Source organism: Heterodontus francisci, chromosome 29 (assembly GCF_036365525.1).
Source record: "Heterodontus francisci isolate sHetFra1 chromosome 29, sHetFra1.hap1, whole genome shotgun sequence".
NCBI classification, from domain to species: domain Eukaryota; kingdom Metazoa; phylum Chordata; class Chondrichthyes; order Heterodontiformes; family Heterodontidae; genus Heterodontus; species Heterodontus francisci.
The window spans coordinates 3,243,712-3,315,800 of NC_090399.1; the positions used below are offsets into that span (position 1 = coordinate 3,243,712).

Here is a 72,089-nt window from a genome sequence, read left to right on the forward strand (position 1 = left end):
ATGAAATCATCCACTTTGGACCAAAAAAGAACAAAACAGGGAACTTTCTAAGTGGTGAAAGCCAACTATAATGGGGGTCCAAAGAGACTTGGTGGTGGGGGGGGGGGTGGTTCCGGGAACATAGATCATTAAAATCCAAAATCAGGTACAGAAAATAAACAAAAGGATTAATGGAATTCTGGCCTTTATATGTAGAGAATTACAGTACAAGGAGTTAGAAGTCATGCTTCAACTATACAAAGTCCTGTTTAAACCACACCTGGAGTTCTGTGAGCAGTTTGATCGGGGGGTGACCATACGAACATATGAATTAGGAGTGGAAGTAGGCCGTTCGGCTCCTCGAGCCTGCTCCACCATTCAATAAGATCATGAATGATCTGTTTGTGTTTCAAATTCCACACTCCCATCTACCCCCAATACCACTTGATTCCCTTTCCTAACAAGAATTGATCTACCTCCACGTTAAAAATATTCAATGTTCCTGCTCCCAACATCTTCTGAGGCAGAGAGATCCAAAGTTGCACAACCCTCAGAGAAAAGATTTCTCCTCCTCTCTGTCCTAAAATGGCGACCCCTAATTTTAAAACAGTGCCCCCTAGTTCTTCTGCAGATGTGTTTGACCTGGATCGCCTTGGAATCCAAAAGCTCCCACATAACACAGCTGCAACAGAACACGTGTCATGGTATTGTTATTTGTGCGATTGGTTAATTTACTTTAATTACTTTTTTAATTAACTTAGAATAAGTCCGACATATAGTAGAATTTACTCTGCTTATTAAATGCTGGTACCACCTTCAACCAAAGTTATATTTTTCTTGATTACACAGATATGTAGATCTTCCTACTGGTAATAGACCTTACCAATGATAATAAAGCTTTGCCAATACTAATAAAACCTTACTACTGTTCATAAACCTTACAAATATTGTTAATGCTAATAATAATAAAGCTTATGTATTAAGTTGTCCTAATTTGAACTAATACACTCTTTGCTGGTCAGTCTCTCTCTCATTCTAGTTTTTAGTTTATATGCTAATGAATCGATCAAGTCTTATTTTACACTTGATTGATTGAGATTGAATTAAATTACAAGTTTACCAGTATACTCACCCCGGCCGGCTTTCTGCTTCACTGCTCTCTCTGTTGATTGTGACGTCACTCTCACTGTCACTGGGTCAAAATCCTGGAACTCCCTTCCCAACAGCACTGTGAGTGGACCTACCCTTCATGGACTGCATCGGTTCAAGAAGGCAGCTCACCACCTCCTTCTCAAGGGCAATTACGGATGGGCAATAAATGCTGACCTAGTCAGTGACACCCACATCCCATGAATGAATGAAATAAAAAACTCCATGTGGCAGCGAGTTCCACATTCTCACCACTCCCTGTGTAAAGAAATTCCTCCTAATATTGGAGGAAAGATGACTCTCCAAGGCCTTCCAGCATCACTTGATGTTTTTGTTTTCAGGTCCAGCATCCCTGGGAAGGATCCATTGAGCACAGAGACCTGTGTTATGGATTGTCTGGGAGGACCCAACCTCGACAGAAAATCCACTGCATCATCTCTCCAGACTTCCTCTGTAAACAAACATTCCAGATACAGGTGATCAACCTCCTCTGCCCCAGTGTCAGGGATCAGCTGTGACTCAGTGGTAATGTTGTTCTCTCTAAGTCAGAAAATAGTGGGATTGAGTTCCACTCCGGGGATTTGTGAGTATAATCTAGACAGACACTCTCCTGCAGTACTGAGGGAGTGAGAGAATGTGAGAGGTGGTGTTTTCCCAATGAAACATTAAACTTTCTTCTTAGATGAATGATAATGATTGTTTGGCTCTATTCTAACATGGACAGGGGGATTCTCCCCTGTGTTCTTACTGATATTTATCCCTCAATAAACACTGACAAAACAGATGTTCTGGTCACTTGTTCCATTTCTGTGTTCAAGGTGACTGATGTATTTCCCCACATCACCACAGTGACTACACTTCAAAAGTACTTAGTGCTCTTTAAAGAACTTTGGGACGTCCTGGCATTGTGAATGGCGCTATATAAATGCAATTTTTTCTGTCTTGCAACGAATATCAAACCTCACAGTCTCAATTCCTCTAAAGATTGTTGAACCTTAACTGCCCTCTGAAATTGCCGAATAAGCCAATCAGTTGTAAAGGACAATTAGGAATGGACAACAAATGCTGGTCTTGCCAGTGACGCCCACATCCCAGGAAAGAATTAAAAACATCTTTCTCTGTACCTGTGCTGAAAATGTCTTCTTGACGTTTATGCCACTTTGTGTTTCCTGGTGAGCGGCTGCAATCATTAACACAATTCCGTTTATGGATGTGGATCTTACACCCTGTTTCACCAGAGAGTTTGTAATCGGCAGTGAGTTCAGTCTGGAGCAAAGTGCAATGCAATCTCCATCCCCACCCATCTCCGTCTCCTCCCACCCTCCACTGCCAACCCTCCATGGACCTTCACCCTCCCAGCCAGAGTTCAATTCCTCCTTCGCGTCCTGTTTGTCCTTCATGCAGCTCTAAGTTTTGTCTTGCTGTGTAAAAGTCGATGGGACATGGACTAGTATATAATAATAATTCCTTTTGTATTGGAGTGAACTTCATCGGGAAATCTCTGAACTGAATGTGTTCGGCAGAGCAGTCACATCCAAACTGAAACCGGTTTGAATCAGGAAGTGCTGAGTGTGAACATGGCTTCCAGACTGAAGACACAGAGTTTGACCGAGGATTTAAATTGTCCCATTTGTCTTGATTTCTTCACTGATCCGGTTACACTGGAGTGTGGACACAACTTCTGCCGCTCCTGTATCACCCAGTGTTGGGAAAAGAAGGAGATAAACTCCTGCCCGGAATGTCGAGAGGAATTTCAGGAAAGAAACCTCAGGGCAAATCGAGCCAAAGCGAGTCTGGCCGAGAAAGCTCGAAAATTAAAGCTGAATCCGGAAGAGAAGGAAAGTAAACTTCACTGTGAGGAACATCAGGAAGAACTGAAGCTGTTTTGTGAAACTGACAAGAAATTGATCTGTCTGATTTGTAGAGATTCGCGGGAACACAAATCTCACAACTTCATGCCCGTTAAAGAAGCTGTTGAAATCTACAAGGTGAAAAGGAAAAACATTTTACAAACTGATAACTTTATTACATTTTCATGGTCTAACATTTTGATTCTGTGATTTTCTCTCCCAATCCCAGGATCAGCTGAAATCTTCCTTAGATTCTCTCACAGGGAAGAAATCGGTGGGTCTCGAAACGGAACAGAAACAGAAACGGAAGATTTCTGAAGTTAGGGTAAGGTCTCCCTGTGCTGATTTTCTGGGATCTCGGTTAGTTTTGTTCCCTTTATTGCGGGACATTAATTCTGTTTCACATTTCATTCTGTAGGAACAGTCGAGCAGTCTGCAGACCCACATCACATCCGAGTTCACTAAAATGCACCAGATTCTCATGGAGAAAGAGCAGAGTTTACTCAGAGATCTCAGGGAAGAAGAGGCGAAGATTCTAGAAACAATGGAGAAAAATCTTCGAGATATTCAGGAGAATTTAAATTCTATTGAGGAGAAGCTTTCAAAGTTGCAGAAACAGATGGAGCAAAGAGACGAGCTGATATTTCTGAAGGTGAGGGAATATATTGTGGGTCAGTTCAGTGAAACTTCACACAGTCACAAATAACCGATGATAATTGTGAAATAAATGGAGCAGTTAATGAAAAAATTAGAAACAAAATTAAACTGAATTTTTTCTATTCGGGCGGTTCTGCTGTTGTCACCAAACTAACCAACTCCCACACTGTCTGCAGAATCCCGGGAATACCGGCAACCTCCCGGGAATGAGTTGTTGTGATCTTGATACTTGGTTTGTAATTATTTCCGTGTTGTACCAGTTTAATTTTCTGCTGGAACTCACATTGTAATCCAGTTACAGTTCCATGTTGTGAGTGTGTGGGTGTGTGTGGGACGGTGGGTGTGAGAGTCACTGTCTCTGTGAGAGGGACTGATGTTGAGTTCCAGTATCTGACACAAAGATCAGACTTTTCAAATTAATACTATCATGAATCCTACAGCACAGAGGGAGACAATTCGGCCCATCCTGCCTGTGCTGGCACATTGAAAGAGCTATCCAATTAATCCCAATCCTCCTGCTCTTTCCCCATAGCCCTGCAATAGTTCCCTTTACAAATATATATCCAAATCCCTCTGGAAATTACTATGGAATCTGCTTCCTCCACCATGTCAGTCAGTGCATTCCAGATCATCACAAGTTATTGTTAAAAGAAAAGTCTCCATCTTTTTTGTCAATGATCTTGAAGATTTGTGTATGTAATCCCCCATGTCTCTCTGTTCCTGCACCCCCTTTAAAATTGGACCATTTAGTTTATATTGCCTCTCCTCATTCTTCCTTCTAAAATGCACCATTTTCCAGTTCCATGTTAAATCTCACTGCCCTGTGTCTGCTCAGTTCACCAGCCTGTCTGTATCCTCCTGAAGTCTGTTACTATCATCCTCACTGTTTGTGATTTATTTATTTCAGGAGGAAGCTTGTCGCAAGAGAAGGTAGGACATGCTCTTTACTGAAACTCTGCACAGTTTGATCAAATAACTCAGGAAAGTGTTATTATGGATGGTAACGGATTTCTTTCCTAGTTTTGTCACAACATTAAAGGATTGTTAGTTGGGCAACAAAAACTCCGATTATGTCTCACACACCAGAGTTCTTTTAATAATAAGTTTTATTACAGTGATTAAACAGTATTAGATTTTATATAACTACTCTACAATATTGTATTCAATAACAAGATGCCATGAACATTAATCCAAGCTGCTTCCCAGGCCCGAGGTGATGACTTGCAGACTGTCGGCTGCCAGCGAGGCTGTGACCTTCTGACTGACCCTGAGAGAGCCACACGGCCCATGTTTCCAAGGAGTGGGTCATCCATGTGTCTGAATGGCTCCTGACCAACCCGAGAAAGCCAGACCTTAAAGGAAGAGCGAGTTCTATTATTATACTATTATACAACCTTACTCTGTGCCCAGAACAACCACAAGAGCAACAACTTGTATTTATATAGCGTCTTTAACATAATACAACAGGAGAATTATAAATCAAAATTAGACACTGAGCCACAGAAGGAGATATTAACACAGATGATGGAGGTAAGTTTTAGAAAGCATCTTAAAGGAGAAAAGAGAGGGAAAGAGGCGGAGATGTTTAGGGAGTAAATTCCAGAGCTTGGGGCCTTGGCAGTTGAAGGCCCAGACACCATTGGTGGAGAGACTAAAATCAGGGATGTTTAAGATGCCAGAAGTAGAGGAGAGCAGGTGTCCCGGAGGGTTGTGAGGCCCACGTATTACATAGCTGGACATTAAGCTGCTTCCCAATTTTAGATGTTTACACAGTTTCTAATAATTTCAGCCTTTGTCTTTGTTCTCCAAGCTTTGTTTCTAATAAAGCAAGTGCATTTTTTTTTTTATTCTTTCATGGGATGTGGGCATCGCAGGCCAGGCCAGCATTTATTACCCATCCCTCATTGCCCTTGAACTGAGTGGCTTGCTAGGGCATGTAAGAGTCAACCACATTGCTGTGGATCTGGAGTCACATGTAAGGACAGCAGATTTCCTTCCCTAAAGGACATTAGTGAACCAGATGGGTTTTTACAACAATCGACAATGGTTTCATGGCCATCATTAGACTAGCTTTAAATTCCAGATATATTAATTGAATTCAAATTCCACCTTCTGCTGTGGTGGGATTCAAACCCATGTCCCCAGAGAAATTCCCTGGGTTTCTGAGTTACTGGTCCAGTGATAATACCACTCGGCCACCACCTCCCGAGTAAAATAAATAAATAAGTAAATGTTTATCTTCTCCTGTGGTATGTGATATCTGGGTAACTAATCTGTTAGGCTGTTACCTTTTTGTTTGACATGGGTGTTTCCATTCTCTGCTCTTGCATTTACAAGCTATCTTTTGCTCAGTTATAAAAACAAGATTAACATTTCACTTTCTACCACATTTGCTCAAACATGAAAAATGCTGAAAGATCAGAATGTTGGGATAGCTTGAGCATTTAAATAATTTCTGAAATATTCTAACATAGACTAATTTATAACATCAGCTGTTTAATACTTACAGGATTAGTGAGGACGATCACACACTCTCAGTAGAAGATGGTGCCCTGTCAATCGGAAAGTTCAAAGGCCCTTTACAGTACACAGCGTGGAGAGAAATGATGGACGTCATTAATCCCGGTAAAACTCTGATATTTATTTTCCTGATTATAAATCCAGATGTGAAGGGACTAAAGGATCTCCAGATTAAATATTCACATTGACAGTTGTTAATCCCAGAGACCCTCTCCATTCTCATATTTTGCTTTCTGTGGATACCTCTGGGTAAGTGACTGAAGCCATCAGCACTGTGTGTTAAAGCAGTAAAGGGATCTGTATAACCAGAGGAATAGAGCACGAATCTCAGGATGTGAGACTGAATTTCTAGAGGAGACTGGTCTGTCCCTGTCTGGAGTTCTGGGTAACATTTTTATCAATGTATTGTCAGGAAGACAGGCAGGTATTGGAGAGCATGTGTTCAAAGGCAGCTAATCTGTCAGTTGGAATGAGACACCTTAGTCAAGAGGAGTGGCTGCAGGAACTGTGAGACTGCACTAGATAAGTTCTAGATAATCAGTTCAGCCATGAACTTATTGAATGGCGGAGCGGGCTCGAGGGGCCGAGTGGCCTATTCCTGCTCTTAATTCGTATGTAAGTACTTTTGAAGAATAGTCACTGTTGTAATGTAGGAAATGAGGAAACAAATTTATGAACAGCAAGGTCGCACAAACAACATTGTGATAATGACAAAGTCATCTGTTTTGGTGATGTTGGTTGTGGGATTAATATTGGGCAGGTCACCAAGAGAACTAATTCTGTGAATTATTTCCGATGGGGTTTCCAGTGGTCCCTTTATGACCAGCCATTCTGCAGACTGTTCCACCGGGTGGGGCTTGCACAGCTAGTGCACCATCCAAAGGAAGACGAAGATTGCATTGAGTCCCCATGTACATAAAAGGTCTCCAGTTTGCAGATACTAATGAGGCTTCTGCCATGTTTAGTGTGGGAACTCTGGATAACTATTTCACAGCTGTTAAATAATTGCCAGCGGGTATTAGTGGGAACCAGGTAGTAAGTACTGTGTGTGACTTTAGTCTCATAACTGCTCCATTTATGGTGTAAATCTGAGTGATAGTGAGATGTAAATTACTCCCAACTACTTTATGTGGAGGATATGGAAAGTAAAGGAGGTCTATTTGGCTGAGGTTGTCAGCAACTTCAAGAGAGAGTTTGATAAACAGCTGGCAAAAATTCTAAACCCAAATCTGATTGAGCTGCCTGGGCTTGGAGAGAGATATTGTGAGGGCTGAGGATGGAGTAGGACAAATTTGAAAAACCCTGCTCTACTGGGCATACTTTTTCCTTCATTCATGGATATGAGCGTCACTGGCAAGGCCAACATATATCACCCATCATTAATTGTCCTTGAGAAGCTGGTGGTGAACTGCATTCTTGACCAGCTCCAGTCCATATGTTATAGATACATCCAAAGTGCTGTTAAGGAGGCAATTCACTGCTTCATTAAACACCACAAACACAAAGAAAATGTCTTGTTTATTCTATGATCACCTTGCTCCAGCCTGGAACCTCCCTGGTCTGTGTATCTCAGTAAACACACCAAGCAGTGCTCAGCAATTCTGACACCACCTTCTGATTTAGACACAGACACTGCAGACAGATGAAGCAAATACTTTTATTTCTGTGTACAGGGTGTTCGGGTATCTGGGAGTCCTCCAGTATATTCACTATTAGTATAAGTGCTTCATTAGAAAATGTACCTGTTGAGAAACTGCCAGCAAAGATTATCTGTACATATGTTTTGACCAAATATCTCCATGTGTGTCTCAATATCATCTTTTTGTTTTCTGATGCTCCTGTGATAAGCAGCTTGTGACATTTTATTACATTAAAGGCACTATATAAATCTCAGTTGTTTTGTTTTACCTTTCTATTAATCTAAGTGACTATTATGCCTTGCAGGAGTGGATAACAGTAACAAAGTGGTGGTTGGAGGAGAAACAGGAAAATTAAAAAGGGGGTAATGGGGAATATGATCAAAAACAGGAGCCTTCTGTGCGTGCTATCCCTATAATTGGACAATAAAGTGATGGCTGTAAGTCAATGATTGGTCTTACTAAATGTCATTGTTTTGAATTATGGAAAGAGGTAAAATAAGACCAGGGCTCCTTTGTGTGGAAGTGTAGAAACTTCAACAGACACTCAGAGGACGAGCCAGGGGCTACAGGCTTCTGTTACTGCGACTTTCCCCCAAGACATAAACAGTGTAATATAATTCTCAATTGTAGAATGCATGGTTTTGTGAAGGGGAGGTCGTGTCTCACGATTAATGATGGGTGATCGAGTTTTTTGAGGAAGTGACAAAGATGATTGATGACGGAAGGGCAGTGGATGTTATCTATATGGACTTCAGTAAAGCCTTTGACAAGGTCCCTCATGGCAGACTGTACAAAAGGTGAAGTCACACGGGATCAGAGGTGAGCTGGCAAGATGGATACAGAACTAGCTCGGTCATAGAAGACAGAGGGTAGCAGTGGAAGGGTGCTTTTCTGAATGGAGGGCTGTGACTAGTGGTGTGCCGCAGGGATCAGTGCTGGGTCCTTTGCTGTTTGTACTATATATAAATGATTTGGAGGAAAATGTAGCTGGTCTGATTAGTAAGTTTGCGGACGACACAAAGGTTGGTGGAGTTGCGGATAGTGATGAGGATTGTCAGAGGATACAGCAGGATATAGATCGATTGGAGACTTGGGCGGAGAAATGGCAGATGGAGTTTAATCCGGACAAATGTGAGGTAATGCATTTTGGAAGGTCTAATACAGGTGTGAAGTATATAGTAAATGGCAGAACCCTTAGGAGTATTGACAGGCAGAGAGATCTGAGCGTACAGGTCCACAGGTCACTGAAAGTGGCAACGCAGGTGGATAAGGTCGTCAAGAAGGCATACGGCATGATTGCCTTCATCGGTCGGGACATAGCATATAAAAATTGGCAAGTCATGATGCAGCTGTAGAGAACCTTAGTTAGGCCAAACTTGGAATACTGCGTACAATTCTGGTTGCCACACTACCAGAAGGACGTGGAGGCTTTGGAGAGGGTACAGAAGATGTTTACCAGGATGTTGCCTGGTCTGGAGGGCATTAGCTATGAGGAGAGGTTGGATAAACTCGGATTGTTTTCACTGGAACGAGGTGGAGAGGCGACCTGATAGAGGTTTACAAAGTTATGAGCGGCATGGACAGAGTGGATAGTCAGAAGCTTTTTCCCAGTGTGGAAGAGTCAGTTACTCGGGGACAATGGTTCAAGGTGAGAGGGGCAAAGTTTAGAGGGGATGTGCGAGGCAAGTTCTTTACACAGAGGGTGGTGATAGCCTGGAACTTGCTGCCGGGGGAGGTGGTGGAAGCAGGTACGATAGCGACGATTAAGAGACATCTTGACAAATACATGAATCGGATGGGAAGAGAGGGATACGGACCCTGGAAGTGCAGAAGGTTTTAGTTTAGACAGGCATCAAGATTGGCGCAGGCTTGGAGGACCGAATGGCCTGTTCCTGTGCTGTACTGTTCTTTGTAAATTACTGCTCAGATACTGCAATACATCAAGTCTCATTTGTGCTGAATAAATTTTATCATTGCCAGCAATACAGATCAACTTCGAATCATAACTCTTATTAAAGAGAAAACCTAATAACCAAACAAGGAGACAACACCTCAAAATTTATCAAACTGTTTCAATATTTAGTTACAATGATGTACTTTGTTTCCTATTGAACTCCTCAGGATAGAACATTCAAAGATAAACACAATTACAATTTCAAAATGAAATTAATCTGAATATAAATGAATATGGAAAGAAAAAAAGAACTTGTGTTAATATCCAGCACCTTTCACAGCCTCCGGGCTTCCCAAAGCATTTTACAGCCAATGAAGTATTTTTGAAGTACCGTAACTGTTGAAATGTAGAAAATAGGACAACCGATTTCTTCATATTAAGATCCCACAAACAGTGTTGTGATAAAGACCAAATCTGTTTTAGTAATGCTGATTGAGGAATAAATATTGACCAGGACTCCAGGGATGTCTAAAAATGACAAGACCCAATTGGGTGCAGGATGTTGGTCCTCGTTGCACCAGTTTTATCCCATAAAGCAGGTAAAACGAGGTCCAATTTCTATCCCATTATCCACAAACACAGAATTAATATCCACATTAAGCATTCAAATCCCTCCACTGGCATCATCAACTCCAAAGCTATTACATACCTGAAGAATATTAACTCCTGGATCCATTAGGTGCTGTGGGCCATCAACAGCAGCAGAATCGTACTCAACCACAATCTGTAACCTCATGGCCCGGCATATCCCCCCACTCTACCATTACCTTCAAGCTGGGGATCAACCCTGGTTCAATGAAGAGTGCAGGAGGGCATGCCAGGAGCAGTACCAGACATACTGCAAAATGAGGTGTCAACCTGGTGAAGCTACAACACAGGACTGTTTGCATGCCAAACAGCAGAAGGAGCATGCGATAGACAGAGCTAAGAGATCCCACAACAAACAGATCAGATCTAAGCTCTGCAGTCCTGCCACATCCAGTCATGTATGGTGGTGGACAATTAAACAACTAAATGGAGGAGGTTGCTCCACAAATATCCCCATCCTCAATGGTGGGGGAGCCCAGCAAATCAGTGCAAAGGATAAGGCTGAAGTATTTGCAACAATATTCAGCCAGAAGTGCTGAGTGGATGATCCATCTCAGCCTCCTCCTGAATTCCCCAGCATCACAGATGCAGGTCTTCAGGCAATCCGATTCACTCCATGTGATATCAAGAAACGTCTGAAGGCATTGGATACTATAAAGGCGACTGGTCCTGACAACATTCCGACAATAGTACAGAAGACCTGTGCTCCAGAAATTGCCGCACCCCTAGCCAAGCTGTATCAGGACAGCTATAACACTGGCATCTACCCGGCAATGTGGAAAATTGCCCAGGTATGTCCAGTACACAAAAAGCAGGACAAGTCCAACCCGGCCAATTACCACCCCATCAGTCTACTCTCAATCATCAATAACGTGATGGAAGGGGTCGTCAACAGTGATATCAAGCGGCATTTACTTCGCAATAACCTGCTCAGTGACTCTCAGTTTGGTTTCCGTCAAGGCCACTCAGCTCCTGACCTCATTACATCCTGCCACACAACACTGGACCTGGAATTCTGTCCATTATCATATTACTGTCTGTGGGATCATGCTGTGCACAAATTAGCTACCTTACAACAATGACTACACTTCGAGAAAAGTTCTTCTTTGTCTCACAAGCACTTTGGGCGGTCTGAGGGTCTAAAAGACGCTGTTTGCAAATAGAAGGGAGGTGGGTTTCCAGGGTGTGGCTGCGTGCAAGCGGATTGGCTGGAGCACATGTCACTCAGAGTAAGGGAAGTGGAGGGTGAGGGGCGGTGGGTGAGGGGGGCAGTGGAGGCGGAGGGTGAGGGGCCGTTGGAGTGGGGCAGAGGGTGAGGGGGCGGTGGAGGCGGAGGTGCGGCGGAGGGTGAGTGTGTGGTGGACCGTGAGGGGACGGAGAGTGAGGGGACAGTGGAGGGGCAGCGGGGGACGGGAGGAGGAGGGGTGGTGAGGAGTGAGTGGGTGTGGTGAGACGGGGGAGTGGAGGATGAGGAGGCATGGAGGGTGAGGGCGGGGGACGGAGGGTGCGATGGAGGGTGAGGATGGGGATGGAGGGTGAGGAAGGGGAGTTGGGGATTGGGGAGGGTCCTGATGTGCACTTTGTGAGGTGCCAGTTGTGCTGTGTCTGAAATCTGTTTCATTGATTATTTGTATATCTTTGTGCATCGACTGTGTGTAATTTCTGTTACTGTCTGCTGAGCAGGAATCTGTGCAATGATGCCATTGTTTCCTTTGGCTCGTTGACCCTGTATATGATCTCAGTTAAGACAAGACGTCTCTGTAGGGAGAGTGTGTGGGTGCCAGTGTTTACAGGGGTTCCCTGGGTGTGTGTCACAGGGGATTCTCAGCATGGAATAGTTTGGAAGCATCTTCTGTCAAAGGGGTGAGATTGAGACTGTGTTGTGAAGTTCTCTTTGCTGCTGTTTAAAAAATTCACGTCATCCTGATTGTCGTAGCACAAGATGCTGAAGCAAATTGGGGTGTGATTTTTTTAAAAATAGAAGCAAGGCCTTTGGGTGTCCAGTTTCATATTTTACACATGTCCCCAAACCATTGAGAAACTGAACTGTGCAGTCCTGCAGCTGAAAGCTAACAACCCTCAGAATATGTAACTTTCAGATACCCTTCCACCTGGTGAGGTGACTGCTCACAGATTGAGTCTAACTGGGTGGGGTAAGGAGTTTGGTACGGTCTGGACGATACTTTGTCGTGGATTATTACACATCGGGGAATCTCATTTAAGTTTTGTTTGCAATCTCATGGTGTGCTGACCAGTGAGTGAGCTGTTGTCCTGGCTGGTGGGTCCAGGATGTACTGCAGATGGTACAGATCTATTGCGATGTCCTGGGCTTGCTGCAGTGTTCCAGTGAACATCAACGCAAGCTCGAGGAACAGCATCTCATTTACCGATTAGGCACACTACAGCCTTCTGGACTGAACACTGAGTTCAATAATTTCAGAGCATGACGGGGCCCCCATTTTAGTTTCATTTTTAGTTATTTTTTCTTTTTTACATTTTTTTTGTATGTTTATTTTATTTCATCTTCGTTTGTTCAGTTTGCTTATCCACTGTTTTTTTTTTCTCTGTTTGTACTTGCTGCTGTTCAATTTTCAGTCCGTTAACATGTTATCTGTACTAATTCTTTGTCTTTCAAAACACCATTAACATATTGTTTGCCTTTGCTTCATGACCTTCTGGTCAGCTATTCTGTGGCCTTGTCCAATCTACACCTTCTCCTTTGTTATCTCTTACCCCACCCCCGCTTTACTTGCTTATAATATTTGCCAGTTCCGAGGAAGGGTCACTGACCTGAAACCTTAACTCTGCTTCTCTCTCCACAGATGCTGCCAGATCTGCTGAGTATTTCCAGCATTTCTTGTTTTTATTTCAGATTTCCAGCATCCGCAGTATTTTGCTTTTATTTTAAAAAAGAGAAATCGTGCTTGACAAATCTGTTAGTTTTTTTGAGGTTGTAATTCGCGGAGGAGGTAAGGGTGAACCAGTGGTGTCGGGTATTTGGATTTTCAAAAAGCATTCAATAAGCTCTTACCTTCCGGGAGCGGACTGGAGAGGACCGGAGCGGACCTGTGGGGAAAACGCCGAGAGTGGAGCCTATAAATCGACCCCAAGGAATGAGGCCCAGTCTCTTACCTTCCGGGAGCGGAATGGAGAGGACCGGAGCGGACCAGTGGGGAGAACGCCGAGAGTGGAGCCGATAAATCGACCCCAAGGAATGAGGCCCAGTCTCTTATCTTCCGGGAGCGGAGCAGAAAGCAGTCGGAGCTCTTCCAGCGTGCCGGAGGTTTGGAAAAAAAAGCCAACAGTGACGTCAGAGAAGATCTGCAAGGTGATTGGTTGGTGAGTAGCAGCTGTCAGAATATTTTTTAAAAAAGGGGAAAGTTGTTTTTTTAGTTGGAAAAAAATCTCTGGTGATAAGGTGAATACTACTAAAGTGTTTTTTTTTAAAGAACTTTAGATCATAGTGGGTAGAACAAAGCCCCTAGTATAATGAGTATTTTTTAATTAAGGGAGTAACTAATTAACCTAAGGGTAAGTCATGGCAGGAGAGCTCAGCCCCGTGATATGCTCCTCCTGCACTATGTGGGAAATTAGGGATGCTTCCAGTGTCCCTGGTGACCATGTGTGCAGGAAGCGTATCCATCTGCAGCTACTGGCTACTCGCATTACAGAACTGGAGCTGGGCGTGGATTCACTGTGGAGCATCCACAATGCTGAGGACGTCGTGGATAGCACGTTTAGTGAAGTGGTCACACCACAGGTAATGGCTGCACAGGCAGAAAAGGGATGGGTGACCACCAGACGGAGTAGTAGGCGCAGACAGGTAGTGCAGGAGTCCCCTGTGGCCATCCCCCTCTCAAACAGATATACCGCTTTAGATACTGTTGGGGGGGAATGACATCCCAGGGGAAAGCAGCTACAGCCAAGTTCGTAGCACCATGGACGGCTCTGCTGTACAGCAAGGGAGGAAAAGGGTTGGAAGAGCTATAGTGATAGGGGATTCTATTGTAAGGGGTTCAGATAGGTGTTTCTGTGGCCACAAACGAGACTCCAGGATGGTATGTTGCCTCCCTGGTGCTAGGGTCAAGCATGTCTCGGAGTGGCTGCAGGACATTCTGAAAGGGGAGGGTGAGCAGCCAGAGGTCGTGGTCCATATTGGTACTAACGACATAGGCAGGAAGAGAGATGAGGTCCTGCAAAGTGAATATAGGGAGTTAGGCAGAATGTTAAAAAGCAGGACCTCTAGGGTTGTAATCTCAGGATTACTCCTTGTGCCACGTGCTAGTGAGGGTAGGAATAGGAGGATTAGGCAAATTAATGCGTGGCTGAAGAGCTGGTGTAGGCGGGAGGGCTTCAGCTACTTGGATCATTGAGATCTCTTCTGGTGCAGAAGTGACCTGTACAAGAAGGACGGGTTGCATCTAAACTGGAGGGAGACCAATATCTTCGCGGGGAGGTTTGCTAGTACTACTCGGGAGGGTTTAAACTAGTCTGGCAGCGGGGTGGGACCCAAAGTAGAAGTCTCTCAGATGAAATAACTGAGGCAAATGTAGAGGTTAAAGCAAGTAAGTCCAGTAGTCAGGCCGGGCAGGGGCAGGACAGGGAGCATGGAAGGTCTGGTCGGCTAAACTGCATTTACTTTAATGGAAGAAGCCTTATAGGTAAGGCAGATGAACTCAGAGCATGGATCGGTACATGGGATTGTGATATTATAGCTATTACGGAAATGTTGTTGAGGGATGGGCAGGACTGGCAGCTCAATGTTCCTGGTCCTTCCGGCGTGACAGAGGTGGAGGTAAGAGAGGAGGGGGAGTTTCACTATTGATTAGGGAGGACATCATGGCAGTACTTAGAGAGGATATCCCAGGGGGGGAAAGTCTAGCGAGGCCATATGGGTAGAACTTAGAAATAAGAAAGGGGTGATCACTTTGATGGGATTATACTATAGGCTCCCCAATAGTCAGAGGGAAGTGGAGGAGCATATATGTAGGGAAATCACAGATAGGTGTAGGAATTATAGGGTTGTAATAGTAGGTGATTTTAACTTCCCTAATATCCTTCGCCAGAGCTGGCGGGCAGCCATAAAGGCGGGGCTAAAGTGTGGTGAGTCAAAAAGACTTAGCAGTTGGCAGGAAAAAAGACAGAAGCGCAAGGGCAGAGCCAACTGTGTAACAGCCCCAACAAACAAATTTTTCTGCAGCAGTGCTGTATCTCTAAACTAAAACTAAACTAAACCTGTGGAAGAGACTGTCACTCTAGAATTGGCCTTTATAGCCACTCCAGGCGCTGCTCCACAAACCACTGACCACCTCCAGGTGCTTACCCATTGTCTCTCGAGATAAGAAGGCCAAAGAAGAATATTGACTGGGACTGCCTTAGTGCTAAGGGATCAGATGGGGAAGAATTTGTTAAGTGTGTCCAGGATAGTTTTCTGAAGTAGTATGTGGATGGCCCTACACTCGACCTCCTCTCAGGAAATGAGGATGGGCAGGTGGTTGATGTGTCAGTGGGGGAGCACTTTGGGACCAGTGACCATAATTATATTAGCTTCAGGATAGTTGTGGAAAAGGATAGGACTGGTCCTCATGTTGAAGTCCTAAATTGGGGGAAGGCATTTGATGGCATCACACAGGAACTCTCAAAAGTTGAATGGGAGAGGCTGTTTACAGGTAAAGGGACGTATGGCAAGTGGGAGGCTTTTAAAAGTGAGATAGGAAGAGTTCAGGGCCGGCATGTTCCTGTTAGATGGAAGGGCAAGGCTGGCAAGTTTAGGGAACCTTGGTTGACGAGGGATACTGAGGGTCTGGTCAGGACAAAGAAGGAGGCATAAGTCAGGTATAGTCAGCTGGGATCGAGCAAGTCCCTCGAGGATTATAGGGGATGTAGGACTACACTTAAGAAGGCAATTAGGAGGGCGAAAAGGGGCCATGAAATTTACCTGGCAGATAAGATAAAGGAGAATCCTAAAAGATTCTATAAGTATATTCAGAGCAAAAGGGTAGCTCGGGAGAGAGTAGGTCCCTTTAAGGATCAGTGTGGCAATCTATGGGAAATGGGCGAGGACTTAAATGAATATTTCTCGTCCGTATTTACCGTGGAGAAGGTCATGGAAGCTAGTGAGTTCAAGGGAGGGAACACCGATATCCTGGAGCATATCAACATTACAAAGGAGGAGGTGTTGGAGGTTTTGAAGGCCTTTGACAAGGTCCCGATTGGTAGGCTGGTCCAGAAGGTTTGAACACATGGGATCCAGGGTGAGCTAGCAAATTGGATACAAAATTGGCTCGGTGATAGGAGGCAGAGGGTGGTAGTGGAGGGTTGTTTTTCAGATTGGAGGCTGGTGACCAGTGGTGTGCCTCAGGGATTGGTGCTGGGCCCTCTGTTGTTTGTCATATATATTAATGACTTGGATGTAAATGTAGGGGGCATGATTAGTAAGTTTGCAGATTACACCAAAATTGATGGTACAGTGGACAGTAAAGAAGGTTGTCCAAGGTTACAACAAGATATAGATCAACTGGGAAAGTGGGCAAGGGAGTGGCAAATGGAATTTAATGCAGACAAGTGTGAAGTGATGCATTTTGGGAAGTTAAACTGGGGCAGGACATATACAGTGAATAACAGGGCCCTGGGGAGCGTTGTTGAGCAGAGAGACCTTGGGGTGCAGGTACATAGTTCCTTGAAAGCGGCAACACAGGTAGACAGGGTGGTGAAGAAGGCGTATGGCATGCTTGCCTTCATCGGCCGAGGCATTGAGTATAAGAGTAGGGACGTCATGTTACTGTAGTACATAACGTTGGTTTGGCCGCATTTGGAGTCCTGTGTGCAGTTCTGGTCGCCGCACTACAGGAAAGATGTGATTAAGCTCGAGCGGCTGCAGAAAAGATTCACAAGGATGTTGCCGGTTTTGGAGGGCTTAAGAGAGATTGGATAGGCTGGGTCTGTTTTACCTGGAGGGAAGGAGGCTGAGAGGGGACATGATAGAGGTATAAAAAATTATGAGAGGCATTGATAGGGTAGATAGCCAGAGTCTGTTTCCCATGGTAGGGGTGACTAAAACTAGAGGGCATAGATTTAAGGTGAGAGGGAGGAGGTTTAAAGGTGATCAAAGGGGTAAATTTTTCACACAAAGAGCTTCCTGAGGAGGTGGTGGAGGCAGGAACAGTAGCGACATTTAAGAGGCATCAGGACAGGTACTTGAATGAGTAAGGCATAGAGAGATATGGAATTAATGCAGGCAGGTGGGATTAGTGTAGATAGGCATTATGGTCGGCATGGACGCGGTGGGCCGAAGGGCCTGTTTCTACACTGTACGACTCTATGACTCTACTGTGAACCTACACAACATGTTGATGAAGTCAAACAACTGGAAGCTTTCGCCACTGTTAACATCATGTGTCCAAAGAAAGCCAGCAAACATACACTCAGGGTCAAAATTGACACTGGAGCTGGTGTAAATATCCCACCAGTCCGAATCCTGAAGAACATGTACCAGAGTCGTTGAAAATCAATGATATAACCGACAACTATAAAGTTAACTGCATACAACAGGTCACCCATTACTTGCAGTGGGACACCAGCAATGCAGTGCAAATATGGCAAGTCAGCATGGAAACCATAAATATTCTACCTGGTAGACACGAGCAGACCAGCAGGGGCAGGACTACCAATGTGCAAGGACCTCAACACTGTGACCATCCACGAGGTCACCAAGGTACCAATTACAGCAGAAGAGACCAAAGGTACCCGCATTGATTCACAGTACTTCCAGGATCTCAGTATTCTGGTTTGGAGAGTATCAGCCCCGTCTCAGAGATGTCACACCAAGAGAATGAAGATCCAAATTCAGATGGTGCAAGTTAGAGTCATAGAGTAATAGAGCACAGAAACAGGCCCTTCGGCCCAACGTGTCCGTGCCGGCCATGAAGCACCTATCTATTCTAATCCCATTATCCAGCACTTGGTCCGTAGCCTTGTATGCTATGTCGTTTCCAGTGCTCATCTAAGTACTTCTTAAATGTCGTGAGGGTTCCTGCCTCTACCACCTCTTCAGGAGGTGTGTTCCAGATTCCAATCACCCTCTGAGCGAAAAAATTTTCCCTCAAATTCCCTCTCAACCTCTTGTCTCTTACCTTAAATCTATGCCCCCTGGTTATTGCCCCCTCTGTTAAAGGAAAAAGTTTCTTACTTTCTCTCCTATTAATGCCCCTCATAATCTTGTATACCTCTATCAGGTCCCCCCTCAGCCTTCTCTGCTCTAACGAAAATAACCCTAGCCTATCCAGTCTCTCTTCACAGCTGAAATGCTCCAGCCCAGGCAACATCCAGGTGAATCTCTTCTGCACCCTCTCCAGTGCAATCACAACCTTCCTATAGTGTGGTGATCAGAACTGTACACAGTACTCCAGCTGTGGCCCAACTAATGTTTTACAGAGCTCCATCATCACCTCCTTGCTCTTATATTCTATACCTCGGCTAATAAAGGCTAGTATCCCATATGCCTTCCTAACCACCTTATCTACCTGTGCTGCTGCCTTCAGTGATCGATGAGCAATTACACCAAGGTCCCTCTGACCCTCTGTATTTTCTAGTGTCCTACCATCCATTGTATATTCCCTTGCCTTGTTAGTCCTCCCAAAATGCATCACCTGATACTTCTCAGGATAAAATTCCATTTGCCACTGCTCTGTCGTCTATCGTCCTGTAATCTAAGGCTTTCCTCCTCACTATTTACGACACCACCAATTTTCGTGTCATCAGCCAACTTACTGATCATACCTCCTATCTTTTGCTCTTTTGGGCCTCCTTATCTCGAGAGACAATGGATACGCGCCTGGAGGTGGTCAGTGGTTTGTGAAGCAGCGCCTGGAGTGGCTATAAAGGCCCATTCTAGAGTGACAGGCTCTTCCACAGGTGCTGCAGAGAAATTTGTTTGTCAGGGCTGTTGCACAGTTGGCTCTCCCCTTGCGCCTCTGTCTTTTTTCCTGCCAACTACTAAGTCTCTTCGACTCGCCACATTTTAGCCTCACCTTTATGGCTGCCCGCCAGCTCTGGCGAATGCTGGCAACTGACTCCCACGACTTGTGATCAATGTCACAGGATTTCATGTCGCATTTGCAGGCGTCTTCAAAGCGGAGACATGGACGGCCGGTGGGTCTGATACCAGTGGTGAGCTCGCTGTACAATGTGTCTTTCGGGATCCTGTCATCTTCCATGCGGCTCACATGGCCATGCCATCTCAAGCGCCGCTGACTCAGTAGTGTGTACAAGCTGGGGATGTTGGCCGCTTCGAGGACTTCTGTGTTGGAGATACGGTCCTGCCACCTGATGCCAAGTATTCTCCGGAGGCAGCGAAGATGGAATGAATTGAGACGTCGTTCTTGGCTGGCATACGTTATCCAGGCCTCGCTGCCAGAGAGCAAGGTACTGAGGACACAGGCCTGATACACTCGGACTTTTGTGTTCCGTGTCAGTGCGCCATTTTCCCACACTCTCTTGGCCAGTCTGGACATAGCAGTGGAAGCCTTTCCCATGCGCTTGTTGATTTCTGCATCTAGAGACAGGTTACTGGTGATAGTTGAGCCTAGGTAGGTGAACTCTTGAACCACTTCCAGAGCGTGGTCGCCAATATTGATGGATGGAGCATTTCTGACGTCCTGCCCCATGATGTTCGTTTTCTTGAGGCTGATGGTTAGGCCAAATTCATTGCAGGCAGCCGCAAACCTGTCGATGAGACTCTGCAGGCACTCTTCAGTGTGAGATGTTAAAGCAGCATCGTCAGCAAAGAGGAGTTCCCTGATGAGGACTTTCCGTACTTTGGACTTCGCTCTTCGACGGGCAAGGTTGAACAACCTGCCCCCTGATCTTGTGTGGAGGAAAATTCCTTCTTCAGAGGACTTGAATGCATGTGAAAGCAGCAGGGAGAAGAAAATCCCAAAAAGTGTGGGTGCGAAAACACAGCCCTGTTTCACACCACTCAGGATAGGAAAGGGCTCTGATGAGGAGCCACCATGTTGAATTGTGCCTTTTATATTGTCATGGAATGAGGTGATGATACTTAGTAGCTTTGGTGGGCATCCGATCTTTTCTAGTAGTCTGAAGAGACCACGTCTGCTGACGAGGTCAAAGGCTTTGGTGAGATCAATGAAAGCAATGTAGAGGGACATCTGTTGTTCACGGCATTTCTCCTGTATCTGACAAAGGGAGAACAGCATGTCAACGGTCGATCTCTCTGCACGAAAGCTAAACTGTGCCTCAGGGTAGACACGCTCGGCCAGCTTCTGGAGCCTGTTCAGAGCAACTCGAGCAAAGACTTTCCCCACGATGCTGAGCAGGGAGATTCCATGGTAGATGTTGCAGTCACCGCGGTCACCTTTGTTTTTATATAGAGGGTGATGATATTGGCATCATACCTCCTATATTCATGTCTAAATCATTAACGTACACTACAAACAGCAAGGGTCTCAGCAGTGATCCCCGCGGTACATCAGTGGTCATAGGCTTCCACTCGCAAAAGCAACCCTCGACCCTCACCCTCTGCCTCCTGCCACTAAGCCAATTTTGGATCCAATTTGCCAAATTGTCCTGGATCCCACGGGCTCTTACCTTCTTGGCCATTCTCCCATGCGGTACCTTATCAAAAGCAAAAGTTGTTTGTCAACAGGCAGTGGTTTCTCGCACTCCAACAACTCAGAAGAAGAGATTGACTTTGTCACCATGGAAATGCAAAACCTGGCGGTGGGGAGCATTGCCAAGGGGAAATCTCCAAAGACCGGAACCTGCTCGCAGACTCTGGCCAGCATCAAACGGTGCAGGCTGGAAACCCAGCAACAGCACAACTGTGCCGTGCCCTCACTTCCGCTATCCAGAGAACCGCCAGTACCACAACGAGCCAGTACGAACAGGTACCGCCATGAGGCCAAGTACTCCACCACCATGAACAAGGACACCCAGGTTCCTTTAGACATCAACACTTCCCAACCGCTCATCATTTAAGAAATACTCTGCCATTCTGTTTTTTCTACCAAAGTGGATCACTTCACACTTATTCACATTATATTCCACCTGCCATGTTCTTGCCTATTCACTTAGCCTGTCTAAGTCCCCTTGAAGCCTCCTTGCATCCTGCTCACAACTTACATTCCCTTCTGATGAAGGGTCATTGACCTGAAATGTTAACTCTGCTTCTCTCTCCACAGATGCTGCCAGACCTGCTGAGTATTTCCAACATTTCTTGTTTTTACATTCCCACCTAGTTTTGTTTCATCTGCAAATTTGGAAATATTACAATCGGTCCCCATATACAAGCCATTTATATAGATTGCAAATAGCTGTGGCCCAACTGATCCATGCGGTACCCCACTAGTAACAGTCTGCCATCCTGAGAATGACCCATTTATTCCTACTCTGCTTTCTGTCTGTTAATGAATTCTCAATCCACAGCAATATATTACCCCCAATCCCATGTGCTCTAATTTTGTTTACTAACCTCCTGTTTGGAACCTTATCAAAAGTCTTCTGCAAATCCAAGTGCAGCATATCCACCGGTTCTCCTTTATCTGTGCTACAAGTAACATCCTCAAAAGCTCCAACAGATTTGTCAAACATGATTTCCATTTCAAAAATCAATGTTGGCTCTGCCCAATCATATCATTATTTTCCAAGTGTCCAATTATCTTATCCTTTATTTATAGATTCTAACATTTTCCCCACTACTGACGTCAAACTACAGGTCTGTAGTTCTCCGTTTTCTTTTTCGCTCCCTTCTTCAATTGTGGGGTTACATTTGCTACTGTCCAGTCTGCAGGAACCCTTCCAGAATCTATAGAATTTTGAAAGATAACAACCAATGCATCTACTATCTCTGTAGCCACCTCCTTCAATACTCTGGGATGCAGCTCATCTAGACCAGGGATTTATCAATTTTCAATTAATATTTTGAGTATTACCTCTTTATTGATACTATTTCTTTTCAGTTTGTCATTATTACAAGTCCCTTAGTTCCCTTGTATTTCTGAGAGATTTTCTGTGTCTTCCTCCATGAAGACAGACACAAAGTAATTGTTTAGTCTTTCTGCCATTTCCTCATTTTTCACCACAAACTCTCCTGTCTCCACCTGCAATGGACCCACATTTGTCCTTGCTAATTGTTTCTTTTTCACATACCTAAAGAAGCTTTTATATTCCGCCTTTATGTTTCTAGCTAGCTTAGATTGATAATCTCTTTTCCTTTTCTTTATCAGTTTCTTGGTCCTCCTTTGCTGGACTCTAAATTGCTCCCAATCCTTGGGCTTACCACTTTTTCTGGCGACCTTATAAGCTACTTCCTTTGACCTAATGCAATCCTTAACTGCTTTTGTTAGCCACAGTTGATTCACCTTTCCTGTTTGGGATTTTGTGTCTTATTTGCTGTAAATCATGGAATACTTCTTTAAATATGAGCCATTGCCTGTCGACCATCAAATCTTTCCATGTATTTTCCCAATCCATCATAGCCAACTTGACCCTCATAGTTTCCTTTGTTCAGATTTAAGACCCTAGTTTCAGAATATACAATATTCCTTTCAAACTAAATGTAGAATTCTGTCATAATGTGGTTACTATTTCCCAATGGCTCCTTTACAGCGATGTTGTTAATTATCCCTTTCTCATTGCATAATACTAAATCTAAAATAGCTCGATTCCAAGTTTGGTTCTTCAATGTACTGTTCCAGAGACCCATCCCGTACACACTCCAGGAATTCATCCTCCATGGCATTAGTGCTAATTAGGTTTGCCCAATCTATATGTAAATTGAAGTCGCCCATTATTACTGTATTGCCCAGGCTACATGCAGCTCCAATTTCCTAATTTATACCGTGCCACTACAGTTTGGTGGCCTATAAGCAAATCCCACCAATGTTTGTTGTTCCTTAACTCCACCCAAACTGATTCTACATCTTGCTCCTTCGATCTAAGATCCTCTCTCACTAACGTACTGATCTCATCCCTTATTAACAGTGCTACTCTACCTTTCCCCCTCCGCCTATCCCACCTAAAGGACAAAAATCCCTGAATATTCAGTTCCCAGTCCTGGTCACCCTGTAACCACGTCTCCATATAATTTATAATGGCAATTAAATCAAACCGATTTACCTCTATTTGTGCCTTCAAAATCATCTACCTTGTTATGAATGCTGCATGCATTCAGATAGAGTGCCCTTAACTTTGTTTTAACATTATTCCTCATTCCGATCCTATTTGATGTTTGCCTCCACCTGTCTGCCTTCCAGTTTTGCTTACTACTTCTCTACTTCCTGTTACCAGTTTTGCTTCCCTCCAATCTGAGCTCCCTCTCAGGTTCCCAACCCCCTGACAATTTAGTTTAAACCCTCCCAACAGCACTAGCAAATCTCACTGCAATGATATTAACCCCGGTCCTGCTACGGTGCAACCCGTCCATCTTGCACAGATCCCATCTACCCAGTGCCTCAGAAAAGGGAAGGCAGTGGCGTCGTGGTAATATCACTGGACTAGTAGCACAGAGGCCCAGACTAGTGCTCTGGGGACATGAGTTTGAATCCTACCAAGGCAGATGATGAAATTTGAATTCAACTACTAAATCTGGAATTAAAAGCTAGTCTAATAGTGACCATGAACCCATTGGCGATTGTTGTAAAAACCCATCTGGTTCACGAATGTTCTTTAGGGAACATCTGCCATCCTCACCTGGTCTGGCCTACATGTGACTCCAGATCCACAGCAATGTGGTTGACTCTAAATGCCCTCTGAGATGGTGCAGCAAGCCACTCAGTTCAAGGGAAATTAGGGATGGGCAATAAGTGCTGGCCTTGCCAGCGATGCCCACATCACATGAACAAATAACAAAAAGATCTAATGCCCTCTCTCCTGCACCAATTCTCTAGCCATGTTTTAAATTGCTTAATCCTCCTATTTCAGTGCTCACTGGCATGTGGCACTGGAGTAATCCTGAGATTACTGCTTTTCAATTTCTTTCCTAACACCTCAAACTCCACTTTCAGGACCTCATCCCGGTTCTTACCTATGGTGTTAGTACCAATGTGGACCATAACCTCTGGCCCTCCCCCAGAAGAATGTTCTGCAGCCACTCTGACATCCTTGACCCTGGCACTGGGAAGGCAACTCACCATTCTGGCCTTTATATGTAGAGAATTACAGTACAAGGAGTTAGAAGTCATGCTTCAACTATACAAAGTCCTGTTTAAACCACACCTGGAGTTCTGTGAGCAGTTTGATCGGGGGGTGACTATACGAACATACGAATTAGGAGTGGAAGTAGGCCGTTCGGCTCCTCGAGCCTGCTCCACCATTCAATAAGATCATGGATGATCTGTTTGTGTTTCAAATTCCACACTCCCATCTACCCCCAATACCCCTTGATTCCCTTTCCTAACAAGAATTGATCTACCTCCACCTTAAAAATATTCAATGTTCCTGCTCCCACCACCTTCTGAGGCAGAGAGATCCAAAGTTGCACAACCCTCAGAGAAAAGATTTCTCCTCCTCTCTGTCCTAAAATGGCGACCCCTAATTTTAAAACAGTGCCCCCTAGTTCTTCTGCAGACGTGTTTCACCTGGATCGCCTTGGAATCCAAAAGCTCCCACATAACACAGCTGCAACAGAACACGTGTCATGGTATTGTTATTTGTGCGATTGGATAATTTACTTTGATCACTTTCTTAATTAACTTAGAATAAGTCCGACATATAGTAGAATTAACTCTGCTTATTAAATGCTGGTATCACCTTCAACCAAAGTTATATTTTTCTTGATTACACAGATATGTAGATCTTCCTACTGGTAATAGACCTTACCAATGATAATAAAGCTTTGCCAATACTAATAAAACCTTACTACTATTGATAAACCTTACAAATATTGTTAACGCGAATAATAATAAAGCTTATGTATTAAGTTGTCCTAATTTGAACTAATACACTCCCTGCTGGTCAGTCTCTCTCTCATTCTAGTTTTTAGTTTATATACTAATGAATCGATCAAGTCTTATTTTACACTTGATTGATTGAGATTGAATTAAATTACAAGTTTACCAGTATACTCACCCCGGCCGGCTTTCTGCTTCACTGCTCTCTCTGTTGATCGTGACGTCACTCTCACTGTCACTGGGTCAAAATCCTGGAACTCCCTTCCCAACAGCACTGTGAGTGGACCTACCCTCCATGGACTGCATCGGTTCAAGAAGGCAGCTCACCACCTCCTTCTCAAGGGCAATTACGGATGGGCAATAAATGCTGCCCTAGTCAGTGACACCCTCATCCCATGAATGAATGAAATAAAAAACTCCATGTGGCAGCGAGTTCCACATTCCCACCACTCCCTGTGTAAAGAAATTCCTCCTAATATTGGAGGAAAGATGACTCTCCAAGGCCTTCCAGCATCAGTTGATGTTTTTGTTTTCAGGTCCATCGTCCCTGGGAAGGATCCATTGAGCACAAAGACCTGTGTTATGGATTGTCTGGGAGGACCCAACCTCGACAGAAAATCCACTGCATCATCTCTCCAGACTTCCTCTGTAAACAAACATTCCAGATACAGGTGATCAACCTCCTCTGCCCCAGTGTCAGGGATCAGCTGCGACTCAATGGTAATGTTATTCCCTCTAAGTCAGAAAATAGTGGGATTGAGTTCCACTCCAGGGATTTGTGAGTATAATCTAGACAGACACTCTCCTGCAGTACTGAGGGAGTGAGAGAATGTGAGAGGTGGTGTTTTCCCAATGAAACATTAAACTTTCTTCTTAGATGAATGGATAATGATTGTTTGGCTCTATTCTAACATGGACAGGGGGATTCTCCCCTGTGTTCTTACTGATATTTATCCCTCAATAAACACCGACAAAACAGATGTTCTGGTCACTTGCTCCATTTCTGTGTTCAAGGTGACTGATGTATTTCCCCACATCACCACAGTGACTACACTTCAAAAGTACTTAGTGCTCTTTAAAGAACTTTGGGACGTCCTGGCATTGTGAATGGCGCTATATAAATGCAATTTTTTCTGTCTTGCAACGAATATCAAACCTCACAGTCTCAATTCCTCTAAAGATTGTTGACCCTTAACTGCCCTCTGAAATTGCCGAATAAGCCAATCAGTTGTAAAGGACAATTAGGAATGGGCAACAAATGTTGGTCTTGCCAGTGACGCCCACATCCCATGAAAGAATTTAAAAGATCTTTCTCTGTCCCTGTGCTGAAAATGTCTTCTTGACGTTTATGCCACTTTGTGTTTCCTGGTGAGCGGCTGCAATCATTAACACAATTCAGTTTATGGATCTGGATCTTACACCCTGTTTCACCAGAGAGTTTGTAATCGGCAGTGAGTTCAGTCTGGAGCAAAGTGCAATGCAATCTCCATCCCCACCCATCTCCGTCTCCTCCCACCCTCCACTGCCAACTCTCCATGGACCTACACCCTCCCAGCCAGGGTTCAATTCCTCCTTCCTGTCCTGTTTGTCCTTCATGCTGCTCTCAGTTTTGTCTTGCTGTGTAAAAGTCGATGGGACATGGACTAGTATATAATAATAATTCCCTTTGTATTGGAGTGAACTTCATCGGGAAATCTCTGAACTGAATGTGTTCGGCAGAGCAGTCACATCCAAAATGAAACCGGTTTGAATCAGGAAGTGCTGAGTGTGAACATGGCTTCCAGACTGAAGACTGAGAGTTTGGCCGAGGATTTAATTTGTCCCATTTGTCTTGATTTCTTCACTGATCCGGTTACACTGGAGTGTGGACACAACCTCTGCCGCTCCTGTATCACCCAGTGTTGGGAAAAGGAGATAAACTCCTGCCCGGAATGTCGAGAGGAATTTCAGGAAAGAAACTTCAGCGTAAATCGGACCTTAGCGAGTCTGGCCGAGAAAGCTCGAAAATTAAAGCTGAATCCGGAAGAGAAGGAAAGTAAACTTCACTGTGAGGAACATCAGGAAGAACTGAAGCTGTTTTGTGAAACTGACAAGAAATTGATCTGTCTGATTTGTAGAGATTCGCGGGAACACAAATCTCACAACTTCATGCCCGTTAAAGAAGCTGTTGAAATCTACAAGGTGAAAAGGAAAAACATTTTACAAACTGATAACTTTATTACATTTTCATGGTCTAACATTTTGATTCTGTGATTTTCTCTCCCAATCCCAGGATCAGCTGAAATCTTCCTTAGATTCTCTCACAGGGAAGAAGTCGGTGGTTCTCGAAACGGAACTGAAACAGAAACAGAAGATTTCTGAAGTTAGGGTAAGGTCTCCCTGTGCTGATTTTCTGGGATCTCGGTTAGTTTTGTTCCCTTTATTGCGGGACATTAATTCTGTTTCACATTTCATTCTGCAGGAACAGTCGAGCAGTCTGCAGACCCACATCACATCCGAGTTCACTAAAATGCACCAGATTCTCATGGAGAAAGAGCAGAGTTTACTCAGAGATCTCGGGGAAGAAGAGGAGAAGATTCTAGAAACAATGGAGAAAAATCTTCGAGATTTTCAGGAGAATTTAAATTCTATTGAGGAAAAGCTTTCAAAGTTGCAGAAACAGATGGAGCAAAGAGACGAGCTAATATTTCTGAAGGTGAAGGAATATATTGTGGGTCAGTTCAGTGAAACTTCACACAGTCACAAATAACCGATATTAATTGTGAAATAAATGGATCAGTTAATGAAAAAATTAGAAACAAAATTAAACTGAATTTTTTCTATTCGGGGCGTTTCTGCTGTTGTCACCAAACAAACCGGCTCCCACACTGTCTGCAGAATCCCGGGAATACCGGCAACCTCCCGGGAATGAGTTGTTGTGATCTTGATACTTGGTTTGTAATTATTTCCGTGTTGTACCAGTTTAATTTTCTGCTGGAACTCACATTGTAATCCAGTTACAGTTCCATGTTGTGAGTGTGTGGGTGTGTGTGGTACAGTGGGTGTGAGAGTCACTGTCACTGTGAGAGGGACTGATGTTAAGTTCCAGTATCTGACACAAAGATCAGACTTTTCAACATAATACTATCATGGATCCTACAGCATAGAAGGAGACAATTCGGCCCATCCTGCCTGTGCTGGCTCATTGAAAGAGCTATCCAATTAATCCCAATCCTCCTGCTCTTTCCCCATAGCCCTGCAATAGTTCCCTTTACAAATATATATCCAAATCCCTCTGGAAATTACTATGGAATCTGCTTCCTCCACCATGTCAGTCAGTGCATTCCAGATCATCAAAAGTTATTGTTAAAAGAAAAATCTCCATCTTTTTTGTCAATGATCTTGAAGATTTGTGTACGTAATCCCCCAGTCTCTCTGTTCCTGCACCCCCTTTAAAATTATACAATTTAGTTTATATTGCCTCTCCCCATTCTTCCTTCTAAAATGCACCATTTTACAGTTCCATGTTAAATCTCACTGCCCTGTGTCTGCTCAGTTCACCAGCCTGTCTGTATCCTCCTGAAGTCTGTTACTATCATCCTCACTGTTTGTGATTTATTTATTTCAGGAGGAAGCTTGTCGGAAGAGAAGGTAGGACATGCTCTTTACTGAAACTCTGCACAGTTTGATAAAATAACTCATGAAACTGTTATTATGGATGTTGACGGATTTCTTTCTTAGTTTTGTCACAACATTAAAGGATTGTTAGTTGGGCAACAATAACTCCGATTATGTCTCACACACTAGAGTTCTTTTAATAATAAGCTTTATTGCAGTGATTAAACAGTATTAGATTTTATATAACTACTCTACAATATTGTATTCAATAACAAGATGCCATAAACATTAATACAACCTGCTTCCCAGGCCCGAGGTGATGACTTGCAGGCTGTCGGCTGCCAGCGAGGCTGTGACCTTCTGACTGACCCTGAGAGAGCCACACGGCCCATGTTTCCAAGCAGTGGGTCATCCATGTGTCTGAATGGCTCCTGACCAACCCGAGAAAGCAAAACTTTAAAAGGAAGAGCGAGTTCTATTTTTATACTATAATACAACCTTACTCTGTGCCCATAACAACCACAAGAGCAACAACTTGTATTTATATAGCGCCTTTAACATAATACAACAGGAGAATTATAAATCAAAATTAGACACTGAGCCACAGAAGGAGATATTAACACAGATGATGGAGGTAAGTTTTAGAAAGCATCTTAAAGGAGAAAAGAGAGGGAAAGAGGCGGAGATGTTTAGGGAGTAAATTCCAGAGCTTGGGGCCTTGGCAGCTGAAGGCCCAGACACCAATGGTGGAGAGACTAAAGTCAGGGATGTTTAAGATGCCAGAAGTAGAGGAGAGCAGGTGTCTCGGAGGGTTGTGAGGCCCACGTATTACAGAGCTGGACATTAAGCTGCTTCCCAATTTTAGATGTTTACACAGTTTCTAATAATTTCAGCCTTTGTCTTTGTTCTCCAAGCTTTGTTTCTAATAAAGCAAGTGCATTATTTTTTTTTATTCTTTCATGGGATGTGGGTGTCGCAGGCCAGGCCAGCATTTATTACCCATCCCTCATTGCCCTTGAACTGAGTGGCTTGCTCGGGCATGTAAGAGTCAACCACATTGCTGTGGATCTGGAGTCACATGTAAGGACAGCAGATTTCCTTCCCTAAAGGACATTAGTGAACCAGATGGGGTTTTACAACAATCAACAAATGGTTTCATGGCCATCATCAGACTAGCTTTAAATTCCAGATTTATTAATTGAATTCAAATTCCACCTTCTGCTGTGGTGGGATTCAAACCCATGTCCCCAGAGAAATACCCTGGGTCTCTGGGTTACTGGTCCAGTGATAATACCACTCGGCCACCACCTCCCCAGTAAAATAAATAAATAAGTAAATGTTTATCTTCTCCTGTGGTATGTGATATCTGGGTAACTAATCTGTTAGGCTGTTACCTTTTTGTTTGACATGGGTGTTTCCATTCTCTGCTCTTGCATTTACAAGGTATCTTTTGCTCAGTTATAGAAACAAGATTAACATTTCACTTTCTACCACATTTGCTCAAACATGAAAAATGCTGAAAGATCAGAATGTTGGGATAGTTTGAGCATTTAAATAATTTCTGAAATATTCTAACATAGACTAATTTATAACATCAGCTGTTTAATACTTACAGGATTCGTGAGGAGAATAACACACTCTCAGTCAAAGATGGCGCCCTGTCTATCGGAAAGTTCAAAGGCCCTTTACAGTACACAGCGTGGAGAGAAATGATGGACGTCATTAATCCCGGTAAAACTCTGATATTTATTTTCCTGATTATAAATCCAGATGTGAAGGGACTAAAGGGTCTCCAGATTAAATATTCACATTGACAGTTGTTAATCCCCGGGATGTTCTCCATTCTCATATTGTGCTTTCTGTGGATACCTCTGGGTAAGTGACTGAAGCCATCAGCACTGTGTGTTACAGCAGTAAAGGGATCTGTATAACCAGAGGAATAGAGCACGAATCTCAGGATGTGAGACTGAATTTCTAGAGGAGTCTGGTCTGTCCCTGTCTGGAGTTCTGGGTAACATTTTTATCAATGTATTGTCAGGAAGACAGGCAGGTATTGGAGAGCATGTGTTCAATGGCAGCTAATCTGTCAGTTGGAATGAGACACCTTAGTCAAGAGGAGTGGCTGCAGAAACTGTGAGTCTGCACTGGATAAGGGAGGGCTTGTGGTGATCTTATTGAAGTATTCAAGATTCAAAACAGTACAGAGAAGATAAACATCCATCAGTTTAATATAGTCACAGAGTCTACAACAAAGTAGGGATAGCCTCAAACGGAGAAAAGAGAGGGTGAAAGGACAGTTTAGATTTAAGGGGGTTGAGTTTTTGAGTGGCCCCATGGATCGGGCAGGCAGTGAGCTCAATGTTCACTCCATGAATTTGGTCAGAGGTCCAATCCACTCTCAGGGTTGGTCTTCAGTACAATATTGCTGGCCAGTTGTCCATGGATTTATATTGTGGGAAGGTGCTCAGTGGTCCTTGAGGAAGGAGACAGGAAATCCGCCAACACCTCTGTTGAAGAGATGGGGGCATGAATATACAGTAGGAGGTGAGAGGGAAAGCAAAGGATCAGTGAGCAGCAGTAAGAACAATTCACACACCTCCTGGTCACAGAGAGATTGTTACAAAAGAGAAAAAACTTGCTTTTAAATAGTCCCTTTCACAGCCAATGACGTTCTCGGGGGTAGGTGGAAATGTGGAGTAATCAGCTCAGCCATGAACTTATTGAATGGAGGAGCGGGCTCGAGGGGCCGAGTGGCCTATTCCTGCTCTGAATTCATATGTAAGTACTTTTGAGGAATAGTCACTGTTGTAATGTAGGAAATGAGGAAATATATTTATGAACAGCAAGGTCGCACAAACAACATTGTGATAATGACAAAGTCATCTGTTATGGTGATGTTGGTTGTGGGATTAATATTGGGCAGGTCACCAAAAGTACTAATTCCTTGAATTATTTCCGATGGGGTTTCCAGTGGTCCCTTTACGACCAGTGGTTCGGCCATTTTGTAGACTGTTCCACCAGGTGGGGCTTGCACAGCTAGTGCTCCATCCAAAGGAAGACTAAGATTGCATTGAGTCCCCATGTACATAAAAGGTCTCCAGTTTGCAGATACTAATGAGGCTTCCGCCATGTTTAGTGTGGGAACTCTGGATAACTATTTCACAGCTGTTAAATAATTGCCAGCGGGTATTAGTGGGAACCAGGTAGTAAGTACTGTGTGTGACTTTAGTCTCATAACTGCTGCATTTATGGTGTAAATCTGAGTGATAGTGAGATGTAAATCACTCCCAACTACTTTATGTGGAGGATATGGAAAGTAAAGGAGGTCTATTTGGCTGAGGTTGTCAGCAACTTCAAGAGAGAGTTTGATAAACAGCTGGCAAAAATTCTAAACCCAAATCTGATTGAGCTGCCTGGGCTTGGAGAGAGTGATTGTGAGGGCTGAGGAGAGAGTAGGACAAATTTGAATAACCCTGCTCCACTGGGCATACTTTTTCCTTCATTCATGGATATGAGCGTCACTGGCAAGGCCAACATATATCACCCATCATTAATTGTCCTTGAGAAGCTGGTGGTGAACTGCATTCTTGACCAGCTCCAGTCCATATGTTATAGATACATCCACAGTGCTGTTAAGGAGGGAGTTTGAGGATTTTGATCCAGTGACAGTGAAGGAACAGCAATATACTTCCAAGTCAGAATGGTGTGTGCCTTCACCGGGAACTTGCAGGTGCTGGTGTTCCAATGCATCTGCTACCCTTGTCCTTCTAGGTGGTAGAGGTCACATGGAAGGTGCTGTGGAAGGATCCTTGGTGAGTTGCTGCAGTACATCTTATAGATGGACACATTGTACGCCGGTACGCCAGTGATGGAGGGAGTGAATGTTTAAGCTGCTGTATGAGGTGCCGATCAAGAGAGATGCTTTGTCTTGGATTGTGTTGAGTTTCTTGAATGTTATTGCAACTTCATTCATCCAGGCAAATGGAGAGTTTGCTACCTCACTACTGACTTCTGCCTTGTGACATTGGACACGCTTTGGGGAGTCAGGAGGTGAGTTACTTGCCACAGAATTCTCAACCTCTGACCTGCTCTTGTAGCAACAGTATATTTCTGACTGGTCAAGTTCAGTTTCTGGTCAGTGAGAACCCCCAGGATGCTGATTGTGGGGAGTCAGTGATGGTAATGTAGTTGAATGTGGAATGCAGTACTTCAATATCTGAGGAGTCGCGAATGGTACTGAACCCTGTGCCATCATCAACGAACATTACCACTTGTGACCATATGATGAAGGAAGGCCATTGATGAAGCAGCTGAAGATGCTTGGGCCTAGGACTGAGGAACTCCTGCAGTGATGTCTTGGGACTGAGATGATTGGCCTCCAACAACCACAACCAACATTTTTGTGCTAGGTATGTCTCCAACCAGTGAACAGTTTCCATCCTGATTTTTATTGATGTTGATTTTGCTCGGGTTCATTAATGCTGCACTTGGTCAAATGCTGCTTTGATGTCAAGGGCAATAACTCTCACCTCACCTCTGGAATTCAGCACTTTTGTCCAGCGTTGGACCAATGCAACAATGCGGTCTGGAGCTGAGTGGCCCTGGTGGAGCCCAAACTAAGTATCAGTGAACAGATTATTGTTGAGTAAGTGTCACTTTCTAGCACTATCGATGACCCCTTCCATCACTATGCTGATGATTGAGAGCACACTGTTGGGTAATTGGCCGAATTGCATTTGTGGACAGGACATATTTGGAGAATTTTCCAGTGTGTAGCTGCACTGGAACAGATTGGCTTGGAGTGTGGCTAGTTCTGCAGCACCAGTACTCAGTAATAGAGCTGGGATGTTGTCAGGTCCCATAGGCTTTGCTGTATCTAGTGCCTTCAGCCAATTCTTGTTATCATGTGGAGTGAGTCAAATTGGTTGAAGATTGCCATCTGTGATGCTGGGGACCTCACAAGGAGGCTGAGATGGATCATCCACTCGGCACTTCCAGCTGAAAATGGTTGTAAATGCTTCAGTCTTGTCTTTTGTCCTGACGTGCAGGGCTCCCCCATCACTGAGTATGGGAGTGTTCATGGAGACGCCTCTTCCAGTTATTTGTTTAATTGTCCACTATCATTCACAACTAGATGTGGCAGGACTGTAGATCTGTGGACTCGAGGTTACAATCAGATCAGCCATGATCATATTGAATGGCGGAGCAGGCTCGAGGGACCGAGTGGCCTATTCCTGCTCCTAATTCGTATGTTTGGATGATCCGTTGGTCGGTGGATTGATTAGTTCTGTCTATAGCATGCGGCTTCCACTGTCTATCACACATCATCTTGTTTATAGCTTCACAAGGTTAGCACCTCGTTCTATGTATGCCTGGTGCTGCTCTCCTACACGACTCATGGAACAAGGATTGGTTCCTTGGTTTGATGGTAATGTTAGAGTGATGGATATGCTGGGCCATGAGTTCTTTTTTATTTGTACATGGGATATGGCATCACTGTCCAGACCAGAATTTATCGTCCATCCCTAACTGCCCTTGAGAAGGTGATGGTGAGCTACCTTCTTGAACCGCTGCCGTCCATATGGGATAGGTACACCCAGAGTACTATTAGGAAGGCAGTTCCAGGATTTCGACCCGCAACAGTGAAGGTACGGCGATTTAGTTCCAAGTCAGAACGGTGTGTGGCTTGGAGGGGAACTTGCAGGTGCTGATGTTCCCATGCATCTGCTGCCCTTGTACTTCTAGTTGGTAGAGGTCGTGGGTTTGGAAGGTGCTGTCTCAGGAGCCTTGGTAAGATCCTGCAGTGCATCTTGTAGATGGTACACACTGCTGCCACTGTGTGTCGGTGGTGGAGGGAATGAATGTTAGTGAATGGGGTGCCAATCAAGAGGGCTGGATGGTGTCAAGCTTCTTGAGTATTCCTGGAGCTGCACTCAACCAGAAAAGTGGAGAGTATTCCATCACATTCCTGATTTATGCCTTGTAGATGGTGAACAGACTTTGGGGCAGTCAGGAGGTGAGTTACTCACCACAAGATTCCGAGCCTCTGACCTGCTCTTGTAGCCACGGTATTTATATGGCTACTCCAGTTCATTTTCTGGTCAATGGCAACCCCCAGGATCTTGATAGTGGGGGATTAAATGATCCAAATGCCATTGAGTGTCAAGGGGAGATGGTTAGATTCTCTCTTGTTGGAGATGGTCATTGCCTGGCACTTGTGTGGTGTGAATGTCACTTGCCACTTTTCAGCTGAAGCGTGTATGTTGTCCAGGTCTTGTTGCATTTGGACTCGGACTGATTCAGTGTCTGAGGACTCTTGAATGGTTCTGAACATTGTGAAATGATCAGTGAAAATTCCCACTTCTGACCTTATAATTGAAGGAAGGTCATTGATGAAGCAGCTGAAGATTGTTGGCCCAAGGACACTACCCTGAGGAACTCCTGCAGTGATGTCCTGGAGCTGAGCTGATTGACCTCCAACAACCACAACCATCTTCCTTTTTGCTAGGTATGACCCCAACCAGTGGAGAATTTCCCCCCGATTCCCATTGGCTCCAGTTGTGCTAGGGCTTCTTGATGCCATACTCGTTCAAATGCTGCCTTGATGTCAAGGGCAGTCACTCTCACTTCAGATTGTGTTGAATACAATTCTGCTGCTGCCTGATGGATTGGATGCCCATTTTTGAGCTGAATCTATTCCATCCAGCTTGCTGGCAATGCTACACAACATGATGGAGGGTGTCCTCAGTATGAAGATGGGACTTTGTCTCTTCAAGGAGTGTGCGGTTGTCACTCCTGCCAATACTGTCATGGATAGATGCATCTGAAAGAGGCAGGTTGGTGAAGACGATGTCAAGTAGGTTTTCCCTCTTGTTGGTTTTCTCACCACCTGGTGTATGCTCAGTTTATGTCCTGGCAGCTATATCCTTCAGGGTTCGGCCAGCTCGGTCCGTAGTGATGATACAGAGCCACTGTTTGTAATGGACATAGAAGTCCCCCAGCCAGAATTTATTCTCTGCTCTTGCTACCCTCAGTGCTTCTTCCAAGTGGTGTTCGACATGGAGGAGCACTGGTTCATCACCTGAGGGGGGGGCTGCGCAGTAGGTGGTCATCAGCAGAAGGTTTCCTTGCCCATGTTTGAGCTGATGCCATGAGACTTCATGGGATCTCTAGTCAATGTTGATGACAGTCAGGGCCACTCCTTCCCGACTGTATACCACTGTGCCAGCACCTCAGGTGGGTCTGTCCTGTAAGAGGGACAAGGCATACCCAGGGATGGTGATGTAACAGTCTGGGACATTGACTGTAAGGTATGATTTGGTGAATATGGCTATGTTTGGTTGGTCACCTCTGCTCAGTCTGAAAGCATGACCCCGAGCTTCCGGTTGCTTGCCATTTCAACACAGCCCCCTGCTCTTATGCCCACATATCTGTCCTGGGCTTGCTGCAGTGTTCCAGAGGAACAGCATCTCATTTACTGATTAGGCACGCGACAGCCTGCCGGACTGAATATTGAGTTCAATAATATCAAAGCATGACGGGCCCCCCTTTATATTTTTAGTTATTTTTTTCTTTTTTATTTGTTTATTTATTTTAGTTTTTTTCATCATTCACTTTTTTTTCCATGTGCCTGCCCACTTTATTTTCATGCTTGTGCTTTGGGCCAGGACTCTTCATTTTTCTGTCAATTAATACCCTCTCTGGACTAACGCTTTGTCTTTCAGCACACTATTAACATATAATGTTCCTTTTCTCCATGACCTTCTGGTCGGTTATTCTCTGTGACCCTGTCCTATCAACACATTTTTTGTTATCGCTTGCCCCACTCCCACTTTATTTTCTTAAAACCGATTACATTTCTAATCTTTGCCAGTTCTGATGAAGGGTCACTGACCTGAAATGTTAACCCTGCTTCTCTCTCCACAGATGCTGCCATACCTGCTGAGTATTTCCAGCAATTCTTGGTTTTATGTCGGGCTGGTGCTTCCCTAGTCTGTGGGACAGCTCTGCCACATTTGGCACAAGACCCCAGATGTTAGTGAGGTGGTCTTTGCAAGTTCGACAGGGCAGTGTGTGCCTTGTCATTTCCGGTGTCTATGTTGATGCAGTGATCCAACTGGTTTTATTCTCATTTAACTTTTCTGCACCAAATGAGTTTACTAGGCCATTTCAGAGGGCAGTTAAGAGTCAACCATATTGCGATGGGACTGGAGTCACATGCAGGCCAGACCAGGTAAGGATGGCAGATTTCCTTCCTTGAAGGACATTAGTGAACCTGCCTTATATCACAACAGAAAATACATTTCAATTGTAATACATTGTGGGAAGTAGTTTGAGACATTTGTCAGGAACATAAGTTTCTCATTCAGGTGTAATTGCAGTGTATTTATTTCCAACACATCTCTTCTGCTGGACTCTTGCTAATCTGTGAAATATTTTATTCAAAACAGTAATTTCATTGTGACCTTTGAAAACAGCTGCTTAAACCCTAGTTTAGAACCACACTAGAAAGTCATCACATCACCTTTGAAAGCAGCTTCATACAGTAACACTAATCCCATCATCACTCACTTCAACCTAGACTCTCACCCACTTTCTCTGATCTGCTTTGAGTTATTTACAGTTCTTACTTCACTCCTTAAATACACATTTATCACTGTTCTGATATTTTATACCAATATTTCTACTGGATAAAACATCAAAACTCAGTTCAATGTTTCCTATCATTATTTTTATTCTCATGCTACATTATTCTCTTTAGTGTACATATCCATGGGGCAAATAACCAGTCAGAAGATTGGGTGCCAATGGAATGCAGAATGGAGGCCCAGCCTCCTCTCCTCCACTGTTTAAGATCCCTGCCCCTGATAGTGAACACAGTTTATCTCAATCTACAAGTACAAGCTACACGTTAAATCTACCTGTACAGATCACATTGCCCATCCTCGACCCTGCTTGTTCTGTGTTTTTACCTCTGCTCTTTTCAATGGCTGAAACTCTGCCCCCATTAGATTTACTAAACTTTTGGATTCCTCGGCCATTAGGACTGTGCTGCCCTGCTGAGAAACACTGTGTCTATAAAACTGGACATGGGTTGGAAAACAGGCGGTAGCGCCTGTTCTATGCTGCACCAACCCCCTTCCCATTAAACCGCTGTCCATCCAACTTCTCCAAGTCTTCCGTACTATCTCACATTGTAAATGGTTCCCTCCCCTCACGTCCTATCCAACTTCTTTTCAGATCCACTGTCATAAACCCCAACTGAAAAACCCTCACCCTCAATCCCTCTGTCCTTGCACTTGTTCTCCAACCTTACTTTCTTCTACAAAGTCCTTCAACATGCAGTCACTTCTGAAATCCATGTCCATTTTCCCTCACCTGCATGTTTGGACCACACCACACAGATTTTCATCCCTGTCATAGCCCCAAAATGACCCTAATAAAGGTCACAAATGACATGCTCTTTGACAGTGAGTACAGTGCACTATCCCTCCTCATCCTCCTGGACCTCTCTGCACCCATTGACATGGTCAACACCACCATTCTCCTCCAATGTCTCTCCTCAATTGTCCTACTCAGTTGGACTGTCTTTACTTGGTTCCACATTTGTCTATTTGATTGTAGCCAGACTAACTCCAGCAATGGTTTCTCTTCCTGCCCCCACACTTTACCCCAGGAATCACCCAATTATTTATTCTTGGTCTTCTCTTACTGATCTACATGCTGCCACTTGGTAACCTCATCCATAGAAAGAGGGTCAGTTTACAGATGTACACCACTGACACCCAGCTCTACCTATCCTTGACCTCTCTCAACCCTTCCACTGCCAGTTTGTCCGGAAACCAGTTATGGGGGAGTCAGATTTTTTGCAGTTAAACATCAGGAAGATTCAAGACATTGGCTTTGGAAATCGCAAACAACTCTGTTCCGTTGTTACCAACTCCATCCCCTCCTTGTCCACCGTCTCAGTGTGAACCAGACCCTTGCTGTCCTATTCAGTCTGGAATTGTACTGCTGATTGTGATCAATCGAAGAGTGTCTGGGACATTGTCTCGACCACATGGTGTATAAATAGTCATTTGATGGTACAGACTTCAGTATTGCTGAAAATAGAGGCATGTTATCGAAGCTTTTCGTCTTGCACTCATCAGGACAATCCACAAGAATGCCAATGTAGGAGAAAACAACAACTTTATACTGTATGACAAGAGAGTGCTCATTGATTGGCGAGTGAACTCTGATTGGTAGAGGCATTGCTATTGAGAATGCACCAGTTTCTGGTGACTGACAGTTAACTGTCAAGCTTAGTTTGAAATTTAAACCAGGCAGTTTGACTCTGATTGGTCAAGGCATTGCCCTGAGGAATGAACCAGTGAATGGCTGTCACTTATTTTGTTTTGCTGAAACAGGCGCAAAGAACAGTGCCTTGTTTATTAATAGATGTAGCTTCCAGTACGTGCAAATGCACCACACAGTCAGCCCTACTGACAATCTTAAACTGAGGATTATTTAGCAAATGTTGTCCAGTTGTGGAATCACATCTAATCTTGGACATTGTGTTTTTAGTTATGCAAGCATTGGCTGGTTGGGTACGGCGGGTACCTTGCCCTTTGCGAACAGCAGAAAGGACATGTTGCTTGATACGATCTGCCAGTCTTTGGGACGTACGGCCTATATAGCTAGCATCACACTGACATTTAAATTCATATATCACATTACTCATTTGTGTGATAGGCAGGACATCTTTTTGGCTTGACGACAGCATCCTGTTAGTGGTGAAGACCACACGTGTTGTTCCTGCATCTAGCTTCACCTGTGCCTCAAATTTTTGGGATACATTACCCTTGCAGGATAATTTGACACAGACTGGGTACTGTTCAGGGCTGAAAATGACGGCCTTAGGGTCGTTGAAAAGTTTCTGCAAAATACAGCAAGAAATGATCTGTTCAGGGTAGCCATTGTCATGCAGGATGTCTAGTACGTCAAGGAAAAGGAGTTCATTTGACTGCTTCATTTCAAAGGTCAATTTGACCGCAGGATGGAGCCCATTAAGACGTGAAAGGAAATTATTGCACGCAACTGCGGATTCAACTGCAGCAAACATATCATCTGCGTATCGGAAATATGCAAGAGTCATAAAGTCATAGAATCATACAGCATGGAAACAATCCCTTCGACCCATCGTGTTTGTGCCGGTTATCAAGCACCTAACTATTCTAATCCCATTTTCCAGCACTTGGCCTGTAGCCTTGTATGCTATGGCATTTCAAGTGCTCATCTAAATATTTCTTAAATGTTATGAGGGTTCCTGCCTCTACCACCCCTTCAGGCAGTGCGTTCCAGATTCCAACCACACTCTGGGTGAATTTTTTTTTCCTCAAATCCCCTCTAAACCTCATACCATAAATCTATGCCCTCTGGTTATTGACCCCTCCGCTAAGGAAAAACGTTTCTGCCTATCTAACCTATCAATGCTCCTCAAAATTTTGTATGCCTCAGTCATGTTCCCCCTCAGCCTTCTCTGCTCTGAGGAAAACAACCCTAGCCTTTTCAGTCTCTCTTCATAGCTGAAATGCTCCTGCCCAGGCAACATCTTGGTGAATCTCCTCTGCACCCTCTCCACTTCAATCACATCCTTCCTATAGTGTGGTGCCCAGAACTGTACACAGTACTCCAGCTGTGGCCTAACCAGTGTTTTAAACAGCCTGTGGTACACCACTGGTCACAGGCTTCCACGCGCAAAAACAACCCTCAACCATAAACCTCTGCTTCCTACCGCTAAGCCAATTTTTGGATCCAGTTTGCCAAATTGCCCTGGATTCCATGGGCTCTTAACTTCTTCACCAATCTCCCATGCAAGAGCTTATCAAAAGCCTGACTGAAATCCATGGAGACTACATCTACTGCTTTACCCTCATCTACTAATCTCGTAACCGCCTCGAAAAATTCAATCAAGTTAGTTAGACACGATCTCCCCCTGACAAAGCCATGCTGACTATGCCTGATTATCCCTGCCTCTCCAAGTGGAGATTAATGCTGTTCCTCAGAATTTTTTCCAATAGTTTCCCAACCACTGATGTTAGACTCACTGGCCTGTAATTACCTGGTTTATCCCTGCTACCCTTCTTGAACAATGGTACCACATTCGCGGTCCTCTAGTCCTCTGGTACCTCTCCTGTGGCCAGAGAGGATTTGAAAATTTGTGTCATAGCCCCGGTATCTCCTCCCGTGCCTCACATAAAAACCTGGGATACATCTAATCTGAGCCTGGGGATTTCTCCACTTTTAAGCCTGCTAAAACAGCTAATACTTCCTCCCTTTCAATACTAATCTGTTCAAGTGTATCACAATCCCCTCCCTGATCTCTACACCTACATTGTCCTTCTCCATAGTGAACACTGTTCAAAAGTAATCATTCAAAACCTCATCTATGTCCTCCGGCTCCACACACAGATTGCCACTTTGGTCCCTAATGGGCCCTACTCTTTCCCTGGGTTATCCTCTTGCTCTTAATATACTTATAAAACACCTTAGGATTTTCCTTTACCTTGCCCGCCAGTGTTTTTTCATGACCCCACTTCGCTCTCCTAATTACTTTTTGAAGTGCCCCCCTACACTTTCTATACTCCTCTAGTGCCTCCACTGTTTTCCACGTTCCAAATCTGCCATAAGCCTCCTTTTTTTTCCTGATCCAATCCTCTATCTCCTTTGACATCCAGGTTTCCCTGGACTTGTGGTTCCTACCCTTCACCTTAATGGGTATAGGTTGGCTCTGAACTCACACTATTTCCTCTTTCAATGACTCCTACTGGTCTGATGTAGAGTTTCCTACAAGTAGCTGCTCCCAGTCCACTTTGACCAGATCCTGTTTTATCCCCCAATTCAGTAACTTATTTCCGGTCCGTCTTTGTCCTTTTCCATAACTACCTTAAATCTTACAGTTATGGTCACTATTTCCAAAATGCTCCCTCACTGACACTTCTCCCACTTGTCCAGCTTCATTCCCTAGGTTTAGTTCCAGTACTGCCCCTTCTCTTGTAGGACTTTCTCCATTCTGGCTCAAAAATCTCTCCTGTATGCGTTTTAAGGTTAGGTGTCATTTCCTCAAAGTCACATTTCTCATGGAACCCAACAAGGATGTTTGCGTGGGTTGAGTCCAGAGGGGGTCCCATGGCAACACCATCTATTTGGGCATACATAGTGTCGTTAAAATGGTGCAGTCAAATGAGCTTCCTTTCCTTGATGTACTAGTTGAGAAATCTGGTAAGGGGTTCTCTACCACAGTCTACCACAAACCTACCTTCACTGGTCAGATTATGCGTTGGGATTCTTACAGTTCCACACATTATAAGATTGGTTTTATCGGAATCCTCGTAAATAGGGCCTGAGCCATTTGCTGACCATGCAAGCTTGATGCTGAAATAGGGTGAATCAAAGACATCATTTAGGCATTGGAACTAGTTTTGAGGCAGGTGAGACCTGTACAAGATAAATGGGCTCCACCTTAACAGGACCAGAACTAATATCCTCGCAGGGAGATTGCTGGTGCCGTTGGGGAGGGTTTAGACTAGCTTGTCAGATGGGTGGGAATCTGAAGGGTAGCTCAGATTGGAAGTATAGGCCACCAAACCAGTAGTGGTAGTGTGGGGCATGGCACGGCATTAATCAGGAGATTAGAGAAGCATGTAGCACGGACAATACAGTAATCATGAGTGACTTCAATCTACATATAGACTGGGTAAACCTAATGAGCACTGATGCTGTGGAGGACGTGTTTCTGGTGTGTGTTTCGGGATGGTTTTCCAGGGCAATATGTTGAGGAACTGACCAGAAAACAGGCTATTTTACATCCACTATTATGTAATGAGAAAGGGTTAATTTACAATCTTGTTGTCAAAGAACCTTTCGGGAAGAATGACCATCATATGATAGAATTTTACATTATATTTGAAAGTGAGGTAGTTCAATCTGAAGCCAGGGTGTTAAATATGAACAAAGGAAATTATGAAGGTATGAGGGGCAAATTGGCTGAGGTGGATGGGGAAAATACATTAAAAGGTATAACAGTACATAGGTAATGGAAAGTCTTTAAAGAATTATTACATAGTTTGCAGCAACTATGCATTCCTTCAAGGCACAAAAACTCCAAAAGAAAATCCAGTCAATCATTGCTAACAAAGGAAGTTAAGGATTGTATAAGATTAAAAGAAAAAGCCTACAAAGTTGCCAGAAATAGTAGTAAACCTGAGGATTGGGAGGATTTTAAAATACAGCAGAGGAGGACCAAGAAACTGATAAAGAAACAGAGAATAGAATATGAATGTAAACTGGCAAAAAAAATAGACTATAAAAGCTTCTATAGGCACGTACAAAGGAAACATTTCTTTTGTGGGCGGCACAGTGGCGCAGTGGTTAGCATCGCAGCCTGACAGCTCCAGCGACCCGGGTTCAATTCTGGGTACTGCCTGTGTGGAGTTTGCAAGTTCTCCCTGTGTCTGCATGGGTTTCCTCCCACAGCCAAAAGACTTGCAGGTTGATAGGTAAATTGGCCATTATAAATTGCCCCTAGTATAGGTAGGTGGTAGGGGAATATAAAGACAGGTGAAGATGTGGTAGGAATAGGGGATTAGTGTAGGATTAGTATAAATGGGTGGTTAATGGTCGGCACAGACTCGGTGGGCCGAAGGGCCTGTTTCAGTGCTGTATCTCTAAATCTAAACAAATATCTTCTCTAAGACAAATGTGCGTCCATTCCAGGCAGAGACAGGAGAAATTATAATGGGGAATTAACAAATGGAAGAGAAGCTAAATGATTACTTTGTGTCTGTCTTCACTGAGGAAGATGCAATAAATCTCCCAGAATTAGAAATCCAAGGGACTCGGGAGAATGAGGAATGTAAGGGAATTAGCATTTGAGTATTCCTGTAAACAGAGACATTTTGTTGAAACTTTTCATCTTGCACTCTTCAGGACAATTTGCAAGAATACCATGGAAGGGAAAGCAACAAATTAATACTGTATGTGAAGAGAGTGCTGATTGGTTGGCAAGTGGGCTCTGATTGGCAGAGGTGTTGCCATGGCGAATACAACAGAAAGAACTGTACAGACAGAAGCCTGTTTCAGCGAAACAATATAAGAGACAGCCATTCGCTGGTTCATTCCTCAGGGCAATGCCTTGACCAATCAGAGTCAAGCTGCCTGGTTTAAATTTCAAACAAAGCTCGGCAGTTAACTGTCACTCACCAGAAACTGGTGCATTCTCCATTCACCATCTTCCCTCTCTCTCCCCTCCCTCTCTCTGCCCAAACACTTCCCTCTCTCTCCCTCCTCCTCATCATCTCCTCTCTGTCTCTCCTATACCCTCCTCCTGCCCCTCACTCCCTCCTCCTCACTCTCCCTCCCCTCATACCCAGTGTCCTCAATCCCGTGCTCCTCCTCCTCTCTAAATCACTGACTGTGTTATTTTAACTTTCCCCCAGCTCCAGCCTCTCTGACTCTGGATCTGAACACAGTGAATCCCCGGCTCATCCTGTCTGAGGACCGGACCAGTGTGAGAGTCGGAGACAAACGGCAGCGGCTCCCTGACACCCCGGAGAGGTTTGATTTCTGGCCTTGTGTCCTGGGATCGGAGGGATTCACATCAGGGAGACATTACTGGGAGGTGGAGGTGGAGAACAAGACTTGGTGGTGGCTGGGAGTGGTCCGAGAGTCTGTGAACAGGAAAGGAATAATCTACCCGGAACCTGAGACTGGATACTGGATTGTGAGGCTGTTTAACGGAAGATATTATTTTGCCGCCACCTCCCCCTCACTGACCCCCCTCACCCCGAGTGTGAATCCCCGGAAGATCGGGATTTACCTGGACTATGAGGGTGGACAGGTGTCATTTTACAATGCGGACAACATGTCCCATCTCCACACTATCATCCACACTTTCACTGAGAGAATCTTTCCCATCTTCAATCCGGGATGGAACTTCGACAGGAAAAACTCTGCACCGCTGAGAATCTGCAGGTTTAAAAGTCACTGATTCCCTCCCACTGCCTGTTACAATGACAGAATAAGGAGGAGGGAAGTTTGCTCTACAATGAAGTAGGAATGCTGTGTGAGAAATGACAAGATATTTTCAGTTGAATATAAACTGGGGAAAGAAGGAGGGGGAGTGAAGAAACAAATAGAAGCTGAATTGTAGAGAGGAACTGAGTGGGTAGAATGAGCTGTGAACTGCAGGAACCCGGTGACCTTCCTGCCTGTAATGTTACTCCACAGGCGGAAGGTGGCGCTACATGGCCGTGTTTGAGATGAATCAGTGAAACACCTCTGCTGACAAGCGCTGTTATTAAACTAGACAATAGAAGCAGCACTTTCTTCAAAAGGCAATTCACTGCTTCATTAAACACCACAAACACAAAGAAAATGTCTTGTTTATTCTATGATCACCTTGCTCCAGCCTGGAACCTCCCTGGTCTGTGTATCTCAGTAAACACACCAAGCAGTGCTCAGCAATTCTGACACCACCTTCTGATTTAGACACAGACACTGCAGACAGATGAAGCAAATACTTTTATTTCTGTGTACAGGGTGTTCGGGTATCTGGGAGTCCTCCAGTATATTCACTATTAGTATAAGTGCTTCATTAGAAAATGTACCTGTTAAGATACTGCCAGCAAAGATTATCTGTACATATGTTTTGACCGAATATCTCCATGTGTGTCTCAATATCATCTTTTTGTTTTCTGATGCTCCTGTGATAAGCAGCTTGTGACATTTTATTACATTAAAGGCACTATATAAATCTCAGTTGTTTTGTTTTACCTTTCTATTAATCTAAGTGACTATTATGCCTTGCAGGAGTGGATAACAGGAACAAAGTGGTGGTTGGAGGAGAAACAGGAAAATTAAAAAGGGGGTAATGGGGAATATGATCAAAAACAGGAGCCTTCTGTGCGTGCTATCCCTATAATTGGACAATAAAGTGATGGCTGTAAGTCAATGATTGGTCTTACTAAATGTAATTGTTTTGAATTATGGAAAGAGGGAAAATAAGACCAGGGCTCCTTTGTGTGGAAGTGTAGAAACTTCAACAGACACTCAGAGGACGAGCCAGGGGCTACAGGCACGTGTTACTGCGACTTTCCCCCCAAGACATAAACAGTGTAATATAATTCTCAATTGCAGAATGCATGGTTTTGTGAAGGGGAGGTCGTGTCTCACTAACTTGATCGAGTTTTTTGAGGAAGTGACAAAGATGATTGATGAAGGAAGGGCAGTGGATGTTGTCTATATGGACTTCAGTAAAGCCTTAGACAATGTCCCTCATGGCAGACTGGTACAAAAGGTGAAGTCACACGGGATCAGAGGTGAGCTGGCAAGATGGATACAGAACTGGCTCGGTCATAGAAGACAGAGGGTAGCTGTGGAAGGGTGCTTTTCTGAATGGAGGGCTGTGACTAGTGGTGTGCCGCAGGGATCAGTGCTGGGTCCTTTGCTGTTTGTACTATATATAAATGATTTGGAGGAAAATGTAGCTGGTCTGATTGGTAAGTTTGCGGACGACACAAAGGTTGGTGGAGTTGCGGATAGTGATGAGGATTGTCAGAGGATACAGCAGGATATAGATCGATTGGAGACTTGGGCGGAGAAATGGCAGATGGAGTTTAATCCGGACAAATGTGAGGTAATGCATTTTGTAAGGTCTAATACAGGTGTGAAGTATACAGTAAATGGCAGAACACTTAGGAGTATTGACAGGCAGACAGATCTGAGCGTACAGGTCCACAGATCACTGAAAGTGGCAACGCAGGTGGATAAGGTAGTCAAGAAGGCATACGGCATGATTGCCTTCATCGGTCGGGGCATAGCATATAAAAATTGGCAAGTCATGATGCAGCTGTAGAGAACCTTAGTTAGGCCAAACTTGGAATACTGCGTACAATTCTGGTTGCCACACTACCAGAAGGACGTGGAGGCTTTGGAGAGGGTACAGAAGATGTTTACCAGGATGTTGCCTGGTCTGGAGGGCATTAGCTATGAGGAGAGGTTGGATAAACTTGGATTGTTTTCACTGGAACGAGGTGGAGAGGCGACCTGATAGAGGTTTACAAAGTTATGAGCGGCATGGACAGAGTGGATAGTCAGAAGCTTTTTCCCAGTGTGGAAGAGTCAGTTACTTGGGGACAATGGTTCAAGGTGAGAGGGGCAAAGTTTAGAGGGGATGTGCGAGGCAAGTTCTTTACACAGAGGGTGGTGATAGCCTGGAACTTGCTGCCGGGGGAGGTGGTGGAAGCAGGTACGATAGCGACGATTAAGAGACATCTTGACAAATACATGAATCGGATGGGAAGAGAGGGATACGGACCCTGGAAGTGCAGAAGGTTTTAGTTTAGACAGGCATCAAGATCGGCGCAGGCTTGGAGGGCCGAATGGCCTGTTCCTGTGCTGTACTGTTCTTTGTAAATTATTGCTCAGATACTGCAATACATCAAGTCTCATTTGTGCTGAATAAATTTTATCACTGCCACCAATACAGATCAACTTCGAATCATAACTCTTATTAAAGAGAAAACCTAATAACCAAACAAGGAGACAACACCTCAAAATTTATCAAACTGTTTCAATATTTAGTTACAATGATGTACTTTGTTTCCTATTGAACTCCTCAGGATAGAACATTCAAAGATAAACACAATTACAATTTCAAAATGAAATTAATCTGAATATAAATGAATATGGAAAGAAAAAAAGAACTTGTGTTAATATCCAGCACCTTTCACAGCCTCCGGGCTTCCCAAAGCATTTTACAGACAATGAAGTATTTTTGAAGTACCGTAACTGTTGAAATGTAGAAAATAGGACAACAGATTTCTTCATATTAAGATCCCACAAACAGTGTTGTGATAAAGACCAAATCTGTTTTAGTAATGCTGATTGAGGAATAAATATTGACCAGGACTCCAGGGATGTCTAAAAATGACAAGACCCAATTGGGTGCAGGATGTTGGTCCTCGTTGCACCAGTTTTATCCCATAAAGCAGGTAAAACGAGGTCCAATTTCTATCCCATTATCCACAAACACAGAATTAATATCCACATTAAGCATTCAAATCCCTCCACTGGCATCATCAACTCCAAAGCTATTACATACCTGAAGAATATTAACTCCTGGATCCATTAGGTGCTGTGGGCCATCAACAGCAGCAGAATCGTACTCAACCACAATCTGTAACCTCATGGCCCGGCATATCCCCCCACTCTATCATTACCTTCAAGCTGGGGATCAACCCTGGTTCAATGAAGAGTGCAGGAGGGCATGCCAGGAGCAGTACCAGACATACTGCAAAATGAGGTGTCAACCTGGTGAAGCTACAACACAGGACTGTTTGCATGCCAAACAGCAGAAGGAGCATGCGATAGACAGAGCTAAGAGATCCCACAACAAACAGATCAGATCCAAGCTCTGCAGTCCTGCCACATCCAGTCATGTATGGTGGTGGACAATTAAACAACTAAATGGAGGAGGTTGCTCCAAAAATATCCCCATCCTCAATGGTGGGGGAGCCCAGCAAATCAGTGCAAAGGATAAGGCTGAAGCATTTGCAACAATATTCAGCCAGAAGTGCTGAGTGGATGATCCATCTCAGCCTCCTCCTGAATTCCCCAGCATCACAGATGCAGGTCTTCAGGCAATCTGATTCACTCCATGTGATATCAAGAAACGTCTGAAGGCACCGGATACTATAAAGGCGACTGGTCCTGACAACATTCCGACAATAGTACTGAAGACCTGTGCTTCAGAAATTGCCGCGCCCCTAGCCAAGCTGTATCAGGACAGCTATAACACTGGCATCTACCCGGCAATGTGGAAAATTGCCCAGGTATGTCCAGTACACAAAAAGCAGGACAAGTCCAACCCGGCCAATTACCACCCCATCAGTCTACTCTCAATCATCAATAACGTGATGGAAGGGGTCGTCAACAGTGATATCAAGTGGCATTTACTTCGCAATAACCTGCTCAGTGACTCTCAGTTTGGTTTCCGTCAGGGCCACTCAGCTCCTGACCTCATTACATCCTGCCACACAACACTGGACCTGGAATTCTGTCCATTATCATATTACTGTCTGTGGGATCTTCCTGTGCACAAATTAGCTACCTTACAACAATGACTACACTTCGAGAAAAGTTCTTCTTTGTCTCTCAAGCACTTTGGGCGGTCTGAGGGTCTAAAAGACACTGTTTGCAAATAGAAGGGTGGGGTCCCATGCAAGTGGATTGGCTGTAGCACATGTCACTCAGAGTAAGGGAAGTGGAGGGTGAGGGGCGGTGGGTGAGGGGGGCAGTGGAGGCGGAGGGTGAGGGGCCGGTGGAGTGGGGCAGAGGGTGAGGGGGCGGTGGAGGTGGAGGTGCGGCGGAGGGTGAGGGTGAGGGGGCGGAGAGTGAGGGGACGGTGGAGGGGCAGCGGGGGACGGGAGGAGGAGGGGTGGTGAGGAGTGAGTGGGTGTGGTGAGACGGGGGGAGTGGAGGATGAGGAGGCATGGAGGGTGAGGGCGGGGGACGGAGGGTGCGATGGAGGGTGAGGATGGGGATGGAGGGTGAGGAAGGGGAGTTAGGGATTGGGGAGGGTCCTGATGTGCAGTTTGTGAGGTGCCAGTTGTGCCGTGTCTGAAATCTGTTTCATTGATTATTTGTATATCTTTGTGCATCGACTGTGTGTAATTTCTGTTACTGTCTGCTGAGCAGGAACCTGTGCAATGATGCCATTGTTTCCTTTGGCTCGTTGACCCTGTATATGATCTCAGTTAAGACAAGACGTCTCTGTAGGGAGAATGTGTGGGTGCCAGTGTTTACAGGGGTTCCCTGGGTGTGTGTCACAGGGGGTTCTCAGCATGGAATAGTTTGGAAACGTCTTCTGTCAAAGGGGTGAGATTGAGACTGTGTTGTGAAGTTCTCTTTGCTGCTGTTTAAAAAATTCACGTCATCCTGATTGTCGTAGCACGAGATGCTGAAGCAAATTGGGGTGTGATTTTTAAAAAAATAGAAGCAAGGCCTTTGGGTGTCCAGTTTCATATTTTACACACGTCCCCAAACCATTGAGAAACTGAACTGTGCAGTCCTGCAGCTGAAAGCTAACAACCCTCAGAATATGTAACTTTCAGATACCCTTCCACCTGGTGAGGTGACTGCTCACAGATTGAGTCTAACTGGGTGGGGTAAGGAGTTTGGTACGGTCTGGACGATACTTTGTCGTGGATTATTACACATCGGGGAATCTCATTTAAGTTTTGTTTGCAATCTCATGGTGTGCTGACCAGTGAGTGAGCTGTTGTCCTGGCTGGTGGGTCCAGGATGTACTGCAGATGGTACAGATCTATTGCGATGTCCTGGGCTTGCTGCAGTGTTCCAGTGAACATCAACGCAAGCTCGAGGAACAGCATCTCATTTACCGATTAGGCACACTACAGCCTTCTGGACTGAACACTGAGTTCAATAATTTCAGAGCATGACGGGGCCCCCATTTTAGTTTCATTTTTAGTTATTTTTTCTCTTTTACATTTTTTTTGTATGTTTATTTTATTTCATCTTCGTTTGTTCAGTTTGCTTATCCACTGTTTTTTTTTTCTCTGTTTGTTCTTGCTGCTGTTCAATTTTCAGTCCGTTAACATGTTATCTGTACTAATTCTTTGTCTTTCAAAACACCATTAACATATTGTTTGCCTTTGCTTCATGACCTTCTGGTCAGCTATTCTGTGGCCTTGTCCAATCTACACCTTCTCCTTTGTTATCTCTTGCCCCAACCCCGCTTTACTTGCTTCTAACCTTTGACATTTCTAATATTTGCCAGTTCTGAGGAAGGGTCACTGACCTGAAACCTTAACTCTGCTTCTCTCTCCACAGATGCTGCCAGATCTGCTGAGTATTTCCAGCATTTCTTGTTTTTATTTCAGATTTCCAGCATCCGCAGTATTTTGCTTTTATTTTAAAAAAGAGAAATCGTGCTTGACAAATCTGTTAGTTTTTTGAGGTTGTAATTCGCGGAGGAGGTAAGGGTGAACCAGTGGTGTCGGGTATTTGGATTTTCAAAAAGCATTCAAAAAGCTCTTACCTTCCGGGAGCGGACTGGAGAGGACCGGAGCGGACCTGTGGGGAGAACGCCGAGAGTGGAGCCTATAAATCGACCCCAAGGAATGAGGCCCAGTCTCTTACCTTCCGGGAGCGGAATGGAGAGGACCGGAGCGGACCAGTGGGGAGAACGCCGAGAGTGGAGCCGATAAATCGACCCCAAGGAATGAGGCCCAGTCTCTTACCTTCCGGGAGCGGAGCAGAAAGCAGTCGGAGCTCTTCCAGCGTGCCGGAGGTTTGGAAAAAAAAGCCAACAGTGACGTCAGAGGAGATCTGCAAGGTGATTGGTTGGTGAGTAGCAGCTGTCAGAATATTTTTTTAAAAAGGGGAAATTTGTTTTTTTAGTTGGAAAAAAATCTCTGGTGATAAGGTGAATACTACTAAAGTGTTTTTTTAAAGAACTTTAGATCATAGTGGGTAGAACAAAGCCCCTAGTATAATGAGTATTTTTTAATTAAGGGAGTAACTAATTAACCTAAGGGTAAGTCATGGCAGGAGAGCTCAGCCCCGTGATATGCTCCTCCTGCACTATGTGGGAAATTAGGGACGCTTCCAGTGTCCCTGGTGACCATGTGTGCAGGAAGTGTATCCATCTGCAGCTACTGGCTACTCGCATTACAGAACTGGAGCTGGGCGTGGATTCACTGTGGAGCATCCACAATGCTGAGGACGTCGTGGATAGCACGTTTAGTGAAGTGGTCACACCGCAGGTAATGGCTGCACAGGCAGAAAAGGGATGGGTGACCACCAGACGGAGTAGTAGGCGCAGGCAGGTAGTGCAGGAGTCCCCTGTGGCCATCCCCCTCTCAAACAGATATACCGCTTTAGATACTGTTGGGGGGGAATGACATCCCAGGGGAAAGCAGCAACAGCCAAGTTCGTAGCACCATGGATGGCTCTGCTGTACAGCAGGGGAGGAAAAGGGTTGGAAGAGCTTTAGTGATAGGGGATTCTATTGTAAGGGGTTCAGATAGGTGTTTCTGTGGCCACAAACGAGACTCCAGGATGGTATGTTGCCTCCCTGGTGCTAGGGTCAAGCATGTCTCGGAGTGGCTGCAGGACATTCTGAAAGGGGAGGGTGAGCAGCCAGAGGTCGTCGTCCATATTGGTACTAACGACATAGGCAGGAAGAGAGATGAGGTCCTGCAAAGTGAATATCGGGAGTTAGGCAGAATGTTAAGAAGCAGGACCTCTAGGGTTGTAATCTCAGGATTACTCCTTGTGCCACGTGCTAGTGAGGGTAGGAATAGGAGGATTAGGCAAATTAATGCGTGGCTGAAGAGCTGGTGTAGGCGGGAGGGCTTCAGCTACTTGGATCATTGAGATCTCGTCTGGTGCAGAAGTGACCTGCACAAGAAGGACGGGTTGCATCTAAACTGGAGGGAGACCAATATCTTCGCGGGGAGGTTTGCTAGTACTACTCGGGAGGGTTTAAACTAGTCTGGCAGGGGGGTGGGGCCCAAAGTAGTAGTCTCTCAGATGAAATAACTGAGGCAAATGTAGAGGTTAAAGCAAGTAAGTACAGTAGTCAGGCCGGGCAGGGGCAGGACAGGGAGCATGGAAGGTCTGGTCGGCTAAACTGCATTTACTTTAATGCAAGAAGCCTTACAGGTAAGGCAGATGAACTCAGAGCATGGATCGGTACATGGGATTGTGATATTATAGCTATTACGGAAATGTTGTTGAGGGATGGGCAGGACTGGCAGCTCAATGTTCCTGGTCCTTCCGGCGTGACAGAGGTGGAGGTAAGAGAGGAGGGGGAGTTGCACTATTGATTAGGGAGGACATCATGGCAGTACTTAGAGAGGATATCCCAGGGGGGGAAAGTCTAGCGAGGCCATATGGGTAGAACTTAGAAATAAGAAAGGGGTGATCACTTTGATGGGATTATACTATAGGCTCCCCAATAGTCAGAAGGAAGTGGAGGAGCATATATGTAGGGAAATCACAGATAGGTGGAGGAATTATAGGGTTGTAATAGTAGGTGATTTTAACTTCCCTAATATCCTTTGCCAGAGCTGGCGGGCAGCCATAAAGGCGGGGCTAAAGTGTGGTGAGTCAAAAAGACTTAGCAGTTGGCAGGAAAAAAGACAGAAGCGCAAGGGCAGAGCCAACTGTGTAACAGCCCCAACAAACAAATTTTTCTGCAGCAGTGCTGTATCTCTAAACTAAAACTAAACTAAACCTGTGGAAGAGCCTGTCACTCTAGAATTGGCCTTTATAGCCACTCCAGGCGCTGCTCCACAAACCACTGACCACCGCCAGGCGCTTACCCATTGTCTCTCGAGATAAGGAGGTCAAAGAAGAATATTGACTGGGACTGCCTTAGTGCTAAGGGATCAGATGGGGAAGAATTTGTTAAGTGTGTCCAGGATAGTTTTCTGAAGTAGTATGTGGATGGCCCTACACTCGACCTCCTCTCAGGAAATGAGGATGGGCAGGTGGTTGATGTGTCAGTGGGGGAGCACTTTGGGACCAGTGACCATAATTATATTAGCTTCAGGATAGTTGTGGAAAAGGATAGGACTGGTCCTCATGTTGAAGTCCTAAATTGGGGGAAGGCATTTGATGGCATCACACAGGAACTCTCAAAAGTTGAATGGGAGAGGCTGTTTACAGGTAAAGGGACGTATGGCAAGTGGGAGGCTTTTAAAAGTGAGATAGGAAGAGTTCAGGGCCGGCATGTTCCTGTTAGATGGAAGGGCAAGGCTGGCAAGTTTAGGGAACCTTGGTTGATGAGGGATACTGAGGGTCTGGTCAGGACAAAGAAGGAGGCATAAGTCAGGTATAGGCAGCTGGGATCGAGCGAGTCCCTCGAGGATTATAGGGGATGTAGGACTACACTTAAGAAGGAAATTAGGTGGGCGAAAAGGGGCCATGAAATTTACCTGGCAGATAAGATAAAGGAGAATCCTAAAAGATTCTATAAGTATATTAAGAGCAAAAGGGTAGCTAGGGAGAGAGTAGGTCCCTTTCAGGATCAGTGTGGCAATCTATGGGAAATGGGCGAGGTCTTAAATGAATATTTCTCGTCCGTATTTACCGTGGAGAAGGTCATGGAAGCTAGTGAGTTCAAGGGAGGGAACACCGATATCCTGGAGCATATCAACATTACAAAGGAGGAGGTGTTGGAGGTTTTGAAGGCCTTTGACAAGGTCCCTATTGGTAGGCTGGTCCAGAAGGTTTGAACACATGGGATCCAGGGTGAGCTAGCAAATTGGATACAAAATTGGCTTGGTGATAGGAGGCAGAGGGTGGTAGTGGAGGGTTGTTTTTCAGATTGGAGGCTGGTGACCAGTGGTGTGCCTCAGGGATTGGTGCTGGGCCCTCTGTTGTTTGTCATATATGTTAATGACTTGGATGTAAATGTAGGGGGCATGATTAGTAAGTTTGCAGATTACACCAAAATTGATGGTATAGTGGACAGTAAAGAAGGTTGTCCAAGGTTACAACAAGATCTAGATCAACTGGGAAAGTGGGCAAGGGAGTGGCAAATGGAATTTAATGCAGACAAGTGTGAAGTGATGCATTTTGGGAAGTTAAACTGGGGCAGGACATATACAGTGAATAGCAGGGCCCTGGGGAGCGTTGTTGAGCAGAGAGACCTTGGGGTGCAGGTACATAGTTCCTTGAAAGCGGCAACACAGGTAGACAGGGTGGTGAAGAAGGCGTACGGCATGCTTGCCTTCATCGGCCGAGGCATTGAGTATAAGAGTAGGGACGTCATGTTACTGTAGTACATAACGTTGGTTAGGCCGCATTTGGAGTACTGTGTGCAGTTCTGGTCGCCGCACTACAGGAAAGATGTGATTAAGCTCGAGCGGCTGCAGAAAAGATTCACAAGGATGTTGCTGGTTTTGGAGGGCTTAAGTTATAAAGAGAGATTGGATAGGCTGGGTCTGTTTTACCTGGAGCGAAGGAAGCTGAGAGGGGACATGATAGAGGTATAAAAAATTATGAGAGGCATTGATAGGGTAGATAGCCAGAGTCTGTTTCCCATGGTAGGGGTGACTAAAACTAGAGGGCATAGATTTAAGGTGAGAGGGAGGAGGTTTAAAGGTGATCAAAGGGGTAAATTTTTCACACAAAGAGCTTCCTGAGGAGGTGGTGGAGGCAGGAACAGTAGCAACATTTAAGAGGCATCAGGACAGGTACTTGAATGAGTAAGGCATAGAGAGATATGGAATTAATGCAGGCAGGTGGGATTAGTGTAGATAGGCATTATGGTCGGCATGGACGCGGTGGGCCGAAGGGACTGTTTCTACGCTGTACGACTCTATGACTCTACTGTGAACCTGCACATCATGTTGATGAAGTCAAACAACTGGAAGCTTTCGCCACTATTAACATCATGGGTCCAAAGAAAGCCAGCAAACATACACTCAGGGTCAAAATTGACACTGGAGCTGGTGTAAATATCCCACCAGTCCGAATCCTGAAGAACATGTACCAGAGTCGTTGAAAATCAATGATATAACCGACAACTATAAAGTTAACTGCATACAACAGGTCACCCATTACTTGCAGTGGGACACCAGCAATGCAGTGCAAATATGGCAAGTCAGCATGGAAACCATAAATATTCTACCTGGTAGACACGAGCAGACCAGCAGGGGCAGGACTACCAATGTGCAAGGACCTCAACACTGTGACCATCCACGAGGTCACCAAGGTACCAATTACAGCAGAAGAGACCAAAGGTACCCGCATTGATTCACAGTACTTCCAGGATCTCAGTATTCTGGTTTGGAGAGTATCAGCCCCGTCTCAGAGATGTCACACCAAGAGAATGAAGATCCAAATTCAGATGGTGCAAGTTAGAGTCATAGAGTAATAGAGCACAGAAACAGGCCCTTCGGCCCAGCGTGTCCGTGCCGGCCATGAAGCACCTATCTATTCTAATCCCATTATCCAGCACTTGGTCCGTAGCCTTGTATGCTATGTCGTTTCCAGTGCTCATCTAAGTACTTCTTAAATGTCGTGAGGGTTCCTGCCTCTACCACCTCTTCAGGCAGTGTGTTCCAGATTCCAATCACCCTCTGAGCGAAAAAATTTTCCCTCAAATTCCCTCTCAACCTCTTGTCTCTTACCTTAAATCTATGCCCCCTGGTTATTGCCCCCTCTGTTAAAGGAAAAAGTTTCTTACTTTCTCTCCTATTAATGCCCCTCATAATCTTGTATACCTCTATCAGGTCCCCCCTCAGCCTTCTCTGCTCTAACGAAAATAACCCTAGCCTATCCAGTCTCTCTTCACAGCTGAAATGCTCCAGCCCAGGCAACATCCTGGTGAATCTCTTCTGCACCCTCTCCAGTGCAATCACAACCTTCCTATAGTGTGGTGATCAGAACTGTACACAGTACTCCAGCTGTGGCCTAACTAATGTTTTTCAGAGCTCCATCATAACCTCCCTGCTCTTATATTCTATACCTCGGCTGATAAAGGCAAGTATCCCATATGCCTTCCCAACCACCTTATCTACCTGTGCTGCTGCCTTCTGTGATCGATGAGCAATTACACCAAGGTCCCTCTGACCCTCTGTATTTTCTAGTGTCCTACCATCCATTGTATATTCCCTTGCCTTGTTAGTCCTCCCAAAATGCATCACCTCATACTTCTCAGGATTAAATTCCATTTGCCACTGCTCTGTCGTCTATCGTCCTGTAATCTAAGGCTTTCCTCCTCACTATTTACGACACCACCAATTTTCGTGTCATCAGCGAACTTACTGATCATACCTCCTATCTTTTGCTCTTTTGGGCCTCCTTATCTTGAGAACAATGGATACGCGCCTGGAGGTGGTCAGTGGTTTGTGAAGCAGCGCCTGGAGTGGCTATAAAGGCCAATTCTAGAATGACAGTCTCTTCCACAGGTGCTGCAGAGAAATTTGTTTGTCGGGGCTGTTGCACAGTTGGCTCTCCCCTTGTGCCTCTGTCTTTTTTCCTGCCAACTACTAAGTCTCTTCGACTCGCCACATTTTAGCCCTGTCTTTATGGCTGCCCGCCAGCTCTGGCAAATGCTGGCAACTGACTCCCACGACTTGTGATCAATGTCACAGGATTTCATGTCGCGTTTGCAGACGTCTTTAAAGCGGAGACATGGACGGCTGGTGGGTCTGATACCAGTGGCAAGCTCGCTGTACAATGTGTCTTTGGGGATCCTGCCATCTTCCATGCGGCTCACATGGCCACGACATCTCAAGCGCCGCTGACTCAGTAGTGTGTACAAGCTGGGGATGTTGGCCGCTTCGAGGACTTCTGTGTTGGAGATACGGTCCTGCCACCTGATGCCAAGTATTCTCCGGAGGCAGCGAAGATGGAATGAATTGAGACGTCGTTCTTGGCTGGCATACGTTATCCAGGCCTCGCTGCCAGAGAGCAAGGTACTGAGGACACAGGCCTGATACACTCGGACTTTTGTGTTCCGTGTCAGTGCGCCATTTTCCCACACTCTCTTGGCCAGTCTGGACATAGCGGTGGAAGCCTTACCCATGCGCTTATTGATTTCTGCATCTAGAGACAGGTTACTGGTGATAGTTGAGCCTAGGTAGGTGAACTCTTGAACCACTTCCAGAGCGTGGTTGCCAATATTGATGGATGGAGCATTTCTGACATCCTGCCCCATGATGTTCGTTTTCTTGAGGCTGATGTTTAGGCCAAATTCATTGCAGGCAGCCGCAAACCTGTCGATGAGACTCTGCAGGCACTCTTCAGTGTGAGATGTTAAAGCAGCATCGTCAGCAAAGAGGAGTTCCCTGATGAGGACTTTCCGTACTTTGGACTTCGCTCTTAGATGGGCAAGGTTGAACAACCTGCCCCCTGATCTTGTGTGGAGGAAAATTCCTTCTTCAGAGGACTTGAATGCATGTGAAAGCAGCAGGGAGAAGAAAATCCCAAAAAGTGTGGGTGCGAAAACACAGCCCTGTTTCACACCACTCAGGATAGGAAAGGGCTCTGATGAGGAGCCACCATGTTGAATTGTGCCTTTCATATTGTCATGGAATGAGGTGATGATACTTAGTAGCTTTGGTGGGCATCCGATCTTTTCTAGTAGTCTGAAGAGACCACGTCTGCTGACGAGGTCAAAGGCTTTGGTGAGATCAATGAAAGCAATGTAGAGGGGCATCTGTTGTTCACGGCATTTCTCCTGTATCTGACGAAGGGAGAACAGCATGTCAACGGTCGATCTCTCTGCACGAAAGCCACAATGTGCCTCAGGGTAGACGCGCTCGGCCAGCTTCTGGAGCCTGTTCAGAGCGACTCGAGCAAAGACTTTCCCCACTATGCTGAGCAGGGAGATTCCACGGTAGTTGTTGCAGTCACCGCGGTCACCTTTGTTTTTATAGAGGGTGATGATATTGGCATCATACCTCCTATATTCATGTCTAAATCATTAACGTACACTACAAACAGCAAGGGTCTCAGCACTGATCCCCGCTGTATATCAGTGGTCATAGGCTTCCACTCGCAAAAGCAAGCCTCGACCATCACCCTCTGCCTCCTGCTACTAAGCCAATTTTGGATCAAATTTGCCAAATTGTCCTGGATCCCATGGGCTCTCACCTTCTTGGCCATTCTCCCATGCGGTACCTTATCAAAAGCAAAAGTTGTTTGTCAACAGGCAGTGGTTTCTCGCACTCCAACAACTCAGAAGAAGAGATTGACTTTGTCACCACGGAAAAGCAAAATCTGGCGGTGGGGAGCATTGCCAAGGGGAAATCTCCAAGGACCGGAACCTGCTCGCAGACTCTGGCCAGCATCAAACGGTGCAGGCTGGAAACCCAGCAACAGCACAACTGTGCCGTGCCCTCAGTTCTGCTATCCAGAGAACCGCCAGTACCACAACGAGCCAGTACGAACAGGTACCACCATGAGGCCAAGTACTCCTCCCCCATGAACAAGGACACCCAGGTTCCTTCAGACATCAACACTTCCCAACCTCTCACCATTTAAGAAATACTCTGCCATTCTGTTTTTTCTACCAAAGTGGATCACTTCACACTTATTCACATTATATTCCACCTGCCATGTTCTTGCCTATTCACTTAGCCTGTCTAAGTCCCCTTGAAGCCTCCTTGCATCCTCCTCACAACTTACATTCCCTTCTGATGAAGGGTCATTGACCTGAAATGTTAACTCTGCTTCTCTCTCCATAGATGCTGCCAGACCTGCTGAGTATTTCCAACATTTCTTGTTTTTACATTCCCACCTAGTTTTGTTTCATCTGCAAATTTGGAAATATTACAATCGGTCCCCATATACAAGCCATTTATATAGATTGCAAATAGCTGTGGCCCAACACTGATCCATGCGGTACCCCACTAGTAACAGTCTGCCATCCTGAGAATGACCCATTTATTCCTACTCTGCTTTCTGTCTGTTAATGAATTCTCAATCCACAGCAATATATTACCCCCAATCCCATGTGCTCTAATTTTGTTTACTAACCTCCTGTGTGGAACCTTATCAAAAGCCTTCTGCAAATCCAAGTACAGCATATCCACCGGTTCTCCTTTATCTATGCTACAAGTAACATCCTCAAAAGCTCCAACAGATTTGTCAAACATGATTTCCATTTCAAAAATCAATGTTGGCTCTGCCCAATCAAATCATTATTTTCCAAGTGTCCAATTATCTTATCCTTTATTATAGATTCTAACATTTTCCCCACTACTGATGTCAAACTAACAGATCTGTAGTTCTCCGTTTTCTTTTTCGCTCCCTTCTTCAATTGTGGGGTTACATTTGCTACTGTCCAGTCTGCAGGAACCCTTCCAGAGTCTATAGAATTTTGAAAGATAACAACCAATGCATCTACTATCTCTGTAGCCACCTCCTTCAATACTCTGGGATGCAGCTCATCTGGTCCAGGGATTTATCAACTTTCAATTAATATTTTGAGTATTACCTCTTTATTGATACTATTTCTTTTCAGTTTGTCATTATTACAAGTCCCTTGGTTCCCTTGTATTTCTGAGAGATTTTCTGTGTCTTCCTCCATGAAGACAGACACAAAGTAATTGTTTAGTTTTTCTGCCATTTCCTCATTCTTCACCACAAACTCTCCTGTCTCCACCTGCAATGGACCCACATTTGTCCTTGCTAATTGTTTCTTTTTCACATACCTAAAGAAGCTTTTATATTCCGCCTTTATGTTTCTAGCTAGCTTAGATTCATAATCTCTTTTCCTTTTCTTTATCAGTTTCTTGGTCCTCCTTTGCTGGACTCTAAATTGCTCCCAATCCTTGGGCTTACCACTTTTTCTGGCGACCTTATAAGCTACTTCCTTTGACCTAATGCAATCCTTAACTTCTTTTGTTAGCCACAGTTGATTCACCTTTCCTGTTGGGTTTTTGTGTCTTATTTGTTGTAAATCATGGAATACTTCTTTAAATATGAGCCATTGCCTGTCGACCATCAAATCTTTCCATGTATTTTCCCAATCCATCAGAGCCAACTTGACCCTCATAGTTTCCTTTGTTCAGATTTAAGACCCTAGTTTCAGAATATACAATATTCCTTTCAAACTAAATGTAGAATTCTGTCATAATGTGGTTACTATTTCCCAATGGCTCCTTTACAGTGATGTTGTTAATTATCTCTTTCTCATTGCATAATACTAAATCTAAAATAGCACGATTCCTAGTTTGGTTCTTCAATGTACTGTTCCAGAGACCCATCCCGTACACACTCCAGGAATTCATCCTCCATGGCATTAGTGCTAATTAGGTTTGCCCAATCTATATGTAAATTGAAGTCGCCCATTATTACTGTATTGCCCAGGCTACATGCAGCTCCAATTTCCTAATTTATACCGTGCCACTACAGTTTGGTGGCCTATAAGCAAATCCCACCAATGTTTGTTGTTCCTTAACTCCACCCAAACTGATTCTACATCTTGCTCCTTCGATCTAAGATCCTCTCTCACTAACGTACTGATCTCATCCCTTATTAACAGCGCTACTCTACCTTTCCCCCTCCGCCTATCCCACCTAAAGGACAAAAATCCCTGAATATTCAGTTCCCAGTCCTGGTCACCCTGTAACCACGTCTCCATATAATTTATAATGGCAATTAAATCAAACCGATTTACCTCTATTTGTGCCTTCAAAATCATCTACCTTGTTATGAATGCTGCGTGCATTCAGATAGAGTGCCCTTAACTTTGTTTTAACATTATTCCTCATTCCGATCCTATTTGATGTTTGCCTCCAGCTGTCTGCCTTCCAGTTTTGCTTACTACTTCTCTACTTCCTGTTACCAGTTTTGCTTCCCTCCAATCTGAGCTCCCTCTCAGGTTCCCAACCCCCTGACAATTTAGTTTAAACCCGCCCAACAGCACTAGCAAATCTCACTGCAATGATGTTAACCCCGGTCCTGCTACGGTGCAACCCGTCCATCTTGCACAGATCCCATCTACCCAGTGCCTCAGAAAAGGGAAGGCAGTGGCATAGTGGTAATATCAATGGACTAGTAGCACAGAGGCCCAGACTAGTGCTCTGGGGACATGCGTTTGAATCCTGCCAAGGCAGATGACGAAATTTGAATTCAACTACTAAATCTGGAATTAAAAGCTAGTCTAATGGTGACCATGAAACCATTGGCGATTGTTGTAAAAACCCATCTGGTTCACTAATGTTCTTTAGGGAACATCTGCCATCCTCACCTGGTCTGGCCTACATGTGACTCCAGATCCACAGCAATGTGGTTGACTCTAAATGCCCTCTGAGATGGTGCAGCAAGCCACTCAGTTCAAGGGAAATTAGGGATGGGCAATAAGTGCTGGCCTTGCCAGCGATGCCCACATCACATGAACAAATAACAAAAAAATCTGATGCCCTCTCTCCTGCACCAATTCTCTAGCCATGTTTTAAATTGCTTAATCCTCCTATTTCAGTGCTCACTGGCATGTGGCACTGAAGTAATCCTGAGATTACTGCTTTTTAATTTCTTTCCTAACACCTTAAACTCCACTTTCAGGACCTCATCCCGGTTCTTACCTATGGTGTTAGTACCAATGTGGACCATAACCTCTGGCCCTCCCCCAGAAGAATGTCCTGCAGCCACTCTGACATCCTTGACCCTGGCACTGGGAAGGCAACTCACCATCCTGGTGTCACATCTGTGGCCGCAGAAACATCTGTCTGTTCCTCTAACTAACGAATCCCCTATCACTATTGGCCTTCCACTCTTCTTCCTCCCCTCCTGTGCATCTGAGCCACTTATGGTGCCAAGGACATGGCTCTTGCTGCACTCCTTTGAGGAACCCTCACCCTCACCAGTATCCAAATTGGAAAACCAATTAGCAAGCAAGATCAACTCAGGGGACTCCTGCACTACCTGCCTGGTTCTCTTAGACTGCCTGGCGGGCAGCCATTCCCTCTCTGCCTGCACATTCTTAACCACCTCCCCAAACATGCTATTCACCTTGTTCTCCGCCTCGTGGACGAACCACAGTGACTTCAGTCACCACTCGAGTTCCGAAACGCAGAGCTCAAGCTTCTGCAGCCGGTGACTGCATATGTGTTTGTCAAGGGCACATGATGCATCCACGACTTCCCACATGCCACAGGAGGCACATTCCACTCGGCCGAGCTTCCCTGCCATTACTTAGCTTTACAAACGAATTATTGCTAGTGTAATAAGTGCAATAAGTAGAATAACTTACCAGTTACTCACCAATCAGCTTCTTCCCCTGTACCATGGAGGCTGAAAAGGCAGAAAAGAAAAGAAAGACACCAAACAGCACCTCCTTTCCCGAGTCAGTGAAGTCCCTCACACATCAACTCACAGCCTCACACTCTGTCCAAACAGCCCTTTATAATTAGTAATTACTAATAAATTACACCAACTAAAACCTTATTGGTACTAAACTTACCACTTACAAGGTAGTATTTTGAGAGTTAAAAAGAGAACTATTTTTTCTGCGTTTTCAGCTGTTTACAGGTACAAACAGTTGTTACTCACCAACCACTCAGTTTACGGATTTCCCGTGATTCACTGTTAGTTTTTTTTCACTTTTCAAACACAGCACGTTCTGTCACAGTCAGAGTCTGCCTCTCCACTCTCCCAGGTGAGTCTTTATATCCAGTTAAATACTTTTAAATGCTAGTTCAGTGACAAATTAAGTACACTAGTTGACAAACAAATGCCTATTTATATGAAATGAGAACAGAACGTGACAGAAATACTCAGCAGGTCTGGCTGCATCTGTGCAGAGAGAGACAGAGTTCACGTTTCAGGTCTGTGACCCTTCATCAGAACTGGGAAAGTTATAAATGTAACAGTCTTTGAGCAAGTTAAAGTGGGGGGAGGGAGGAAGAACAAGAGGTAAGGTCTTTGATAGGATGGAGGGTAAGAGAGATTAAATGACAGAATGCAAATGGAGTGTTAAATAGTTGTAGTAAAAGAAAAAGCATTTGTCCAGAGAGAGGGTGCTAATGGTAGAATAATGAACAGCTCTGTCCGAAAGTAAAAACATGAAAAACAAGTTTAAGACGAGCACATGGTTAAAAAAATAAATAATAAATAAATAAACTATATCAAAATAAAAATAATAAATAAAAAAGAAAATATATCAAAATAAAAATGATAAATAAATAAAAATGGGGCGCATGGTCTGAAATTATTGAACTCAATATTGAGTCCAGAAGGCTGTAGAGTGTCTAATAAGAAGATGAGGTGCTGTTACTTGAGCTTGCGTTGAGATTCACTGGAACACTGCAGCAGGCCGAGGACATAAATGTGGGCAAGGGAAGAGGGGGGTGAATTAAAATGGCAAGCAACCGGAAGTTCAGGGTCATGCAAATGGACTGAGCGGAGGTGTTCTGCAAAGAGGTCACCCAATCTGCGTTTGGTCTCCCCAATGTAGAGACGACCCCCATTGTGAGCAGCGAATACAGTATATTAAATTGAAAGAAGTGCAAATAAATTGCTGCTTCACCTGGAAGGAGTGTTTGGGGCCTTGTATAGTGAGAATGAGGGAGGTAAAAGGGCAGGTATTAGACCTCCTGCAATTGCATGGGAAGGTGCCGCGGGAAGGGAATGAGGTATCGAGGGTTGATGGAGGAGCGGACTAGGATGTCATGGAGGGAACGGTCCCTACGGAATGCTGACAGGGGAGGGGAAGGGAAGATGTGTTTGGTGGTGGCATCACAGTAGAAGTGGTGGAAATGGCAGAAGATGTTCCTTTGGATGTGAAGGCTGGTGTGGTGGAAAGTGAGGAGAAGGGGAACCCTGTCGTTGTTCTGAAAGGGAGGGTAAGGGGTGAGGGCAGAAGTGCAGGAAATGAGGTTGAAGGCCCCGTCAACCACAGTGCTGGGGGGTGCGGAATCCTCGGTTGAGGAAAACAGAAGACATGTCAGAAGTGCTCTTGTGGAGGGTTGCATCATCAGAACAGATGCGTCGTAGATGAAGAAACTGGGAGAATGGAATGGAGTCCTTACAGGAGGCAGGGTGTGAGGAAGTGCAGTTGAGGTAGCTGTGGGAGTTGGTGGGCTTATAATGGATATTAGTGGACAGCCTATCCCCAGAGATAGAGACAGAGAAGGGAAGGAAGGGAAGTGTCTGGGATGATCCATGTGAAGGTGACAGAAGTGTGGAAATTGGAAGCAAAGTTGATGAAGTTTTCCAGTATGAGGCAGGAGCAGGAAATGGCACCGATACAGTCATCAATGTACCAGAAAAAGAATTGAGGGAGGGACCCTGAGTAGGACTGGAACAAGAAATGTTCGACACATCCCACAAAAAGACAGGCATAACTACAACCCATGTGGGTACCTTTTATTTGAAGAAAGTGAATGGAGTTGAAGGAGAAGTTGTTCAATGTGAGAACAAGTTCAGCCAGGCGGAGGAGGGTGGTGGTGGTTGGGCTTCTGTTCAAGGAAGAAGCGGAGAACCCTCAGACCATCCTGGTGGGGGATGGAGGTGTAGAGAGATTGGACTTCCATAGTGAAGAGGAGGCGGTTAGGGCCAGAAAACTGGAAACTGTCAAGATGACCCTGGGAAGGATCCCACAGCTGGTCCTGTGTGGGAACCGCTGTGTCTGAAATTATTGTTTAGGATATGAGATAAGGATAGATCTAACGCTCTCAGAAAAATAGTGGGAAGGGGAGGGTTCCCCTGAGGAAGGAACTGTTGACTCCACTTTATATAACACAAATCTTTACCACAATCCAAGGTGGGTTAGTTTATGTCACCCTGATTTTTCTGAGACCGTTAGATCTATCCTTATCTCATATCCTAAACTGTAGTTTCAGACACAGCAGTTCCCACACAGGACTAGTTGTGGGATCCTGTCCAGGGTCAGCTATGAGATCCTGTCAGGGTCAGCTTTGGGTTACTTCCCAGCTTCAGCTATCGGACTCTGCTCAGGACCAGTTGTGGGTTCCTATTCAATCCTATATTTGCATCTATCCTCTGTTGCTGGTCACCTACCCTGCTCTGATTTTTCTTTTCAAACTTGCTATGTTTCTGAAAAACTTACTCCTTCTAACTTGAGCATCTCTCTACTATGTCTTGGACACAGAACAAGGCCTCACTTGGACAGAAAGCTGCTGCAAATTGTGTCGTTCGTAAAGATAAGGCAGCTTCTGTTACTGTGGAGATTCCCATCCATTCCCTCATCCTTCTCCCTTCTATTACAACACATTTCCCCTTCCTTTCATTAGCATACATTCCCATCCATCTCTCAGCCCCACTGCTGAACCTTTCTGCGAATTCCAGCCTCCGCACACAGTGGGTGGGAATTCCTTCCCAAAATTGTGTCCATTTCTGGACACCACACTTTAGGAAGGATGTGAAGGCAATGGAGAAGATATGGAAGAGATTTACTAGAATGGTTCTGGGGATGAGGGATTACTTGGAGAGACTGGAGAAACTGAGGTTGATCTCCTTAGAGGTGTTCAAAATCATGATGAGTTTAAATAGAATCAATAAAGAGAAACTGTTTGGAATGGCTGAAGGGTCGATAACCAGAGGGAACAGATTTAAGGTGATTGGCAAAAGTAAAAGAGGCGATGTGAGGAGAGTCTGTTTCATGCAACCAGTGGTTAGGATGTGAAATGTGCTGCCTGATGCGGTGGTGAATACAGATTCAATAGTCACCTTCTAAAGGGAATTGGATAAATACTTGTAGGAGAAAATATTGCAGGGATACGGGTGAAAGAGCAGGATTATCTTGGAGAGAACCAGTGCAGACTTGATGGGCTGTATTGCCTCCTCGGTGCTGTCGAGTCATAGAGAGATACAGCACCAAAACAGGTCCTTCGGCCCACATAGTCCGTTCTGACCATCAACAACCCATTTATATTAATCCCACCTTTCCCTCTCACATCCCCACCTTCCCTCAATTCTCCTACCACCTACCTACACTAGGAGCAATTTTTTTTACAATGGCCAATTTACCTATCAACCCGCAAGTCTTTGGCATGTGGGAGGAAACCAGAGCAACCGGAGGAAACCCACGCAGTCACAGGGAGAACCTGCAAACTCTGCACAGGCAGTATCCGGAACCAAACCCGGGTTGCTGGAGCTGTGAGACTGCAGTGCTAACCACCGCACCACTGTGCCGCCCTGTACTATTCTATGATTCTATGAATTTACCGAAGCTGGAATCACTCGGGATAGCAGCAGAACTCCAGGAAGAATGACTCTGATGCCTGTAGGAGCGAGGGAGTAAATCCCCACTGATGTTTATGAGCAAACCCCCCCAGAGACTGAGAACGTGTGAACTGGGAAGCTGCCGAGTGAGAGAAGTGGAGCTTGTCGGAGCAGAATCAGGAATCTTCAGCTTGTGTTGTGTCCTTGGAGCAGCCGACAGTGTCATCAATACAAAGGTAATATAGTGGGGATGCTGGAAATGTAGAATAGGAAGAGAAAATGCTGGGAATACACAGCAGCTCAGGCAGCATCTGTGGAGAGAGAGAAAAGAAACAAAGTTATGTTTCAGCTCGATGTCCTTTCATGGGATGTGGGGAAAGTTAGAGATGGAAGAGTTTTTAAGTGAGTACTGAGGTTATAGCTTATGGAATAAAAGGGACGATAGCAACATGGCTACGGAATTGGCTGAGTGACAGGAAACAAACAGAAGTAGTGAATGGATGTTTTTCGGGTTGGAGGAAGGTTTATAGTAGAGTTGCAGTGTATATATATATATTATTAATAGGGGCATAGAGTACAAAAGAAAGGAAGTTATGGTGAACTTGTATAAGACACTAGTTCAGCCTCAGCTGGAGTACTGCATCCAGTTCTGAGCACCGCACTTGAGGAAAGATGTGAGGGCCTTGGAGAGAGTAGAGATTCATGAGAATGGTTCCAGGGATGAGGAATTTCAGTTATGAAGATAGATTGGAGAAGTTAGGACAGTTTTCCCTGGAGAAGAGAAGCTGAGAGGTGATTTGATAGAGGTATTCAAAACCATGAGGGGCTTGGACATAGTAGATAGAGAGAAACTGTTCCCACTCGTGAAAGGATGGAGAACGAGAGGGCACAGATTGAAAGTATTTGGTAAGAGAAGTGAAAGTGACATGAGGAAAATCTTTTTCACACAGCGAGTGGTTAAGGTCTGGAATGATCTGCCGGAGAACGTGGTGGAGGCAGGTTCAATTGAAGCATTGAAAAGGGAATTAGAGAGTTATATGAAAAGAAAGAATGTGCAGGGTTACAGGGAGAAGGCAGGGGAATGGAACTGAGGGAGTTGATCTTTCAGAGATCCAGCACAGACACGATGGGCTGAACGGCCTCCTCCTGCCATGTAACGATTCTCTGATCCTGATTCCGAGTGAAAGGTCAAACAGACGAAGGGAAAATCCCGCCGCAGAGGATTCACTCCCGCCCGCCTGGGGTGGGGTCACGTGCTGGGGCGGAGGCGGGCACTGATTGGCGGAATCAGGGTCACGTGCTGGGATGGCCGGCCGGTCGGCGGTTGACAGTTAGCGCTGAGCGGGAAACGCGGCACCGGTGTCACGTGCCAGGCAGCGCGGGCGGTGATTGGCGGCACAGCTGTCACGTGCTGAGCCAATCGGCCCCCGGAGCCGGGGTGTGAGGTGGAGATGAGGGCGAAGGCGAAGGGGCCGGTGAAGAGTCAGGGTGATATAAGTGACCATGAACATTGGTGAGCGGTGTGAATGTGTTCCCGCTCCAGCAGCAGGCGGTTGTGTTGTGTTATTTGACGGTTGTTTGTGAACAGGGAATGGACCATGGGGTGGATTTTAATATTGTAACCCGGGGCTGAATCAGCCGCCCGCTGCTTCATAGAAATGATCATTGGGTGGTTTCTAGAACGGGCCTTCCATCTGTAATGTCAGTTTTACACCTGGACTGAGAGTTGAAAATCTACCGTCATGGGTTCAGGACAAGCGGGAGGTATTTCATTGAACTGCACAGGGACATGTGTGTGTTATTTATAAACACAGGTATCTTCAGACTCAGGCTAACACACTGGGGCTTGGATCAAATTAAACTTTATTCACTTGTCTTTACCAATAGTCAGGACAATACACATATAATGTCCCCATCACACTAAATATAAAAGCAGCAGAAACCACTTGATATACAATCTTGTGACAGTCAATCATTCCAGACAATTCCAACCTCATCACATAGATATTGGATTAAAATCTCCACAGGGACTAAGAGGCTGTTCTGGTCCACTATTGGGACCAGGAGAGTAAATCCTGAAATCTAAACCAGGAAAGGTCTTAAACATAATTATCAGGGCTTTACAGGATCTGTTCAACAAGATGGAATGAGTAGACTTGTGAGCTCTGGCAGAAAAGAATTGAGAAGAAAGATGGCAGATATTTACTGTAAATCTGTAATAAATACCCAGGTATATGGTTGGTTGTGTTGTTTTATACATTTCCCTTTGAACAGAATTCCTCCTGCAAATATTGTTCTGTATTTGCTTGCTGATAAACTTGCTGAATAATTCAAACATAAAAGGTCTGATGTGATGCGCTATTGCTCTCGAAGCAAAATATATTTTCTAATCTCTAACCCATTAATGGTTTATTCTGTTTGTTCTACTTGGTGAGTTACTGAAGCAGATTGAGAAATCAAGGAAAGTGAGGAATCACCATTATAAGGAGTCATAACTCACTGTGCTGATTCAAGCCAAATCCATTACTTTAAAATTATTCCAGATTAAACAGGGTTAAAAAGACCCAAAGATATCACTGGGACACAAACAACTGAAACAGTTTGTCTCCTCTAATCTTATCAAAATGCTTCATCGCTTCTGTCTGAACTCTCCCTAACCTTCTGTGTTCCAGTGAATGGGTTCCCAGTTTCTCCAGTAGTTCCTCACAATGAAACTTCATCTCTGAAATCCTCGATGAATTTCTTCTCCAGGGCCATATTATCTTCTCCAAAGTAAGGTATCGAAAACTGGATACAGTATGCTAACTGTGGCCAAGCCAATGATTTGTATTGGTTCAGAATTCCTTTGTCCTTTTAATACTCCTGATTATAAAACTCAGGATCCCATTTTACTACTTTGCTTTTTTAAAAAATCGGCTTTATTAACTTTTGCTTCACTTGAAATTTGGAGAATTTATGATCCCTAATGTATTGAAACTGTCCATCTCAAACATTCGTACGAATTTCAATTGAAAATGTAGACAGACTAAGAGGAGGTCAATTCACAGACAGGGAAACACTTTCAGTATGAGAGACTGAAGCATCTCTCCAAGTGTTGGAGGTGAAACAAATATTAATAATTTCATGAAATACTTTCAACGATGGTGGAGTTGATTGAGTAGGTATCTTTCAAAGCCAGCTAGATCCCATCTGGGACAAGAACCTTGAGCTTGGAAAACCACATCCTGACTGATAGGACATCCAGAGATGTGCAAACTGCTCAATCCAGGCACCTCAGAGGGAGACTGATGTTTGGACTTTCAATGCAGATAAGGCAACAACAAATTTCTATGCTTGTAAATATTTCTAATGACAATTAGAATGGCGGCGCAGTGGTTAGCACCGCAGCCTCACAGCTCCAGCGACCCAGGTTCAATTCTGGGTACTGCCTGTGCGGAGTTTGCAAGTTCTCCCTGTGACTGCGTTGGTTTTCGCCGGGTGCTCCGGTTTCCTCCCACAGCCAAAGACTTGCAGATGGATAGGTAAATTGGCCATTATAAATTGCCCCTAGTATAGGTAGGTGTTAGGGGAATTGTTGAGATGTAGTAGGAATATGGGATTAATGAAGAATTTGTAAAAATGGGTGGTTGATGGTCGGCACAGACTCGGTGGGCCGAAGGGCTTGTTTCAGTGCTGTATCTCTAAATAAAAATTTTTAAAAATAAAATAATTATAAAACCTCAACGAGTGAAACGTATCTCTACAAACAACACAATGAGTTTAATACAAAAAATAAACTGAATATAAATGTCAATGGCTCATTACATTCGCCTACAAAGATACTTTGTGGTCTCTAATGTTCAAGAGGACAGATTCTCAGTGGTGCTGAGTTTCTACCACCTTGGTTCAATCCAGGACTGAACAAAGGATACAGGTTCCCACTGATATCATGAAATTTGTGGAGAAGAGACTCGTTGTCAGCATTGTAAAATGACAATGTTTTCCCCTTACAGTCCAGGAAAACTCCAATCTTCTTTGGTGTCTGTCTCAGGCTCAGGTGGCAGGTTTTTAAACTTGAACTGATAGCTTTGTACTCCTTCTCATCTTTCCGCAACACAGGCCAGTTCTCATTGCGGGCGGAAGTGTCAGCTGTGTTGTTCACATTGATGGCAATGCCGATATCCCAGGCAGTCTTCTCCCCCACCTCCACTTCCCAGTAATGTTTACCTGAGGTAAATGCGTCGGAACCCAGAACACATGGATAATCAAACCTTTCCTCAGTGTTGTGAGGTGTCTCTCGGTGCGTCACACTGGTCTTATCCTCAGACACTGTTAACTCAGGATGCGCTGTTTGAGGATTCATGGTCACTGAAACTAAATAAAACATTACATTTTATTGGCAGATTGATTCGATGAGGTGAATTTTCACTTTTACTGGCGGTTGGAAAACAGGCCAGTGGCTGGTTTTACACGCAGTCCAATATTCATTTCCACTGACTTCTGATACCGAGGGTCTCTCCTGCCCTGGGCTTCCCTGACCTTTTCCTGACCCCTACCTGCCTTGACCACTGTACGTTTACTTTATCCGAGGGATGATCCCTGGGCAGCTCAGCTGCAGGCTCCTGCTGCCCAATTTTAGCAGCTGGGGAGCCAACTTCTTGCTAACATCCTGTCTTTTGGTTGGGAGCTCGCCGAGCCTGCATGCTGCCAAATGGGCACATTTCTCACCTTGTTGGGAGTGAAATTTCACTCTGTATAAATATTCTGATCAAATGGAGGATTTCCGATCAGTAGTATTACTTGTGAAATAGTAAACTCACTATCATTCAGCATATTTCTAATTTCATTACAGATACTGAGCAGATGAAATTTTCTGATGTCAATATTCCAGCTGAATATCTTCACTACTGATGGCTGAGTGTATTCAGAGTTAGTGAAGTTGAATATTCGCAACTTAATGAGTATCCAGTCATTAAACATCTCCATCTCTCACTGAGCACAGCATCTTCCCCCTCTATTTCCCACTCAGCTCATCAAACTCTAAGCAGCCAGTTACACGACAGACATAGAGCGATGGACTGACAGACAATTAAAACGGTTAGGTTCCACATAGTGGGATACCACCAGCTTGTGGGGTTTGTTTCTCTTGTGACTTTGCATTCAATTTACAATCGGCAGTTTGCTTCCAGTTTCACTTTCTCTTGATGGCTCCTTAACCTGACCTGTAGGAAACAATGAAAGCATCTCCAAGTATCTCCCTTGGAGATACTAGTGCAGGGATTCAACTTAACACCTGATGTAAAACTGGAATTAGGGACAGGGATAGGTACCAACATGTTACACCACAGACATTTGACAAAATTATTAATTCAGACACGGACATGGGGACAACTAATCTGTAAATGAAGTGTATAGCCAAGCATTGGTTTATCACTTCTTTCTATAAAAAGACTATTCAAAAATTAAATCTAGTATTTTATTTCCTGAACAATGTGTGTACAACACCAAACAAAGCCTGAATGAGTAAAACATAATTTAGGTTGTCATGTTCTCA

The 72,089-nt window shown here is 44.7% G+C and overlaps 2 protein-coding genes across 2 annotated transcripts in view; one reads left to right on the forward strand and one right to left on the reverse strand.

Annotated features, from left to right (window-relative positions):
* Window positions 1–2,478: 2,478 nt before the first annotated feature.
* LOC137346343 (uncharacterized) lies at window positions 2,479–45,640 on the forward strand. Its single transcript, XM_068009854.1, has 19 exons — window positions 2,479–3,116; window positions 3,208–3,303; window positions 3,397–3,630; window positions 4,543–4,565; window positions 6,145–6,339; window positions 10,915–11,026; window positions 12,319–12,425; window positions 13,968–14,077; window positions 15,812–16,006; window positions 17,821–18,051; window positions 21,001–21,290; window positions 24,276–24,632; window positions 25,780–25,963; window positions 26,949–27,424; window positions 27,516–27,611; window positions 27,705–27,938; window positions 28,851–28,873; window positions 30,456–30,571; window positions 44,320–45,640. The coding sequence occupies exons 1-19, from the start codon at window positions 2,706–2,708 to the stop codon at window positions 44,868–44,870; spliced, it is 4,041 nt and encodes a 1,346-aa protein (XP_067865955.1). The 5' UTR covers window positions 2,479–2,705; the 3' UTR covers window positions 44,871–45,640.
* A 24,654-nt stretch (window positions 45,641–70,294) lies between these two features.
* The window catches only part of LOC137346067 (erythroid membrane-associated protein-like), a 16,283-nt gene continuing 14,488 nt past the window's right edge, over window positions 70,295–72,089 (reverse strand). Inside the window, exon 6 of the mRNA XM_068009351.1 lies at window positions 70,295–70,909. Within this exon, the coding sequence (XP_067865452.1) occupies window positions 70,389–70,909 (521 nt within the window). The 3' untranslated portion in view covers window positions 70,295–70,388. The remainder of the gene's footprint in view (window positions 70,910–72,089) is intronic.

Coding starts and splice junctions, on each gene's coding strand:
- LOC137346343 (XM_068009854.1), top strand. CDS start 2,706: ATGGCTTCCAGACTGAAGACACAGAGTTTGACCGAGGATTTAAATTGT. Junction 24,633..25,779: donor CATACGAATTAGGAGTGGAA/GTAGGCCGTTCG, acceptor TTTTGTTTTCAG/GTCCATCGTCCCTGGGAAGG. Junction 30,572..44,319: donor GATGGACGTCATTAATCCCG/GTAAAACTCTGA, acceptor ACTTTCCCCCAG/CTCCAGCCTCTCTGACTCTG.